General features: G+C 37.3%; 2 protein-coding genes, 1 long non-coding RNA gene and 1 pseudogene across 3 annotated transcripts; 2 read left to right on the top strand and 2 right to left on the bottom strand.

The window, feature by feature from the left end:
• Positions 1-20,032: 20,032 nt before the first annotated feature.
• Positions 20,033-22,999, top strand: LOC103952856 (copper chaperone for superoxide dismutase, chloroplastic/cytosolic). The gene is made up of 6 exons (XM_009364545.3): positions 20,033-20,425; positions 20,630-20,656; positions 20,972-21,044; positions 21,151-21,285; positions 21,717-21,934; positions 22,599-22,999. Exons 1-6 carry the CDS (start codon positions 20,153-20,155, stop codon positions 22,860-22,862), a joined length of 990 nt encoding a protein of 329 aa, XP_009362820.2. The 5' UTR covers positions 20,033-20,152; the 3' UTR covers positions 22,863-22,999.
• An 83-nt stretch (positions 23,000-23,082) lies between these two features.
• Positions 23,083-25,147, bottom strand: LOC125479790 (annotated as a pseudogene).
• A 5,602-nt stretch (positions 25,148-30,749) lies between these two features.
• LOC125479884 lies at positions 30,750-33,322 on the bottom strand. Its single transcript, XR_007260343.1, has 3 exons — positions 33,043-33,322; positions 32,822-32,934; positions 30,750-32,740 (listed from the first exon to the last, which is right to left on the bottom strand). It is a non-coding gene; the product is annotated as an uncharacterized LOC125479884 (long non-coding RNA).
• An 18,055-nt stretch (positions 33,323-51,377) lies between these two features.
• LOC125479862 (geraniol 8-hydroxylase-like) lies at positions 51,378-53,466 on the top strand. Its single transcript, XM_048589965.1, has 2 exons — positions 51,378-52,312; positions 52,693-53,466. The coding sequence occupies exons 1-2, from the start codon at positions 51,413-51,415 to the stop codon at positions 53,296-53,298; spliced, it is 1,506 nt and encodes a 501-aa protein (XP_048445922.1). The 5' UTR covers positions 51,378-51,412; the 3' UTR covers positions 53,299-53,466.
• The last annotated feature ends 18,623 nt before the right edge of the window (positions 53,467-72,089 follow it).

The raw sequence follows: 72,089 nt of genomic DNA, 5'->3' as shown, positions 1-72,089 counted from the left end.
ACCTAATTGTGATGTGCAACTTTGGTTCCTAATCAAGAATATGTAGTGCACAAGAAACTTTCATAAAACCAAAGGGAGCACTCGGCAGGTTGTTTGCAAAACACTCCCTTCATTCATTCACATATCCACCAAGATTATGCATGATGTGTGCTTTAATCTTGGCTAAACAACCTGTGGTTAATTCAAATGATGATCAAGCATTAAAATCAACACACTAAGTCACAATTAAATCGGAGAATGAAACAAGAAATAGATAGACTAAATGAGAATTCTGAATTAACTACATGGCAATCTTGCAAGGCTACATCGAATCCCTAGAGAGAGATTAGTTACACTTCATGTTTACAAAAGGTTTGACATAAAAATATATAACATGAGTGAACATAGGATTAAGAAGAAAGGGGATTTAGTTCTTTATAACATTGAAATCAAAGAAACACCTAAACATTCCAACAACTCAAACGTGAATTGTATGAACGTTTAAGCACTCTTTTCTTCCATTCCTCAAACATACAAAACAAAGAGAATTGAATTTAAACATTGAAATCAAAGAAACACCTAAACATTCCAACAACTCAAACTTGAATTGTATGAACGTTTAGGCCCTCTTCTCTTCCTCTTCGTTGTAGCATAAGGTCTAGGGATAGTTGGTTGGGGGGATGGAAGTGTGGATTGGAGTGGGGAGTGATGGAAATGGAAGATGGTTTTTTGGATTGTAAGGGAGAGCACGGCAAGGGTGGTTTGATGTCTACATTCTGAAATGGAAGAAGTGAATGAGAATGAATGCAATGGATGCTTATTTATAGGTGAAGAAGAGGGAACATGACAGCTAGGAACTTGGTGAAAATCTGAAATGGTGATGGGAGATGCATGTGGCTGATTTATGCATGTGATTAAAGGGTGGGAGTGCATGTGTTTTGACAGAAATGAAATGAGAATGTGCATGTGCTTTGACAGCTAGGATGAATTAATTAAAGGGAGTGCATGTGGCTTGGCTGGAATGAATGATTATGGATGCATGTGCAATGTTTTAAAGGATGGAATGCATGTGAATATGATGGAAATCTGATGGGAACTCACAGCAAGGATGATTTCTGGTGGTGAATGGGTGATGCAATTGCATGTGGAATGGCTTCATTTCTGAAATGTTGAATGATTACTTAGTGAGGGGATGCACGGCATGGGTAGTGTTTGTGTGAATGATGGCAGATTTGTGTGGATGATATGTTTAGGGTCTTGTAAAGGTGGAAATGCATGTGGAGTGCATGATTGTTTATGATGATGTGCACGGCAAGGTTTGGAGAAATGATTATGGATGCATGTGTTGAAGTGGTGATGAATGTGGATTAAAGGAATGCATGTGCAATAGATATAGGAAAGGTTTAAATGTCCTAGAACTAAAGAGAACAAGGTTCCAACACTTTGGTCTTCAATTAGGTCTTCAATTTCGTCCAATACTTTGGCTCCAAGCATAAGCTATCCATCCTTAGCCCAAAAGTGCTCCAAAAGTCTTCAAAATGCATCTTTTTGCTCCTTTAGCCCTATGGACCTACAAACACACGAAAATAGCTTAAAGTACTAAAATAACTAAAGAAACATAACGTAAATGCACGAAACAAGCCATTTAAGTCGCATGAATATGCTCCTATCAAATACCCCCACACTTAGCTTTTGCTAGTCCTCGAGCAAAACAAAACAAAAGAAACCAAAAACAAAACGACACTGAACAAGAAAAACACGACCTAAACCTTCCAACAATCGTCTCAAGGATTTCCAATGTACATGACAAGTTAAAAATCATTATTCCCACAGATTTTAGCCATCTTTACCCTTAAGTACATTCTTAATCATAGTCACCACATACTAGTTCGCGATTAAGCATTTAAAACCATGTTTTGAATGTAGTAACATGCCTTAGAGAATTTGCTCAATTCCTTACAAGATATGCACTCAATTTTCACTCAGATTTTCTAACTACACACCCTAATCTAGTCATATGTGAGAAGATTGATGTAAACATGAAAACGAATACTCACATATATGTATCACAAAGAACGCAATTTTTGGAGTTAATAAGCATGTTTAGATATGATCTCATGAATGGAATGCTACTACTTAGACGCGAGAACCAGTGACACCATATGCTCATACCAATTTCAAACTCCACAAATTGAAACACATAACACTCAAGATTAAAGTCACGGGTTGTAATGGGGCTTGGGGCGTGTGGATAACAAAGAAGGGATATGGAAAACAAAGGTTCTTAAAGAAATAGTGAGCAAGGCAATTGAATCAACTTAGAATTCACTTTTGAATGAAAACTCAACTTTGGAACAAAAAGGGAGACAATTTAGGGCCAGAATTGGTGTTTTGAGCCCTTACTTCAATCACTCATTCTTTCATTTTTTCAAGCTTTTTTTTTCTTTCTTTCTTTCTTTTCTTTTCTGTTTTTCTTTTCTTTTGAAACTCAAAACATACTTAAGAACAAGCATTCCTTCTCCCACACTCATTTTCTTGCATAATGTAACTCAAAAGGAATTCATTTAAGTCATGCTCACTATCTTCTAAGAACAAAGGTGTGGATTGTCCTAAACTAGGCTAGGTGAGGATAATGTGGGTTGACAAAGAATAAAGGCTAAACAAAGCTCAACGGGGGTAAAACTTACAACATATACGAAATATGGGAAGTGAGGTTATTTGGCTATGGTGGCAATTACACAACTTCATCTTGAATATGTTATGTAAAACAATAACATGCTTTGAATGAAATGGGCATAAGTTCTAGCATTTGGAACTATATGATGAAACGCCTTCTAAGTAGTAACCAAGCAAAGAATAATGAGATCATGCAACGACTTTAGACAACAAGAAATCACAGATTATACTCTCCAAAACGTTATAGGCTCAAGTCTCTCAGGGTTGTAGCGTTTGTTTGAGTTCCTTCCTTCAAGCATGTTACATAACTAATTTTTTCTTTTATGATTGCATGTGAAGTCATACATTATAACCATAACCAAGCATATATCAAGAGTAAATCAAACTTTTCTCCATGTTTATAACTCTTTTTAACAGTCATGCAATTAGAAACCAAATCCTTATCATTGTGTTGGAAGGTGACCTACGACACAAAAACGACTCAAAACACTCTTTTTAGGCTTTTCAAAACATGTTTTTCAAATTTTTATGTGATTTTCGAATTTTTAAGTCAAAACACACTAAACACACTTAAAAACAGCAAGAAACAACATTTGAAGTTATGGTGGATAAAACCCTACGAATTTGCATCAAAACACTTTAGTAACTCCCCCACACTTAAATCAAACATTGTCCTCAATGTTAAAAACCACACTAAACACAAACAAACATATAAACAGCAATTAAACATACTAAACATGGCAGAATGTATCTAACAAAGAGAAGAGTTTAGAGATGCAAATCTGGTTATGGAGTGTTCGTTCCATCTTTTCCTTGGTGATTGCAGTGAGGCTTGGATCTTTGTGATTCCACAGGCTTACTCTTGAACTGCGCTGCTCCCATCGTTGATTTTCCTTTGTGCTACTCTTGAACTGGGCAGCAGGCTTCCTTTGGTCTCCCCCGAAGGTCTGAGCTTCCTCCTCTTATCTGTTTCTTTGTTCAATCTCTCCAATTCGTATTGAAGAGGGTTAGAGGATAGCTCAGCAAAGCTAGGTAAGCAACCAGGGAATAGAGTCCAGATAGACTCCAAGTGCCGGCTGATTGCTTCTTTCACTTTGCCATGCAAGTAATATTAAGGACAAATGAAAAGACAGGGTAAGAGCATGATATGAGATACCTTTGCTTTCGCCCTTGATGATATGAGATACCTTTGCTTTCGAAGAGGCAGCGAATGAATCCACATGTATTTGTTGTGCTGCTTCCTCCTGGGTCATCTGCAATCCAGGCATCTGGTATCATCTTTGGGGAAGAAGAAAGAATTGAGTGTTTCGAAAGGCTTTGCTGGGAGTGCGCCCTCAGAGGTGAGGAAGAGTTGGGCATTTTCTTCAGGTTTGCCTTGCCATAAAAGATGAAAGTTGACATATATAGGGATTTCCCAATAGCAAGTGGTGGTACTGTTCTTTTACCCTTGTCGACAAACGTTTTGATCCCGCAAATCCGGCTTTTTGGAATAGTGACGACTCTTCGATCTTTGAAGACGTCTCTTCGATCTTTGGAGACGCCTCTTCGATAAAGCTGCACGCGTTTTCTGAAAAGCAGATAAAGCGTCGCCGAACTTTGCGCTTGTCGGCTAAAGACGTGTAGTTGCGATGATGGCCTCCACGTGTTGAACGCGTTTTCTGAAAAGCCGAGGGAGCGTCGCCGAACTTTACGCATGAACTTCCGGCTTTTTGAATCGGTGGACGCGTTGCCTTGGCTTTTTATAGAGCTATCGATCACCTGCCAACTTACACACTCTGAAGATTTCCCATTCTTGAGACTCGTCTCCAGCCCTTTGAAAATCTACTCCGTCCACCCCTTCTCTTTTAACTTCGTGAACAATGGCTAGCTCATCCAACCCATCGAACCTTTGCTTAGATTTGAGTCTAAGCAGTGATCCGGTCGCGTCTCGTCAGGGTAAGGTATGGTGCCCGTCTTTCTTATCTTCCCATGGCCCTCTTACAGATGAGGACTCTGTGATGACGGATCCCACAACGGCTACGATAGTGGCTCGGAACCTCCTCACTCCCAAAGACAGTCAGCTGCTTTCAGGACGGTCCGATGAGTTGGCCGTTCAAGAATCCCTGGCTCTGAGTGTTCAGTGCGCTGGCTCTGTGTCCAACATGGGCCAACGCCTTCTTGCTCGCTCCCGTCAGGTTGAATCCTTGATGGCAGAGGTGGAGAGTCTTAAGCAGGAGATCAAACAGCTTAAGTACGAGAACCGAAGTTTGCACGTGCTTGCCAACAATTATTCATCAGGCATGAAGAGGAAACTTGATGAGCTTGATGACCGTCAAAGGCTTGCGGCTTTCTTCCAGAGGCACCTCTTTCCTGGGTCATCTAGCGTTCCACCAAGGTTTGGGGCCTTGAATGATCTATCTTCGGCGCCTCCCGCTCCGATGCCTTCCGCTCCGATGCCTCTTACTCCAATGCCTTCTGCTCCGAGACCTCCTATTCCGATGCCTCCTTTTCCGATGCCTTCTGCTCCGAGAGTGTTGCCACGTAGTGGGGCCTCACGTACACAACCTTTGTGAAAACTCCATCATTCTGCCATGTTTAGATATAATTGTAATTTATCGAAAAATCAATGAACAAGCTTTGTTTTATTTACTGTATTGGGTTGCCTCCCAAGTAGCACTTTCTTTTACGTCTTGCAGCCGGACGAAGAACCCAATCACTCCAGGATATGTTCACGAATCGGATGAGAACTCCGAGTCATGAACTAGTACCTAAAACAAGAAACAAAACAAGATTTAGAATCTGGAATAAAATAAAAACAAACGAAAGTAAAACAATCCAAGGGATTAGCAAAGTTGCTAATCCCCGGCAACGGCGCCAAAATTTGATGCGAGAATTATACGCACACAATTTAAACCCTCTTTTTGTCAATTGTAGTGAAGAATGTAAGTAGGGATCGTTCTTAACCGGGGATTAGGAGGGATTGCATAATCACTTGGAAACTGACTCAAAAACGTAAAATAAAGTTTGAAACACTAAACTAGACTCAAAGAATGCAAAACTAAACAATAAAAACACTCAAACAAATCAAAAGACTCAAAACAGCCACAAAACACTCAAAACTGCCTTAAAATCACTTTCTGGGCAGTTTTGAGCACTTTGGTAACTTTGGACGAAATTGAGTAATAGAATGAATCAAAATGCTTAAAAACACAAACTAAGATACTTTCTAACTAAAATGACTTAACAAAGAAAAGGGGGATTGGTTTTGGATGAAATTGAAAACAAAACAAATACTTGGGAACAAAATAGATTGTAAAACGAAGAATGATGAGAAACTAGTTAGTGGGTTCCTTATCCACACATGAACATATGCATATAATCGAATCCACAGGGACTAATTGGACCTATACAATTACTTGTTTTGCAAGAACTCTTTACTAGAGAAATAAAACTAATCAATGTAGGCAGATTTGTTGTTGTAACTTAAAAGCGTAAGGAAATGAAGTAAACACAAATAAATGAATCAACAACTAATAAAATGAGATAGTATCAATGGAGATGAAGCTAGGGATTCGATTTCACCATTGCTAAACCAAGTCCATGTTTGTTAAATCAGTTTATACTCAGTCATCTACCTATTTCTTGAGTTTGTTTCACTTAGATATGATCAACCATATGATGTGTGGATTTGATCAAATGTCTCTAATCATAAACCTAATTGTGATGTGCAACTTTGATTCCTAATCAAGAATATGTAGTGCACAAGAAACTTTCATAAAACCAAAGGGAGCACTCGGCAGGTTGTTTGCAAAACACTCCCTTCATTCATTCACATATCCACCAAGATTATGCATGGTGTGTGCTTTAATCTTGGCTAAACAACCTGTGGTTAATTCAAATGATGATCAAGCATTAAAATCAACACACTAAGTCACAATTAAATCGGAGAATGAAACAAGAAATAGATAGACTAAATGAGAATTCTGAATTAACTACATGGCAATCTTGCAAGGCTACATCGAATCCCTAGAGAGAGATTAGTTACACTTCATGTTTACAAAAGGTTTGACATAAAAATATATAACATGAGTGAACATAGGATTAAGAAGAAAGGGGATTTAGTTCTTTATAACATTGAAATCAAAGAAACACCTAAACATTCCAACAACTCAAACTTGAATTGTATGAACGTTTAGGCCCTCTTCTCTTCCTCTTCGTTGTATCATAAGGTCTAGGGATAGTTGGTTGGGGGGATGGAAGTGTGGATTGGAGTGGGGAGTGATGGAAATGGAAGATGGTTTTTTGGATTGTAAGGGAGAGCACGGCAAGGGTGGTTTGATGTCTACATTCTGAAATGGAAGAAGTGAATGAGAATGAATGCAATGGATGCTTATTTATAGGTGAAGAAGAGGGAACATGACAGCTAGGAACTTGGTGAAAATCTGAAATGGTGATGGGAGATGCATGTGGCTGATTTATGCATGTGATTAAAGGGTGGGAGTGCATGTGCTTTGACAGAAATGAAAGGAGAATGTGCATGTGCTTTGACAGCTAGGATGAATTAATTAAAGGGAGTGCGTGTGGCTTGGCTGGAATGAATGATTATGGATGCATGTGCAATGTTTTAAAGGATGGAATGCATGTGAATATGATGGAAATCTGATGGGAACTCACAGCAAGGATGATTTCTGGTGGTGAATGGGTGATGCAATTGCATGTGGAATGGCTTCACTTCTGAAATGTTGAATGATTACTTAGTGAGGGGATGCACGGCATGGGTAGTGTTTGTGTGAATGATGGCAGATTTGTGTGGATGATATGTTTAGGGTCTTGTAAAGGTGGAAATGCATGTGGAGTGCATGATTGTTTATGATGATGTGCACGGCAAGGTTTGGAGAAATGATTATGGATGCATGTGTTGAAGTGGTGATGAATGTGGATTAAAGGAATGCATGTGCAATAGATATAGGAAAGGTTTAAATGTCCTAGAACTAAAGAGAACAAGGTTCCAACACTTTGGTCTTCAATTAGGTCTTCAATTTCGTCCAATACTTTGGCTCCAAGCATAAGCTATCCATCCTTAGCCCAAAAGTGCTCCAAAAGTCTCCAAAATGCATCTTTTTGCTCCTTTAGCCCTATGGACCTACAAACACACGAAAATAGCTTAAAGTACTAAAATAACTAAAGAAACATAACGTAAATGCACGAAACAAGCCATTTAAGTCGCATGAATATGCTCCTATCAATAGGGTGGAGTAAGATTTCCAGTTGGCAATGATGGAAAAGATGGGGTTTAATTTACGCTGGAGAAATTTGATTTTGGGATGTGTATCATCAGTGAACTTTGCTATTCTCATTCATGGGCAACCCAGTCCAAAATTTGCTCATTCGCGAGGACTCTGATAGGGAGATCCATTATCGCCACATCTATTCCTCTTGGTTAGTAAGGTTTTTTCTCTTATGCTTCAAAAGGCAAGTGATAGGAAGTGGATTGATGGCCTTTAGATGAATTCGACGGGTCCAACCATATCTCACATTTTCTTTGTAGACGATACTCTAATCTTCCTTAAGGTAGATAAGGTAAACTATCGACACTTGATTCAGTTAATCGATGAATACTGTTTGGCGTCAGGACAATAAGTGAACAAAATAAAGTCAAGTGTTTTCTTTGGGGGCATTGTTCCAGAGGCTTTAAAGTGGGAATTGACTGAGATTCTTGGAATTGTGATGGTTGGAGACCCGGGTCCCTATCTGGGTGTCCCAACTATATGGGGAAGGTCAAAGAAATGTGGGTTGACCTATGTGAAAGGAAAACTTTTGGGGAAAATTCAAGAGTGGAAACAATCCATGCTATCACAAGTAGGGTGGGAGGTAATGATCAAAGCGTTGGTGTAAGCTATACTGGCATACCCGATGAACCTTTTCAAGTTCCCTACGACACTATGTAATGAACTTGATGCAATGATTTCCAAGTTTAGGTGGGGGCAAAGAGGTGGTGAGAACCAAACCATTAGGTTTCAAAAGAGAAATTATGTCAATTAAAGGTTGAGGGTGGTATTGGCTTTAAGAGCTTTGAAAATTTTAACGACGCTCTTTTGGCAAAGCAATGTTGGAGATTGATAACAGAGCCGGATACTATGGGTGCAAGTTCTCAACACTCGATATTTCCCAAATTGCTTATTCCTGGAAGCAAAGAGGGGCGGTTGAGCTTCATGGGCTTGGTCTATCCTGTTGGTGGGCAAAGATATCTTGCTTTCGGGATCTCACTGGCAAATAATGAATGGTAGAGAGGTTTTGGTGTGGAATGATAGATGGCTCCCATCCATCCCATCGAGTAAACTGGAACCGCTGGGAACTATGTAAGTTACTAGAAATTTAAGGGTGAACTCCCTGATTTCTTAGATACTGGGGAATGAGATATTGAGTTTTTAAAACCTTTTGTGTCGCAAGGGGACTATAAGGCGATTTTAGGGACATCCATTGGTGACCCGACGTCTCGGGATAGATTGGTGTGGCCGTTTGAAAAACATGGGACATACACGGCTCGTTGGGGTTACCACTAGGCTTATGCTAGGAACGGACCACCAAGGATTTTGCATTCTACTTCGGCCACCACTCCAATCTACATTTGGAAATTGGTATAAAACATGCAGGCTACACCAAAAATTAAGTTCTTTATGTGGAAGACCCTTCATGCGGCCATTGCCACCATGGCGAGTTTATTTAAGAAATATCATTTCCATCTCCTATGTGTCCCATTTGCAATGCACATGAGGACTCTATTGGACATCTTCTCCTTCTATGTCTGTGGGTGGAAGTGGTATGGTTCGAGGGTGCACTTAACATGCGGATCCAGTGGGATGATATCACTAATTAGGTAAACTGGCTGAATGTTTGCTTGGAGGCATTTAATGGGTTGAAGAGTGATAAGAAAAGGTTAATGTCTTATCTTGCATTTACTTGTTGGCAAATCTGGAAAACAAGATGCAACTTTCTTTACAACCAACAACAAATCAATCCCAGGCAAGTGGTTTTAGCAATTTCCACTTCTATTGGGGCTTTCAAGGAAGCTACACAGTCACCAGGCATCCGCCAACCCCACATAGCTCGATCAGCGGAGAGTACGGCCAGGTGGTTTCCTCCAAACTCATGTTTCATAAAGATTAATATGGATGCCAGTTGGAGGTAAGCTCAAGCATGGGTTTTGCTGGAATGGTTGCATGGGATGAAGGTGGAAATTTTTTGGGTGCATGCAATTATGGTGCTAAGGTTGGGAGTGTGGATATGGCAGAGGCACTGGCCATCAATCACGATTACGAAATGGGGCACATAATGGGTTGGAATTATGTGATTATAGAATCTGATTCCTCAGAAGCCATTTCATGTCTACGGGACTCACCTTCAAAGGGCAAGTGGGAAGTTTTCCCTGTACTAATGAAGTGTATTAGATTGGGAGAGTCTTTTCAAGATTGTCGCTAGTCTTGGATACCAAGATTGGCCAACAAGGCTGCGAACCTTCTAGTGTTACAGCAGAGTAGGGAAATGTGCAACATTGTTTGTGTCGACAGACCTCCATCTTCCCTAGTTTATGTTCTCTGTAATGATGGTCTTCCTTGCCCACACTAGGACTTTGAGGGTAGTGTAAGGAGTGATGCTTTTGCATTAGGTACGACGTCGAGTTTCATGTATCTCCTTGTACTAATTAATCATGGTGTCATGCTCGATTGTTTGTCTTTGTGTAGGCTCTTTGGCATCTTTGCTCAGATTAATTTTATCCAGTTTACCAAGAAAAAAAGTTGATGTGGATGCAAGCTCCGTTATGCTATCTCCCGATGCCAATTTCAATACGGAATTCCATCAATGCAAGTGCAAGGTTCCAAATTCCAGTGCCAGTGCAAGAGCCAATGCCAATGCTAGTGTAAGAATCCAATACCAGTGCCAATGCAAGTGCTAGTGCAAGGCCAATACCAATATCAATGCTAGTGCAAACTTTCCCAATGCCAATTGTGAGCTTCAAAACAAAAAGATTTGATTGCTTTTGGTGGAACGTTTTTGAGATATATGGTACTCTTCTTGGTTATTGTGCTAAACATGAAAATAACAGTAAGTTTTATTTTAATGAGATATATTACAGATTCATTTTTTTGTTCTTAGATTTGTGATATTGTTTGAACCTCAATATTAATTTATTATCGAATCAGTTTATTCTTCTGTACAGAATCAGTTTATTAATGTGCAGAATCAGTTTGTGATACATTTATTTATTTATTTTAATTTTATTACACAGAGAATGTTCCATTGTGTTATGGTGCCGTTGACATAAAACATGAAGACAATTGGATGTGGCTTGTTAAATATTTGGCTCGGATATTAAATTATCAAAGAAGGAAGATCACATTCATTGATGCCCGACATCATGGGCTTTTGGATGCTATTCGGAAGTACTTCCCAATTGCTTCTCATGGTCTTTGCATTATATATTTGAGAGAAAATTTGGAGAGGGCAATGTGCAAGTAATAAGTTTTTTCAGGATCAATTGTGAAAGTATTTCAAAAATTGTGCATGTGCATGAGCTATTGAAGATTTTGATAGGAATATTGAGAAAACGAAAAGTGTGGGAAGAGATATTTCTTATTCATTTTTGTATGATCTTCCTAAAGAGCATTATTCTATTATACATTGTAGGGAAAATCGGTATGTTGAAATGAGTAATGCAACTGCTGAATCTTTTAATGCAATGATTTCTAAAAAGTGTTGCATGCTTATCCTTGAATTGATTGAATCAATTAGGGAAAGGTTGATGGTTATGATGTCTAATAGGAGACGTATTTCAGATAAGTGGTTTTCTTTATTATGTCCCAAGAAATATGATGAGCTTAGAGGTTTTGTTCAAGAGGGTAGTCATTAAATTGTTAGTAGGTCCTTTTGTGATGTATTTGAGGTTCGTGGGAATAGGAACTTTTTTGTTGTTATGTTGGATCAATATCAGTGTTCATGTGTTCAATGGAAGCATAAAAGATTTCCCTGTGCTCATGCTTTGCAAGTTTCATCGTGATATTTAGGATTTTGTGGATGACTACTGGAAAGTTTATTCGTATAAGCTAAACTATCAGTTACCTATAGTTCCAGTTTCTGACTTAAACAAGCCCACTTTTGATTTAATAACTGCTCCTGTAAAGCCCTCTATTACAAGGAGACAAGGTGAAAGACCACAAATTCATGGTTACAAGTTAAAAAATGAGACAAGAAGTGTAAGATGCAGTCATTGTCATCACACTTCACACCACAACAAGAAGACATGTCAGACTTTAATTTGAATATAATTTTTTTTGTTTGGTAAATGGATGCTTTATGCAGCATCAGTATTTGCTTGTGTAGAATTAGTTTATTACTTTGTGTAGAATCATTTTATTTTGGTTTTCCATTTTATGAAGAATCAGTTTAGCATTATAAACTATAAAAAGATGATGAATTAGGAATCATTTTAATGGATTATGAATCAATCTATTACTTTTATTTAGAATATGTTGGGGGGGTTATTTTAGAATTTTAACTTTAATTTCTGAAGAGCGTCGCATGCCTATCCTTGATTTGATTGAATCGATTAGGGGAATGTTGATGGTTATGATGTCTGATAGGAGACGTGTTTCAGATAAGTAGTTTTCTCTATTATGTCCCAAGAAAGATGATGAGTTGAGAGGTTTTGTTAAAGATGGTAGTCATTTTATTGTTAGTAAGTCCTCTAATGATGTATTTGAGGTTTGTGGGAATATGAACTTTTTTGTTGTTATGTTGTGTAAAGTCTAGTCTTAAATGTTTGGCTTTCCTTGTCAAATATTGTATTTATGTACCACATGCTCAATTTAGTTTCAGACTACATTCTCTGGTTATGGGGTGCTGATACTAAGATTACACATTCAAGGATGTGGTTCATTTCAGGTTTGGTCATGCATGTGCATTTCACGTTTATATTCTTGGTGTATTCTGTTTAGTGTTGTTCTCCAGTCAGAATTGTTCGCTGCTTTCTAGCTGGCTGGGCACGTAAATTAAGAGCTGCCCACATAGGTTTCTTGACATCTTGTTGCTGATGGTCAGATTTTAGTACTTAGTCTTTTCTGATCAGTTTGTAGTACGACATGCGTCCTTAGTTGGTGAGAAAAACAAACTGATGCTTTCAGGGTTAAGATCCCTAGCTAGGGTTCCTTTTCCTTTTGGGGTTTCTAAGGACATTTCTATATAAAAGAGAAGTTAGATAGAGAAAAAGCATTTATGCTTTTACCTTCTTCCTCTTCCTCATTTATGAAACCCTAGTTGCAAAACCAGGTTCATGCATTAAACACCCAATCATTGTGTATTACGCTTGCATTGTTTTAAGATTTCGCATTAAGTTCTTGGTCTGGTTTTAAGCTTTAATTCCATTTTTAGACCAAGCTTTTGGATTCAAGTTAGATTCATCCTTCAACTGTTTGAATGGAGAATCTGACTGGTCATTTGAATCCAGATTTTATATGCATATCATAACATCATATCATTTCATGATTTGAGTTGATATCAGTGTCACAAGGTGAAGAGCTCAGGAGGAGTTACCACTTCATGAAGACCGAAGGAGTTCATCTTGTGTAGGGCAAGGTTGCACAAAGGTAAAGATGCTCCATAGAAAGGAACTAGGAATTGAGCTTGTGTGGTCTTTGTATGAACCTTGTTTATACTAGTGGATTGGACTTAGTGAAGAGTCCCCAATTTTTTAACCCAGAGATAGGTTTTTTCTAGCAAAAAAAAAATCTTGCGGTCAAAGTTTTTTATATTGTGTCACACATCTCACACACACATACATAGTACATATATTGAAGGAAAATTTATGAAAAACTAAGTTCATTAAGCAACATAATACATGCTTTTAACAATTAAATGGCGGAAGCATGTTTCTATGCACTTTAAAACAAAACTTAAACCATGAAATTCAAAGCCTAGTAGTTGTGGTGAACCAAGACTCAACTCAAATCTTAAAGAAAAAAGTTAACAAACATTTATACCTTTGAGCATGACTGTGAGCACATACCATTTAAATGTTCAAGAGATATATATACCATGTATGGGCATGTGAGATGTGTCACACAATATAAATCACTTTGAACTAGGCCTGGCAAACGGGTCGTGTCTATCGTGTTCGTGTCGTTTTCGTGTAACACCTGTTATCTTAACGGGTCGTGTCGTGGCACACCCGTTATCTTAACGGGTCCTTAACAGGTCGTGTCACTTTACCCAACGGGTAAAGTGACCCGACCCGTTATGACCCATTATGACCCGTTAAGAAAAAAATATATTTTTTTAAAATTTGCACATACCACACATTGCCACATAAATATTACTTCAAAACATTAAAACATTTCTCGTTCAAGTACTATATCTATACTCGAAAATAAAAGCCTAATAAAAAAAATAATACATACACTACTAATATATTACAAATATTAAATGTGCAAGGATAAAGAGGTTTTGTTTTTAAGATTGTAAGTCTTTCTCAAAAGTTTACACCTCCATTTACAAAATCTTCGATTTACATCGATCATCATGAAATTGTATTCAATTTACACCTACATCTATATAATTATTATAGTTTTTACTTTTTAGGGATATAAAATTATTAAATTAATGTATATAATTATTAATATTATAGTTGATTCATACTTTTATTAAGTATATAAATTATAACATAAGATTTTGTGATATCCACATCCACTAGTGTAAATATTTTAAATTGAAGATCAAATTCATTCTTTGTATTCATATAGGGTCAAGGAGTGTAGTTGTAAAAATTCATCAAAATCAGAGTTAAAATAACCGTTAAATCTTGATTTTTCGTTTATAACCGTCGAAAAGCTTTGTCCCGTTACTTGATCTCTGAATGTTTTTTTTTTTTTGTGATTTTTTGCTGATGTGATCTCCAAGCATATACAAACAATTTTGACGGTTTGGATCGTTGAAATTAGTTTTGGAGAATTCGTAAAACGATAGATTGACTAACACTTAGAGTTTATTTATACTTTCATTAAGTATAACATAAGATTTTGTGGTATCCACTTGTGTAAATGTTTTAAATTGAAGATCGAATTCATTCATTGTATTCATATAGGGTCAAGGTGTGTAATTATAAAAAATCATCAAAATTGGAGTTAAAATAACCGTTAAATCGTGATTTTTCGTTTATAACCGTTGAAAAGCTTTGTCCCGTTACTTGATCTCTGAATGTTTTTTTTTTTGTGATTTTTTGCTGATGTGATCTCCAAGCATATACAAACAATTTTTACGGTTTGGATCGTTGAAATTAGTTTTGGAGAATTCGTAAAACGATAGATTGACTAACACTTAGAGTTTATTTATATTTTCATTAAGTATAACATAAGATTTTGTGGTATCCACTTGTGTAAATATTTTAAATTGAAGATCGAATTCATTCATTGTATTCATATAGGGTCAAGGAGTGCAGTTATAAAAAATCATCAAAATCGGAGTTAAAATAACCGTTAAATCGTGATTTTTCGTTTATAACCGTTGAAAAGCTTTGTCCCGTTACTTGATCTCTGAATGTTTTTTTTTTGTGATTTTTTGCTGATGTGATCTCCAAGCATATACAAACAATTTTTACGGTTTGGATCGTTGAAATTAGTTTTGGAGAATTCGTAAAACGATAGATTGACTAACACTTAGAGTTTATTTATATTTTCATTAAGTATAACATAAGATTTTGTGGTATCCACTTGTGTAAATATTTTAAATTGAAGATCGAATTCATTCATTGTATTCATATAGGGTCAAGGAGTGCAGTTATAAAAAATCATCAAAATCGGAGTTAAAATAACCGTTAAATCGTGATTTTTCGTTTATAACCGTTGAAAAGCTTTGTCCCGTTACTTGATCTCTGAATGTTTTTTTTTTGTGATTTTTTGCTGATGTGATCTCCAAGCATATACAAACAATTTTTACGGTTTGGATCGTTGAAATTAGTTTTGGAGAATTCGTAAAACGATAGATTGACTAACACTTAGAGTTTATTTATATTTTCATTAAGTATAACATAAGATTTTGTGGTATCCACTTGTGTAAATATTTTAAATTGAAGATCGAATTCATTCATTGTATTCATATAGGGTCAAGGAGTGTAGTTATAAAAAATCATCAAAATCGGAGTTAAAATAACCGTTAAATCGTGATTTTTCATTTCTAACCGTTGAAAAGTTTTGTCCCGTTACTTGATCTCTGAATGTTTTTTTTTTGTGATTTTTTGCTGATGTGATCTCCAAGCATATACAAACAATTTTGACAGTTTGGATCGTTGAAATTAGTTTTGGAGAATTCGTAAAACGATAGATTGACTAACACTTAGAGTTTATTTATACTTTTATTAAGTATAACATAAGATTTTGTGATATCCACTTGTGTAAATATTTTAAATTGAAGATCGAATTCATTCATTGTATTCATATATAGGGTCAAGGAGTGTAGTTATAAAAAATCAACAAAATCGAAGTTAAAATAACCGTTAAATCGTGATTTTTCGTTTATAACCGTTAAAAAGCTTTGTCCCGTTACTTGATCTCTGAATGTTTTTTTTTTGTGATTTTTTGCTGATGTGATCTCCAAGCATATACAAACAATTTTGACGGTTTGGATCGTTGAAATTAGTTTTGGAGAATTCGTAAAACGATAGATTGACTAACACTTAGAGTTTATTTATACTTTCATTAAGTATAACATAAGATTTTGTGGTGTCCACTTGTGTAAATATTTTAAATTGAAGATCGAATTCATTCATTGTATTTATATAGGGTCAAGGAGTGCAGTTATAAAAAATCATCAAAATCGGAGTTAAAATAACCGTTAAATCGTGATTTTTCGTTTATAACCGTTGAAAAGCTTTGTCCCGTTACTTGATCTCTGAATGTTTTTTTTTTGTGATTTTTTGCTGATGTGATCTCCAAGCATATACAAACAATTTTAACGGTTTGGATCGTTGAAATTAGTTTTGGAGAATTCGTAAAACGATAGATTGACTAACACTTAGAGTTTATTTATACTTTTATTAAGTATAACATAAGATTTTGTGGTATCCACTTGTGTAAATATTTTAAATTGAAGATCGAATTCATTCATTGTATTCATATAGGGTCAAGGAATGTAGTTATAAAAAATCATCAAAATCGGAGTTAAAATAACCGTTAAATTGTGATTTTTCGTTTATAACCGTTGAAAAGCTTTGTCCCGTTACTTGATCTTTGAAAGTTTTTTTTTTGTGATTTTTTGCTGATGTGATCTCCAAGCATATACAAACAATTTTGACGGTTTGGATCGTTAAAATTAGTTTTGGAGAATTCGTAAAACGATAGATTGACTAACACTTAGAGTTTATTTATACTTTCATTAAGTATAACATAAGATTTTGTGGTGTCCACTTGTGTAAATATTTTAAATTGAAGATCGAATTCATTCATTGTATTCATATAGGGTCAAGGAGTGTAGTTATAAAAAATCATCAAAATCGGAGTTAAAATAACCGTTAAATCGTGATTTTTCGTTTATAATCGTTGAAAAGCTTTGTCCCGTTACTTGATCTCTGAATGGTTTTTTTTTGTGATTTTTTGCTGATGTGATCTCCAAGCATATACAAACAATTTTGACGGTTTGGATCGTTGAAATTAGTTTTGGAGTATTCGTATGCCATCAATCAAGTTCCGTGTGTGTGTGTATATATATATATTTATTAAGTAGATTTAAATCTATTTATTTTGTACGTATAAATTATAATTGACTGGTACACGGAATAGTACATACATCACGTGTCACGTGTGTCATTATAAAAATAGTGAGATATGTCATGACAGTCATGTGTGTGATAAAAAGTTAATAACTTAAAAAAAAAAAAATTCTCACCACTTCTATTAATTTTCATTTTTCCCTCTCTTTTTTGTTTTCTTTTCAATTTTTTCTTATCATTTTCACTTTTCCCTCCAACATCTTTCTCTAATTCCCTCACTTTTTTGTTTCATTTTCAACTTTTCTTAACATTTTCATTTTCCCTCCATTTTTTTTTTCAAAAAGGGCGGCAAGTTGGCAACGGCAAGAAATTGATTATTGAAATTTGAATGGAAAGAAATCACATCAAATTTCAATGGATGCAAAATCATGCAATGCATCATGCATATTAAATTATTAATTAATAATTATTGTAGTTTTTATAAAATTTAATATATATATATATATATATATATAGATATAATTATTATAGATAGACTTAATATTTTGGGGGTATAATTATTATAGTATATATAATTATTATAATTATTATAAATTTTATAGTTAATTTAATATATATTTTTATTATAATTTTTAGGGGTATAAAATTGTAAAATTAATGTATATAATTATTATAGTATTTTTTTAGGGTTATAAAATTATAAAAATAATATTCTGCTTATCGTGTATCGTGTTACCCACGTGTATACCCGAACCAACCCGTTATCTTAACAGGTGCTTATCGGGTTACCTGATAACGACCCGATTCGTTATCGTGTCGACCCAAACACCTGTTAATTTCGTGTCGTGTCGTGTCGTGTCGGGTTATCGGGTCGTGTCAGAAATTGCCAGGCCTAGTTGGGGTGTATAGACCTCGCAAGAGGTCCATATATTTCATACAAAATAAATCTAAGATCATTTTTAATCGAAAACATAGCCTTGTTTAGAATTATAGTACTGCAAAAAATTATTTTTAAGTGACCAATCTCAGACTATATTTATATATCATTTCCAACCGAATGTGCTAAACATAGCCTCCTTAATAATTTATTAGTTTTAATTTTATATTTTAAATTTATTAGTTAATTAATTAATTACCATTGGATATTTTCAAATCTATTCCTTGAATTTCAATAAATTATTGCAATTGCGGAGTTAGGCTACAAAAAAGGGGCAAAGAGAAAGGCTACATTTGGTAGCCTGATGCCCCTTTGGCCAAGTAATAGTCTGGTGGACTTTATAAAATTATAGTCTGGCCATCAATTGAATATGAGTTTTTCGACAAATTAGACCATTTTTTAACTTTTAGACCTTTAACCTCTCTAAACGAGATGGCCTAAGTGATGACACAATATGATGACACAACACACTTTCTAGAATTACTATGAATTGAGGTTCTACTAGATAGATCTCAAGTAGTCTCTAGTTAGATCTGTTTTGTTGTGATTCTAAACTCTAAAGATAGAAGGTGTTTAAACAAATCTGAAGGCGGAGAAATGAACAACGCCAACGAAGGAAAAGCAACTAGTACTCTTTTCTCTCCTTGTGAGAGTTCTTCTCTCTGTTTGAGGGTGCTTCTCACCATATTGTGTGAGTGATTTCCTGATCATGCTTCCGTTAGGTGTTGCCGATCCTTGCTGCAGCTAGGATCGGTGGGTGGTTTTTAGTTTTTGCTTTTTCTTTCTTTTCCCATTCCATCTGTTGATGGTCTTTCTCATTTTCCTCTGGTTTTTTGCTTTTGTTTTTTCTTTCTTCCCCTTTTCCATCTGCTGATAGTTCTTCTCCTTTTCTTCTTTGGCTTTTCCTATCCCTTAACCCCTGTGGGTATCCTTTTTCATGGCCCTTCCGTGTTTTGTTTTTCAACCATGGTTTCTGTTGAGTTCGTATGTAGAGTTCTGGTGTTGTATCTGGCTCGGGTGTTTCCCACACTACCACATTCTCTTTGTTGTTTGCCGTTCGCGACGGTGTTGCTTGGGATTTTCCTAGAGTTTCTTTCCGATGGTTGGCTTCTTTCTTGCTGACTATCTCTTGTTGACGATTGTGTGCAAGTGGCGCCTGTGGAGGTGATGACTGGTGATGGACGGAGGATTGGATGGCTGGCTGCTTCTCAGATTGGCGGTGGAGAGCACGATAGATGTTTCTCGAATGTTCGTTTTTGTTTGGGCTTCACTGTTGTTGGGCTCATTTTCTGTGTTTTATTTGTCTTTAGGCCCGTTTTTTGTTTGTTTCTAGGAATAAATTGGGCCTTTGTTTTGTTTGTAAGTGTATGTTTGTTTTAATAAAAGCTCCTTGTTGACGATCCTTTTTAATCTCACTTTCCCCAAAAAAAAAAAAATAATAATAATAATAAATAAAAAAAAAAGAGAGTAGGTGTTCTGGGTGTCATGTCTTTTACCCATACCCCAGCTAATTTATTATTTCTTTCAAAAAGCAAGTAAATCCAAATATTTTAAAAAACATGCGGGTTTGTCCAAGAGGATCTTCCATAACCAACCAACAAATTACACCCAATTATTTTCCCAATTTTTTTTTTTTGTGATGGATGAAACAACAAACAAGCAAGCAAGCAGGTGAAAGGAAGAAGATGACTGGTAATTATAAAAACCCAAAATTACCAACAAATCAAAAAATTTGAGATTGATAATGTAAACAAATGAATAGAAATCCAACTCCCAAGAGTTTAAGGTTTAAAGTTTACCAACCCCAAATGCAGAAATAAAGAATAAAAATGGCATTTCTGAGGTCAGTGGCTACGACTACTGCCATAGCAGCTGCTTCTGCGTTTCCTGCCGCCGTTGTCCTTTCCTCCCTCTCTCCGTCCTCCTCCTCCTCCTTTGTATCTTTTCGATTTCGATTCCCAAAACCCCAAAACAGAGCCTTTCTCTCCTCCGCGTCGTCTCTGCTCAACCCAAACCCTCCGTTCCTCGCTACAAGCTTCGCCCACTCGTCCTCGGCTACCCAGATGGACGCGCCCGCATCGGAGCAAAAGCCATCCTTTCAGGTTCGTCGAAATTAATCGACTTCCTTGTTTCGTGATTATTTCTGTGGTTTTTTTTATTTATGGGTTGTAATCTTTTCTCAAAAAAATTAATGGGTTGTAATCTGATTGTTTATTTGATTTGGATTTTCTTATGGGTTTTGTTTGTTTGATCGTTTTGAGCTTTTTACAGATTTTTTATTTATTTATTTTTGTTTTGAATTGCAGAGTGATGGTGCGTTGCCAGAGCTACTGGTAAGTTTCAATCTTCAGAATTTAATTTACTTTTGATCCGAAATTTATTTATTTACATATGTTTCAATGCGTTGGCAGACCTGGTCTTAGCCAAGTTGGTTAGAGCATCGTGCTCCCCTCTACACTCAAGCTCGAATCCCCCTCTTCCTCCTCGTATATAGCTTGTAAAAAAAAAATGAAAAAAAGACGATTTTTCAATACTTCGAATTATTAATGAGAAAATTAAGGATGTAAATAATTGTTAGTGATGAGAGTTTTAAGGGGTTTTGCTGATTTTTGCTGAAGATAAATTTTTGGTTTTGGTTTGGTATGCAGACAGAGTACATGGTGGATATGAAATGTGACGGTTGTGTTAAGTCTGTCAAGAACAAGTTAGATACTGTTGAGGGTAAGTTTTTCTGAACATCTGCGTTACAATCGAAAATATTTGGTTGTTTTTCCCCTTGTGTTTGTTAGTTTGATCTTCTAATGTTATTCAATTGGATCTTCTCTAGGGGTAAAAAGTGTAGAGGTAGACCTCAACGGTCAAGTGGTTAGGGTTCTGGGTTCAACGCCTTTGAAGACCATGACTGAAGCTTTGGAGCAGACGGGGCGAAAAGTGAGATTAATTGGGCAGGGGATCCCTGAAGGTTATATCTTTTTTCTTTCTCCATTCTCAAGCATGATGCTATTGCGGAAATCCTGCCCCGAACAGCTATGACAAAGATAGAATAAGGGTTCTTTTTCAAACAAGCATATCCGTTTTCCAGCCAATCATTCAAGCATGTAGAGCTGCATCAATGTGAACAAACAGGACTGTGATTTGAGTATAGTTGGTGGATAAAATGCCAAATTTTACCGTTTGTAAAATGTTTGAGTTGAACAATAAAAAACGAACTCATTTGCCAACAGTTAACATGAGTTTAAGCATTTAACGGTTAAATGATCTAAATCCTGTTTCTACTTCAGAAGAAATCATTGCATGTTGAATCATATTTTGGTTCAGTGCTCAAAATTTTTAAGTAATTGTGAAAGTTTATGCTACTGACATAGTTTGTATATATTTTTTCATGGCTTACAGATTTTTTGGTTTCTGCGGCTGTTTCTGAATTTAAAGGTCCAGATGTGTTTGGTGTGGTTCGTTTAGCTCAGGTTAATATGGAATTGGCTAGGATTGAGGCCAACTTTAGTGGGTTGACGCCTGGGAAACATGGTTGGTCGATCAATGAATTTGGTGATTTAACAGATGGAGCTAAAAGCACTGGAAAAGTGTTTAAACCATCAAATGAAGCAAACGAGGTTCGCTTTGATATTAAACTTCTCTCTGATATCTATGGTGATTTTTCCTAGTAACGAATTATCTGACTCAGTCGTATATACCTCAGTAAAAACAAGTAGTGAAACTCTTGCCAGTAAACATTTAGATTAATGGTCTAGGGTTTCTATTATTCTATTTGAGGTGCAAACAAGGAAAGAATGTTTGAATAATTAGGACTTAGTTGCCTTCGTTGTATTGGTTATCGACTCTATTATGTTTGTTCTGTTGCTGTGTATCAATTGCTTCTTGTTAAAGAAGTTTGCATGCCTGTATGTATTTCCCAAGACCTGTTTAAAGATTTATTTATTACTCTATTTTCAGTTCATCCACGATATGTTTTTGGGGAAATACACTTGTTTCTCCGGTATTGTTTGTTGATTACAAATTCAATGCTCTCTACTGCTTTCTGCTTTGCCTATATGTATCTGTTGCAATTAAAAGATGGTATTGTGAACCCTCCAGTTATCCCGTCCTCCAGTTTCTTTTAACCTCTTAAGCTAATCTTCTGTTAGATTTTCAGCCATCGGTAATGATCTCTCGCTTCCCGTTTTATGTAATTTCTGCTTTGTTTTATATTGCTGGCTTGTCGTCCACAGTGACTTCGAATGGCATTTTCTGAGTCGTTTTATGCTTAATGATAATCAGCCGCTTGGTGACCTGGGAACACTGGAAAGTGATGAGAGTGGTAATGCCTTCTTCTCTGGGGTCAAAGAGAAGCTGAGAGTTGCCGATCTTATTGGGAGGTCAATAGCAATATATGAAACTGCTGATAAGTCGGACTCTGGTATCGCGGCTGCTGTGATTGCTAGAAGTGCTGGAGTCGGTGAGAACTACAAAAAGCTTTGCACTTGTGACGGAACCACCATATGGGAATCAACGGGCAACGATTTCGTCACCAGCAAGGTCTGATATCAACAACAAAGCATACTTGAAGTCAAAAGTATGGATGAATTCATAGGCACTTTGTATAACCAGAAGAGTCATCAGATCTGTTTTTGTAAGAGTGAAAACATTGTTTCGTTGAATAAAGGAAATGATTAGACTGATTCGCATCCTGTTAGGCACCTTGTACAACCATAAGAGTCATCGTATTTGCTCGTATTGCACTTCATAAAACCTTTGTCCGGTGTAAGAGAACAAATTGTTTCATTGAATAAAGCAATTGATAAATAGACCAATGTCCATTATCTTATCGAATGTGTAGCAACATCGACTAACACAGCTTGTAAACTGAACATAACAGAACAAAAACAAACTATACACAGCGGAGAAAAGAAATTGGGTCAGGATCTACTACAAACTGTTGAATGGTGACGTGCGAAACCAAAAGTTGGGTATAGTGGCTACAATTAGCAATTCAGGCTTTCGCAGGAGGCAAGAGCCCGTCCCTTTTGCCCATTTCGTAGAGCGTGATTGCTGTTAAAACCCTTGCATCAATCGGCTGTCATGCACCAGAGTTTTCCATTGGGAACCACAAGGAGCTTAATTAGCTCACCGTGTTCACGAACAATCTAAATGTTCCCTTCCTTTCCTTCGGCTTCCTCAAACCCCAGTCTTGAGCTACTTTATTAACTAGAACAAACCAAGTTTTTAACTACAATTAAGCAATTGAATTATGCATGTAAAATTCAAGCCATGATAGTAACGCATGTGATATGAAGCAAAAATTAAAACAAACATAATAGAAAATGTTGTAAACTTCTATATCCTAGTAACAAGTAGGCACACCGTGAGCTAGAACCGCCCAACATCTCTAGGATTAGGAGGTCTAAAATTTAAAGATGAGTTTCCGGGGTGGCCTTTACGTCTTGTTTCCACATCTTGATTGTCTTGTCAGCTTCACAAGTAACCAGCCTTGTGCCAGTGACATCGTAGCAAAGAGCATCAATCCCAGCTTCATTCTCCAGCGAGCCCGGTTGTGCAATTGTTTGGGATTGCTGGAAGTTGTGGCCGCTCTTCCAATCCCAAAACCACATGCTACCATTGTCGCCTCCCGTAGCCATAACTCCATCTTCATTGACGGCCATCGCATTGATAATGGACTTCTGTTGGGAGAGCATGTTGTGCAAAAACTCACCCCTCGGAAGGTTGAACTTTTTGATGGTGTTTGTTGAAGCTGATGCGAAGCAATTACCCCGATCTAGCTTAGGAAGATGTGTCAGTGCCCGCACCGATTTCTTATGATGCGTTAAAGTAGAAAAGGGTTTTCCCCTTCTAAGGTCCCAAAGCTTGATCGTCGTATCGTGAGACCCGCTAATAACTTGTGGATCCGTTGGGCGGGTGAGAAGGGAGGACACCGTATCTTCGTGTCCAGTCAAAACATGAACTTGCACATTCTTGAGACGAATATCCCAAACACGGCATAAACTATCCCGTCCGCCAGTGACTAAAACATCAAGAGTCGGATGGAGAGCCATGCTGTAGACGGCACTAAGATGACCGTGGTACGAACGGATAACCTTGTTCTGTTCAAGGTCCCAGCATTTGACTTGTTTATCATCGCCACCCGAGAACAAATAGGGTTGCCTGGTGCTAACGGCAAGGCTTCTTATTTGCCCAACGTGTCCTGTAAGAGAAAGTTGTAGCGTCCCGCTTGCTAAGTCCCATATTTTGATTGTCCGGTCTGCAGATCCTGTACAGAACCATCTGTTGCTTGGATCAAAAGCAACAGAGCGAACCCGTCCTAGGTGGCTGCTGATGACCCTGTAAATCTTCCATGGGCTATGCCAAACGGGACGCGGCCAATTTCGGGTTATATCCAGCATTGTTGTTGGACAGCTCTGATAGCAGAAACGGGACGAACCAGGAGCAGAAAAAGCCGAAGTGCTGTCAGTAATATTAATCGGCGCCTTGGCCTTGCGGGGTGCAGATGGACTCAAAAACAAATCAGCGTTTTGAGATCCTTGGGTGCTTGAATGTCTCCTAGCAGTAGCAGGGAAGGATTTGGAAATCAACTTTTCAAGTGACGACTCCATTGGCTCCTCCTTGCTTCTAACAAAGTTGATCAACTACTCTATGTACAATCGGTATATATAAATTCAACTGCGAAACAAACCGTAATTCTACTCGGAATTGGAATATAAAATAGTTTCCTGCAAGTAGTAGGATTCCTTCATAAACCTAATTCATAGTGGGAAAGTAAACAGAACCCTAATTAATGACGGGGGAAAGGAATTAACATTTGTATTAGGAAATCTACTATCTAGGGTTAATTAACATGTTGGAGCTTCGGTGGACTTTACACTGTTGATAGACTTGCTGAGCTTCCTATGTATGTGCCATTTGTTCATTATTACGGAACCGTGAACAACCTTTATGTAAATAGTTACTGAAATTTGATGAGATATATCACAATGATGACTGATCAGATCTATCTTTTCTGGAACGAAAGATATACAACTTGCCAAGTATGCATGGTGGCCATCCATTCTAGGCCGTCAATTATACGTAATACATCAAGTTTGGATGGCAATTTTTCATTGTGACAGTCACGACATGGCATAATATTATTTAATAATCAAGTGATAACATGTGTGTTTTTATTATCAAAATTACACCTTAAATCCACAACGCATCAGTCATCACCAACAAGGTTGCATCTACATATGAACAAAGGATGTGGTCATTGTATCCTGGAAGACAAGCGCCGATCAACTATAAGCACCGTAGTGGGGCGTAAAACTTGTCTTAAGGATAGACTGTCCAACACTCACCTCGACAATATTTTCTAGGTTTTTTTTTAATCTATTATGTTATGTTCATTTAACATTTGATTGATCATGTGCACGTATTACTTTGATACATAATTGCATGAATTATTTATTGATTCTATATGTGATTTAATATAGCAATTAGACTCTATTTTTCTAACAATCTTAGGAAAAGTTTATTGGTTTGATTGCTCTATTTGTTTTGAGAATAATATGCTCACGTGACAAAGTAATTAGGTTGATCCTAATGGCATGATCTTTCTATCAGATTTATTCTATTATGTTTTTGTCGCTATAGATTAATTTTGTGGTATAATAGTCTGGTATATATGTAGTATTGGTTTACTGCAAAACTGTTCGTTTATATTCTTGCCTAGTTGGTTATTACTTCTTTGCCATGCATTAAGTTTCAATTTGTAATGTAAGTAGGAGTGTCTTGTTTACGACTAACCCTTGTATAATATATTGACGGCTTTCAAATGATGGTCGATCGAGTGTTTGACAAATTAATTAATAGATTTCCAAGTGGTTGACATGCCAATTAGAAAACAATTGTAAACAGAGAGTGTTGCAGAGATTTACAGAGAGCAGAGAAAGAAGATTTAGTGAAATAGAGAAAAAGCATGTAAAGGAAGAGAAGAGAATTTGTATATTTCTTGTATTGTAAACTTACATAAAGAATGTTATTACATGAGATATATATATCTCTTACAATTGCTTAACAACTAAGCTAACAACGTAAGTCATCCTTATAGTGTCTAGCATAATTTTGACACTCCTCCTTTGAAGCTAGTTTTGTAGGAGGTACATGAGGAAGGGATTGCTTGAGCACATACTATGTGTCATTCATCTTTGAGACATTCTCAATGTGATGATACCAAGCAAGGAAACGTTGGCCCCTAAGGCTCTTTTTCTCAAGTATAATGGTAGGTGTAATTTTAGGCATGTTGTTAACTACATAACATAACAGAAATCGTATTAGATTGTTGATTTTAAAAAACTACTTGATTAGGTCTTAAATCAAATAGTACCAACCACTATTTTTGGCAAACTCCACATCCCTCAGTGGAATCCGAGAGTTCTGTTGAACTCTTAGCGGGGTATGGGAAGCTCACCATTTCCATGCCCACCTCACAATGATATGATGTTGGTTAGCAACAATAATGATGAGAGAATAACTCTTTAGTCATTTACAACTCTTGTAATTACCCATCTAGTTTAGCCTCTAGAGAATGATGCCTCACAATGATATGATGTTGGCACCATTGCACTTAGTTAAGTCATTCCCACCATCCTAGTTTGTGCAGGGGTTCAAGAATATCCTCACAATAATATGATGTTGGCCATCCTCATTCCTACCTCACCACATCATGTATGTACATATGGACTCCTCCTGAATGTAAGCACATACTTTGAACTTCCCCATTATAGGGATAAGCCGGTGTATGAGTCACAAACGATTGGAGCCCTCCATGGTGGAAGGCCTACGAAGAGATGTTCAAAGCATCTCTCGCTTATCAACTTAATATTCGTTTTGTTGAAGGAGTAGTGTTGGGCTACATCAATTTCATTTTAATCTTATTAAAAGAACTTGAGGCTATCATAACCATTAGTCCAAGTTTATATGAATTAGTAGTATATAATACTCCCACTATTTCGATGAAACAAGCGAGACTATATGGAACTACTAACAAATGCATAACATCCTCATATGGACTATATAATCATTTTAGGTCTTATGATGATTATGAACCGTTTGATTTGATCCAACACATGCCCTGTGTTGAACCTTGGGTCTAAAGGTAGGTAGTTGTTGATTTTACTTACGCGTTTAATCTAATTAAACCATCATTGCCTATTGGGCATTGGACCCAACTATTCCAATTTGTATGCAAATAAACAAAAGGAATACTTGAAATAAAGAGAAGGGCTTATGCCCTTTTACAACACATTTGATGGACTTATACCCTTTTACAACACATTTGAACTAATCAAATTACATTCAAATCTAAACTACTTAACCCAAATATTCATAATGTAAAGCAGTCAATTACATAGCTCAATTATTGAGGCATTTCGTTCATAATCACCTTTTTCTTAATCAATCACATTAACTAAGAAAGCAACTTAAACAATTGGTTTTCGGATTCATAGAACTGATTTAAATGAAACTAAATGAAATGAAAATCTAATTCTCATTAAAGAGACAAAACCATTTTGTTATCATCATAATTTGGCCCGAAAATGTAATGACCTCAACTATTGGGCCACAATGCAAAAACATAAACTTTTGGGGTAACTTGTAAAAACATAAAAGTCCACAACTTCATGTAATTACAACTAGAACCCAAAAATTTTCAACAATTACAAAAATTTCATTAAAGGAGCAAAACAATTTGTCCTCTAATTATTTTGGGTTTTTACGTAAAAACGTAAACTTTTGGGCCAAAGTGCAAATACACAAAAGTATCAAAATTTTATGTAATTGCATAAAAACTCCAAAAATACCCTCACTAAGGGGTGGCCAGTTTTAGATAGTGTCAAGGGAGGGTTGGTTTTGGTAAAAAATCAAAATTTTATAAAGTGTTAAAAAAGTGAAAGGTATGGGTTGAATAGTTGATTGGCATGGGTTGTAAAATGTAAGTAAGGTGTAGAATTTATCAAACAATAAAAAACACCAATCATCCATCACCAATCAATAACAAACCAAAACTTTATGAAAAACATCAAACACATTGAATCAAAGCACCAAACCTTTTGTTCTTGTTATGAACATCAAGAACAAAGTAAGAACATTGAAAAACACATATGAAAACTCATAAGAGCTCCATGAATGTTTTCACAAAATTAAAATTCAAAAATTTACACTACTCAAAAGAGGGTTAACATCCTAGGGTACTTGGGGGTTCCTAATGTCACTTTAAAACACTTTTAACAAGACAAACATAAACCCAAAAATCCACCCTTTGGATTTGGCCAAATTTCCCCACATACATGGCACCAAATTTTAGTTCCAATATTCATGGTTAAATGTACTACATCTACAACATTTGAGATGCTGAATTCTCAAACAAAATTTATGTTCAAAAAGCAAGAACAAAGCTTGTAACCTTTACAACATTTAAATCACAAACCATGAAAAACACAAAACCCAAAAGGATTCACCATACACTAGACCTAGGCTCTGATACCACTTGAAGGAAAAATTTTGTCCTAGCTAAGAACATGTGAGAACATTTGAACACAAAAGCAAACTATTAGCATTTTAAAGTAAGCATGCATTAAAAAAACAATTCTAAAACCCATGACTTTCAAAGCCTAGTGAATGGTGAACCAAAAGACTCTTTAACAAATTAAAGAGAAGGGAGAGTTTGAGTTTCATTACCCTTGAAGCTCATCATTGTTTACACAAGGGATTCACCCAAGTGGAGGGCCTTCAAGTCACCTCCTTTGCTCCTTGGATGGTTTCTTTGCTTCTCCTTTGCTCCTTAAGGATTTGACGAGAGGAACTCCAAGAACACCAAAAGTTTGGTGTCTCTCACTCTCCAGACCAAGGATGAGGTGTGAAGATGAAATGGATGACTTAGAGGAAGGAAGATTGCTAGCTATTTTTCCTCTAAGTGTGGCCGGCCTCTTTGAAAGACAAAAGAGAGAGTTTTGCTTTTTTGCATACAAGAAAACCCTTGATGTGGTAAAGTTATAAAGTTCCTTTTATAGCACTTCACATTGGAGTGGCAAACTTGCAATTATGCCAAGTTTTCTACCACTCACCCTATGGCCGACCATCCTTTAGTTATTGGGCTAATTGCCCATTTTGTTTTAGTTGTCATATAAATTAAACATAATGGGCCTTGTGGACCAAAACCCTTTTGGGCCCCGAGACCCGAAACTAACTTGAAAGCCCAATACAAACCTTTCGTATAATTAATTAACTAATTAATTAATCATGACCATTCTCAATTAAACCATCTAATTGCTTATCTATCTCATTTATATTTCTTCACTTTCATCCTTACTCGATGAACGATCCATTAGGTTCCAATTAGCGAGGCAGTGGGTGATTGTTACTCTTAACGATCGATTGTGAATTGAAACTACATTTCAATTCTCCCTTTGATGAAGATTAGTGTTTGCTAATCTTCACGGCTTCCACAAACCATGAGTAACACCTAGCAGTATGTCATGACTACCCAAGCTAAGTAGAAGTGGTTGGAGAACCTATCCAGTTACAATTACAATGCAATACAGTTATTCTCTAATACAATACTCATAATCACATTGTTTGAGTGATGTTTGTTTCATGTCTACTATCCAATGTGATACTTCTCTATATGATTCAATTGAATATGATTTAGAACAAACTTGCTAAGTCATATTCGTATGCTTTGGCCAAAGACTCCTGAATCATATCTCAAAGTATTCTCCCACCACCATGGAAGGTTAAAGATCTCTTGTTGTGCATTCATATGCCTACATGACTAGATACCTTGACCCCAACAATGTCATGGACACTCTCAATGGAATGCCTTTAACATGATCAAAGATCAAAGACCTAACAATTAGACATCTATGATGCTTCAGGTCAAAGGATTACTTTGCATATTGCAACTTACGAGTTCTTACATGACATGTATGTTCGAACTCTCTTTTGATCGTAGTTCAGTGCACTCAATTACCATTTGAGCACCTATGTGTTTGTCTCAATGTCCAACACTAAATGACTTGAGACTAGTCATACTCACACTTGAGTTATCATAACACATACTAACCTTAGCGGATTGTCAATGCCCAATTGGCAATCCTATGGTTAGGAACGTTTTAGAAATGAACATAAGAGAAAGGTCTAGTTAATCTAACTTACTTAAATTACTTATCTCTTAGATTAAATACATTCATTGGATTCCCTTATTGCTTAAACACATAATACAATAAATAGTGATTAACAATAACATTTACCCTTCATTTAACATATAATAGCTTAACACAATAAGTATTCCAAAAGCTATTACATCAAATAAGTGGCTTTGTGGGCATACTTCCAACAAAAAGGACCTTGGTTGAGCTGTTATACTACAACAACCTTGTACCCTTGCAAGTATTTTTAAGTGTTTTTATCCCTATTTGTGCACATGGTAAAAATCCTATCAAATAAGTGGATTGTTTCAACTAATATGTTTATCATATTCTTAGTTAATTATTTTGGTATATATCTTTTTACTTGTTGATTTTATTTTTATTTTTGTAGGTTATGTTTTGTTGGTTTTGAGAACACTTAAACGATGGGCTAGAATCTACAACCAAAAGGAGGGTTGCCTTCATGGAATTATCAATATGAGGAACTCTCAAGGGCCTAGGTGCGATCCATACTCAAACTTTTACAATCCAAGGTGGACAGAGCAGCCTAGTTCTATGTGGATGGGTAATCAAGAGCCCTTTGAATTGCAAAGTGTGCCACAAAGATCTGCTCTAGATGACAAACTTGCTGAATTGGCAGTGTGTCAAGCAATTTGTTGATAGAATGCCGAATACCAAACCATCAGCAAAGATAATTGAACAGCAAGATGGACAGCGTGCGTATCAATTCCCAGAAAACGAGAACGATTCATATTCAAACTCTTACCCTCGATGGACAGAGCATCCTGTTATGTGGGTAAGCAATCAACAGGGATTTTAGCAGCCCTGTGTGCCACAGAAACTTTCTTTGGAGTACCAGATTGCTAAGTTGGAGGAGTCCATTAGGTTGTTTATGGAGAGTACCCTTAAGTTGTAGAAAATAAAATCAATCAACAGTCTAGAGCAGCAAAATGGGCAGCTCGCATACCAATTAGCAGAATAAGAAAACGATTCCGATTCAATTTTTCCTACTCAACCAATTGCTAACCAGCAAGTTTCAGAAGAGTGCTATGTTGATCAAAGATAGAGATGGGAAAAAACCAACGATAGGATGAACGAATCTGAAATTGAAGAATCCCAGGTCGATGACTCATGCCCGATGGAAGAAACAGCACCTGCTGATACTGAAATTCCCACAGATCCAATTACTACCCAAGTTTATATGCCACGCACATCCTATGCAGAGGCTGCAACGCAACCCACTAAGCTGCAGGAGTTCATTAAAACTGATGTGTTGGATGAAGCTATTCATACAAAATCAGCATATTGGATCCAGAGCAACTGGCTATTGATCAGAAAATTTTGGTTGCTGAATTGGACACGCCAATAGCACAGTCCATCAACTTTAACGAGAATCTGGGCAAATCCTTCAAGAAGGCTAATATTTACAAGTGGAAGAAGAAAAAGCTTATTGACAGCCATATTCCTTGTAAAGAACTTCAACCATTACAGAAACTATGGGTGCTTCATTCACATAGAAGGCCGAATATGAAGGATTCAACCACTCCACTGAAACACATAATTGACAAACATCTCATTCTGTACCCACAGCCATGTGATGCTGTTAAAGTGTGATTGATTTTAAGAGAACAAGTGACGTGATCATCAATTCTTTCCTCTATGTCTAGCTATATACGTTAACTAAAGCACTAATTGAAAGGCAACCCAAATTTTTCTAAACTCATTTCATTTTTATTTTCGTTCATTTTATTTCCTTGCTTTTAATTTCTTATCAAAAAATAAAAAAATTTAGGAAATTGAGAAACACAAAAACAGCCATATTCTTAGTTAATCAGTATTTTATTTTGGGCTTATGCTAATTAGATTCTTATTGTGTGATCATTGCAGGTTGCATTTGGAAACAATTCAGCCCCAAATATCCAATAAATGCGCACATTCGCCTGAATCATGCATTCAGCAGCATTCAACATACATTCACGTCAGAGCATTCATCGTAAATTCATCAACATTAATGAGATTCAGCACTACAGAAACTAAGGGAATGCAGAAAGATGCACGGGCAGAGTTCCAGACATACTTACAGTGGGGTTGGTGATGAAGTCCATTGCATTGCTTGGCACCCCCTCTCCCTCAATCACTCCCTCGCATTTTATTTAAAATATCACTACATACAAGTTTGTGGGTGGGATCCAAGCAACACAGAGGAGAGCACGGGTACAGATCCTGTTTTGTGCACACCATTTTGACTCATCATTCATAACACATGCAAGAACAGATCAAAGAAAAGGGAGTCGGAAATTATACCTTAGGCTTTGGGTCCGAGCATTTCCTGTTTTGTTTTCCAGTGCATCGCCGGATCTGAGCTGTTGTAGCAATTCCGTTGTCTCTTCATTGGTACTGACGGCGGCTCAAAGTTCCTTGCACAGAGAAAGACCACATGCATGTTCGAGTTTTGGTTTATTTTCCTGAAATGCACAAATCGAAATTGAAACAAAAACGTTTGGGGGAGAGTTTTCTCTTTATACCTTTAAGCTCTTGGATTGGACGGAAATGAGGCCCGCTATTCCGTTTGCAGGCGTGATGCACTCCCTGAACCTCTTTTGCTGTGTTGTTGATGAGTGAGAAAGTGAGAGACATGTCTCCTATTTGAGAGAGAGAAAGACAAAGCGTTGGGAGCGAAATGAGAGACATTGCTCATATTTAAGAGCGTGAGGACTGATGAAAATGTGGAAGAGAGCCGCTTGGCTCTGGGCTTGAGGCTAGAGAGTGAATGGGACACCATATCCAACCCTGATCATCAGTTCTAATCGCAGGTATTAGGGTTTCTGGTGCTCATGTGTTTATTTGCGTGGGTTTTCCCACGGCCCAATGCGTGGTTCCTCAAGGCCCCATGATTTCCTTGAATCAGGACACCATATCGAACCCAGGTACCATCTGTCCTTTTTAAGTTTTGTTCATAATTGTACCTTTTGTCTTTATATTATATTCTTAATTTCCGTTTTTTATTTAATAGCTAGTTATTAGGTTTTTATTTTTTTAATTTTTTTTTTTTTTTTAATTCTTTTTTTTTCATGTTTTTCATTTATTTCCACACCTTGAGGATAAAGTGTGATTTAAGTTTGGGGGTGGAAAATACAATCTTATATTTTTAATTTTTTGAGTCAAATAAAAATTTTCAAATTTTAAGTTTATATCCATAGATTATTTTAAAGGTTAGAACAAATGGACATGGTGAAGGTTAATCCCATAGAGTCTTTTCTATTTATCGTTGCTTAAACACTAATTCATGAGTTATACTTTTGAAAATTTGCACACTCACACCAACATGATTTGTGGGGAGTGAAATTGAAGCACTTGCTTTTTGTCCAAGTGTATTTTTCATTTTTGTTCTAAATAAAGTAAAGTTTAGTTATTATTATAAAGCAAGTAATAGTTGTTCCACCAAAGGCTTTACTTAGTAACCGGGGCAGTCCTGCCTGATCAGTAGTGATTCTTGCGTCAAACAGTAAAGTCTTGGCATGTGGCAAGGTGGTTAGTTAGTTTCGTAGCCTTTTCAACTTGAGTTAATAAGTCCTTAGGGGTGTTCCACACCTAGTGCCCTAAAGCCCATATGGTTTGGGAGTCATTGGCGTAAAGCTCACTATATGGGTTGGATAGAAAGCTTAAGGCAACTGGTATTGCACAACCACTACTGTTACTAGAAAGAAAGAAAGGAAAAAGAAAAAAAAAGCAACAAAAGAAGGAAAAAAGAAATATATATATCAAGTTAGTATGTGAAGTATGAATAAAGAAGACGAGGGTAAGGGTTTTAGTCGAGTCTCTAGTCCACTTTACACTAAAGGAAGTTCATGAATTCTTTTCTAATTGATTCTAAATGACTTCAACTCTGTTGTGGGATTAGTTGAAACTTTTGGAAAGATGTTTTAAATTTTTAACGTTCTTTATGGATTGCAACTTGAAGATGAAAATTTTGTCTTAGTTAAGTTGCAAGTTCGTTAGTTTTTATTTTTGTTTTCTAGTTTTGTTTTGCTTGAGGACAAGCAAAAAGCTAAGTTTGGGGGTATTTGATGAGTCAATATTTTACTATATATTTACCCTAATCTTAGTATTAAGTTATTGATTATTTTGGTGAGATTTTGATACTTTGTATTATATTTCTAATGTAGGACATTCGGCTTCCTCTTGAGTGTAAAGTAACCAAACAGACGAATTTTAAAGTGATTCTAATTGGAGGAGGTTCGTGAGTCTTTCAAGATAATTGTATCAAAGTTTCAGATTTTTCTACTTAACCATTTGACTGTGGCAATGAAATAAAGGCACAGCGCACAGCTTTCCCAAATTGATGTTTTTGGACGTTTTGGGCATTTTTGAGGTCAAGATGACATATTTTTAGAGGAAGATTCCTTCTGAGGGTTTGTTGGGGATGTCTCAAACTTTCAAAATAGACATTTTGAGACCAAATCGGAGTTGATCTGGTGGGTCAGAGGTCTAATTTTCTGAGAAGTCCAAATTTTAGTTCAAATAGGAAACCTTTGATTTTTTGTTTTATTATTTTATTATGTTTCCTAGTTTTATTCTAAGACCTTTTAGGGTTTCATTTTGTAGTAGTATGGTTTGGACCGGATTTTACTTCATCAGCTCGAGTAATCAAGGTCGTTGAATGAGCTAAGTTCTAGACCGTTGGATGACAAATTGGTTGAGATAATTTTCAATATTATTAAAGGATGATATTGTGGTTTTAATCATAATGATTATCTCTTAATAGTATTGAATTATCTAGACTTACCATTATCTGGAACACAGCTAGGTGATTAAGGCGTAGCATATGATAATGCCGAATAAAATAAATATTGCAATTGATGAGCAATTAGCGTGGCATTGCATGGTTGCACCTGTACAAATGAGTGGAAGAGGGAGTCTTTTGTTTAGATTAGGCTACCAATGAAAGAAAAAGCACAACATGGGCTAAAGTGCTTAGACTTTGGTAGTGCATGCACTTGGATTTGAATATGGGTCTAAACATTGCATGGTGATTTAAGATGCTATGGGAAGAGTTCCATGTGCTTGTAAATTGATCTGATTGTATGGTTATCATAAGTGGACGACAATTATCAAAGTGTGGCTTTGCTCCTTTGGAATAATGTTCATTGGAATTATTTATTTCGATTGGATATTCCAAGTTACAGCAACAACTTCATAGCGTGTTCATCAAGGTACGTCCTTATAAATACAAAGCGGCAAATGGTATTCAAAGCCTCTCCAATTCAACATACAAATTGCCATGCGCAAACTCTCACTCTACGCGAAACCTCTCAACAACCTTGAGATTTTTATTTTCTTTCTTCCCGCCAACACATCTTCAGCTTAGATAAACAACATTGTGAAGGTAACCAGTGACATCTTCAGTTTGGATAAACAGCACTAGAGCTGTAGGATCAGCCGATCAAGAAGCACCTTTAGTTTAGATAAACAACACTGCTTCGAGACCGACTGATTATTTATCCAAGTCTTGGTCGACAAGGATTTTCGAGTCCTTGTTAGTAGAGGTCATCTCATTAGCCTTCTCGGAGAAATGAGGTGTTACAGGTCACTACATTCAACGCATTGAAAGCTGAATTTGCTATTTGAACTTCGCAGAACTAACAACCTTGTCTTCAGGCTCTAGAACCCGAAGGCCTAGACGTGTTCCTTCCTCGGCCGCAGTCGCGAGATCAAGAAGTTGAAGGACATTTTTGTGAAAATAAGTTCATTTGAGCAACATCTATGCATGCTATTAACAATAAAAAGGCGAAATCATGCTTGTATGCACTCATAAGCAAAGGCTAATCACCCAAGGAAAGGGCCTTCATTCCTTGCTTCTTAGATCCATGGATTTCTTGGAGGAGGATGGTCGAAAGGATTCTCCAAGTTCCCAAAATAGAGAACCTCTAATTTTTCCACACTAAGAAGAGTATTGATGAATAGATGAGTGACCTAGGAAGAGATAGATGCTAGTAATCTCTTCCAAGGTGGCCGGCCTCCTAGAGAGTCAAGAGAGCTTTTGTTCTCATCATTTCTCCAAAGAAAACCCTTAAGGATGAAATAGCTATAAAGTTGCCTTTATACCACCTCACAATGTAGTGGCAAACTTGCAATTAAAGCAAGTTCACTACTTCTTATTAGCCACACTTTTACAACGATTGTAAAACATAGTTACTAATACAGAATCAAGCATTCAAGTAGAAGAACCAATTGTTTTGAACTATTCAAGAACAATTTACAACACCTTCGAAAGGTGTGTTCTTGACAATTGCAAGACATTTCTTGCAAATACGCCTTCCAATGTCCATCCTTTCATAAAGCAAGTTTGTTCCCTTGGAGTTATTTTGTCTTCTTTATTTGACTTCTCCATTGACTACAACAGTCTTGGTCCCTAAACCCCCACTATCTCTCTTGAAACCTATTTCAATTGTGTTATACACATCAAACGATTTGGAGACCACGCGGTTATTGTTCACAATATAGTTTACAATAAACTTAGTGAACCATTTGGATAGGGACACAAAAGGTGAAGTCTTTACCTAGTTTCCGTCTCTAGAAGTGGTTTAACATTTCAACACTCAATGATTCAAAATCATCATAAGTCCATGTTGATGGACTATTTTTGTCAACCAACCATTATGTTCTAAACATATTTACAAACTTTCAAGAGTTGTTCAAGGCAACTCTCATTTCTTCATACAACAATTTGTAAATGAAGAATCATGGCACATAAAGTGTCCATGCCCTTGTGCTTACTTCTCGAGTTCCTTGTTCATTTGGCAAAGAAACAAGCACTAGTGTTTGCATTAACTAAGGGTTGTTCAAAGCAACTCTTATTTCTTCATACAACGATTTGTAAGTGAAGAACTATGACAATAAAAGTGTCCATGTCTTTATGCTAATCTTCATAAGTTCCTTTATTCATACAATAAAGGAATAAGCATTGGTTGTTTGTGTTGTCCCCTTTATGATAGACTTATCTAACATGTTCTTCTAATGATACATTATCAATAGCAAGTTGTGAGGATGAGACTACTTAGGTACATATACAATCCATTCAAGACAATCTATGGGAATATGGTACCAAGTCCGGAAACTAAAGCATTCAGCTTTTCTTTCTCAAGCTTTGGATAACGTTTGCAAATATATCGGTAAATTAATACATAACGATATAAATTGATTGATTTTAAGCCATTTGATCCGGGTCTTTAAATTAAATAGCACCACCCACTATTTTTGGCAAATTCCATATCCCTCATTGGAATTCGATAGTTTTGAAGGAAACTCTTAGTAGGGTATAGGAGGCTCACTATTACCAAGCCCACCTCACAATGATATGATGTCGGCTAGCATTAATAGTAATGATAGAGTACGCTTACTCATTTGCATCTCTTGTAAGTACCCATCTTATTTGGCCTCCAGAGAATGATGCCTCAAAATGATATCATGTTGGCATCATTGCACTTAGTTAAGTCATTCCCATTGTGCCTGGTTCGTGCAGGGGTTCAAGCATAGCCTTAGAATGATATCATGTTGGCTAAACTTGTTGCCTACCTCACTTCATCATGTATGTATATAGAACTCCTCCTGAGTGTCAGCACACACTTTGTACTCCCCATGATAAGGTTAAGTCGGTGTACAAGTCACAAATGATTGGAGCCTACCACGGTGGAAGGCCACGAAAGAGTGTTCAAAGCATTCTCACGCTTGTAAACTTAATAATGGTTTGGTTGAGGGTTTTTAGGTCTCATCACATATTATCATTCATTTTAATCATATTAAAACAATTTGGTCCTATTACAACTATTGGTTCATATGATTGATTTAATAGTATATAATGCTCTTGCTGTGTTTGTAAAATAGTTTTTAAAGCAAGAGAATATGGTACTACTAACATAAGTTTTGCATTCTTTGATGGACTACTTAGTTACCTTAGGGCCTTAGGATGACTATGAACCTTTGATTTGATCCAACACGAGCCTAGTGTTGGATCTCGGTCTAGGAATTGTGATTGATTTTAGTTACATGTTTAATCACATTAAGGCGTGTTTTCTTATTGGGCGTTGGACCCTCTACTCCAATTTCATGCACATCAAATAAAACAAGAAATGAGTACTTCAAAGTAAAGATGTGCTTATGCTATTTTACAACACTTGATCAAAACAAATTACTTTAAAGTAAAGAAGAGCTTATGCTCTTTTACAACATTTGATCATATCAAATTACAACCAAAATCTAATCTACGCATTCCCATGGTTCAAACTAATTTGAAAGACGACCATTCACATAGCTCAATTATCGTAGGCTTAGGTTCATAATCACCCTTTCTTTAATTAATTAACGCTTTAACTAATTAAACTTGAATGCAACATTTTCATTTGGTTTTTTTATCCATAGAATTGATTTAGATGGAGCTAAATGAAATGAAAATCCAATTCTCATTTAAAGATACAAAACTATTTTGTTCTCAACTAATTTGGGCCAAGATGCAATAACCTTAACTTTTTGGGCTATATTGCAAAACACATACTTTTGAGCTCACTTTGTAAAAACACAAAAGTCCACTACTTCATGTAATTACAACTAGAACCCAAAATTTTCAACAAATGCAAAAACTTCATTAAAGGAGCAAAACAATTTGTCATTTAGTGTTTTTGGGTCTTTACGTAAAAACGTAAACTTTCGGGTCAAAGTGCAAATACACAAAAGTATCAAAACTTTATGTAATTTCATAAAAGCCCCAAAAGTACTCCCTTTAAAGGAGTGGCTAGTTTTGGTAGGTGAGAGGTGAGGTTGTGTGTGAGTTGATTTGTTTGAAAAGTGATTGAAAGTTGTAAGTGATTGGTATGGTGTGAATAGTAGAAAAGGTATTGGTGTTGATTGAAAGAATCACACCATCCATCACCAACAAAAACTTTATGAAAAAACAACAAACACATTGAATCAAAACACCAACCTTTTGTTCTTGCCAAGAACATATCAAGAACAATAAAGAACATCCATGAAAACCCATAAGAGCTCCATACTAGGGTACTTAAGGGTTCCAAAAGTCACTTTAAAACACTTTTAACAAGACAAACATGAACCCAAAAATTCACCCTTTGGATTTGGCCGAATTTCCACAAAAAACATGGCACCAAATTTTAGCTCCAAAATTCATGCTCATATGAACTATGTCTACAACATTTGAGATGACAAATTTTCTAGCAAAATTTACATTTAAAGAAGCAAGAAGAAAGCTTGTAACAATTACAACATTCAAATTAAAGACTATGAACTACAAAACCCAAAAAGGATTCACCAACTACTAGACCTAGGCTCTTGATACCACTTGAAGGGCATATTTTTGAAAACAAGTTCATTTGAGAAACATCTATGCATGCTATTAACAATTAAAAGGTGGAATCATGCTTGTATACCCTCAAAAACAAAACCTTATGCATGAAATTCAAAGCCTAGTAGTTGGGTGAACCAAGACTCAACTCAAGAACAAAGTGAGTTGAGAAATCTTATACCTTTGTTGATTCCTCTTTGCATAAGCAAAGGCAAATCACCCAAGGAGAGGGCCTTCATTCCTTGCTTCTTAGTTCTGTGTATTTCTTGGAGGAGGATGGTTGAAAGGATTCTCCAAGTTCCTAAAATAGAGAACCTCTATTTTTTCCACACCAAGGAGAGCATTGATGAAAAGATGAGTGACCTAGGAAGAGATAGATGCTAGTAATCTTTTCCAAGGTGGCCGGCCTCCTAGAGAGTCAAGAGAGCTTTTGTTCTCCATCTTTTCTCCAAAGAAAACCCTAAGGATGAAATGGCTATAAAGTTGCCTTTATAGCACCTCACAATGTAGTGGCAAACTTGCAATTAAAGCAAGTTCACTACTCTTTCTCTATATGGCCAACCTTAAGGGTTTATAGGGCTTTCAAGCCCTTTGTGTTTTCAAGTTGTCAAACAACTTGAGTTATTGAACTTGACATTCAAGTCCAATTGGCCGAAAACCAACCCGAGGTCTAAAACGAACTTATTCGTTTGATTAATCATCATATTAATTAATCCTTGCCATAAATAATTAAACCATTTAATTATCTTTACTCATCTCCGTTATTTCTTCAATCTCTACCTTACACGGTGTACGATCCATTAGGTTCCTTTTAGCGAGGCAATGGGTGATTATAACTCTTCATATCGATTGTGAATTGAAACTTACTTTCAATTCTCTCTTTAGTATACACGTTTAGGGCTTCCATAAACCAGGAGTGATACCTAGCAGTATGTCATGGTTACCCAAGCTAATAAGAAGAGGTGGAGAACCTATTCAGTTTACAATGCAATACGGTATTTTTTTAATACAATACTCTTGACCATATTGTTTGGTTTGATAGTTTATTCATGCCTACTATCCAATGTGATTCTTTTACTTATATGATTACCTTGAATGTAATTTGGAACAACATCCTAAATCTCATTCATACTCTGGCTAGAGATTCTTAATCATATCATAGAGTATTCTCCCTCAAACGTTTTGAAGGTTAGAGATCCCTTGTTGGCATTCACTTGCCTCCATGGCTAAGTGGTTTAACCCCAACTATGTCGTGGACACCTTCTGATGGAGTGACTTTGACATAGTCAAAGATCAAGGACCTAACCACAAGACAACTATGATGCCTAAGGTCAAAGGACTACTTTGCATTATCGGAACCATCAGTTTTCATGTGACATGAGTATGAGAACTTCTCGTTGATTGTGTTCAGTGGACTCATGCTCTATTGAGCACCTACATGATTGTCTTAGTGTTAGTCACACCAATGACTTAAGATCAATCACTTTCCCTAAGAAAAGACATAGCATGTACTGATCTTAACGGACTGTCAATGCCTAATTGGCAATCCTATGATCAGGAACGTTTATGATATGTATACGAAAGAGAATGGTCTCATGTATCTAACTTCTTTAGATCACATTCTCCTAGTTGCATATTCTTTAGACTTATTGTTTAAGGATATAACATTTATATAAGATGGCTTAAAACAATAATCTTTGCCTTTTATATTATAGTAGATTACTTTAACATGTGAAATGTTTGTAAAGTATCATCATATGATTGGTTTTAGGGCACATTTTCAACAGAAGTTAGCAATGCGCCTAGCACCACATCAACACATTTTACTCCTCGGCCGAGCTCGACTGACGAGTTGGCTTGCCCTGCACACAACCGAAGGACATAGTTAGCTTATTAATTACTCGGCCTGCACACCTCGTAGGCTTAGTAGTTTTTAGGGTCAACAAGTATAAATAAAGATTTTTAGCCATTAGGGTTGGAGAGAAGGAGAAGAGGAGAATGCACGCATTATTTTGGATTCGAGTTTATTTTCTAGGTGTTTTTTATCCTTGTTTTCAATAATATTTTGTTTTATGATTGTTCATAACTAATTTCTTTTGCTAAGGCGAGGCCACGATCCTTAGCAAGAATATCTAGTTTCTTTTCAATTTGCTTATGATATTATGCATGCAAGTTTTGAATTATTAATCACCATTTTAAACTATCTAATTGTCTTGATGATTGGCCACCATTAGGATATTTAGAAAAGTAATTTGATGTAATTTTGGTCCGAAGGTTCCTTGAAATTGGCGCTAGTTTTTTGTGATTAATAATTGTAATTTCACTTAGGATGAACACCACGTCTTAAGGGTTGCATGGTTTTTCAAAGGGTTTTCATAAAATTTAATGACTCTTTCATGCTTATATTTGATTCGAACATTTAGATGGGTTGCAAGTTAGACATACGTTCTATGTTGGAGGTTCCAAGTAGGATATTGTTGACCCTAAAAACTACCAAGCCTACGTGGCATGCAGGCTGAGTAATTAATAAGCTAACTACATCCTTTGGTTATGTGCGTGGCGTGCCAACTCATTGGCTGAGTTTGGTCAGGGAGTAAAATATATTGATGTGGTGTTGGGCGCACTATTGACTTCTTAATCTGGTTCAATATCAAATTTGGCTTTCAATGTGCTGAATGTAGTAACATGTAACCCCTCACTTTGCCGAGAAGGCTAATGAGATAACCTCTACCAATAAGGACTCGAAAATCCTCATCGACTGAGACTTGGATAAATAATCAGTCGGTCTCAAAACAGTGTTGTTTATCCAAACTGAAGGTGTTCATTGATCGGCTGATTCTACGGCTCCAGTGCTGTTTATCCTAACTGAAGATGTCGCTGGTTGCCTTCATAGTGCTGTTTATCCAAATTGAAGATATGTTGGCGAGAAGAAATGGGAGAAAGATAAAATCTCAAAGGGTGTTGAGAAGCTTTGCGCAGAGTAATTTGTGTGCTGAATTGGAGGGGGTCATTCTGCTACCACTGCCTCTGTATTTGTAGAACTAACTTAGCGTAAAATCTAGCCGTGACCATCAATCACCACAAATAATAATCCTTATGTAGAGATGATTATCCAAAGAGAGTCGTGGAACTCAACATCTTTGGTGCTAACCACGTATTTCAGCCAAAACCACATAACAAATCATGGCATGCCAATTCTGTCTTTGCTAAAGATAAGAATCGTCGTTCAAACCTTAGTCCCAAAGCCCTAGCATATCAATCTTTATCCACACAATATCAACTTCACCTGTTTGGTGGCCTCGAGTTTGCTAATAATTATCCCATGCATGCATCACATTAGCTTACTTCACATAATTAATCTTTCAAGTTAGACTCCACCTTGGTTACCAACTGATGCCACCACGTGCTAGGACTCTTCTCATAATGCATGATGCTCAATCCTCGTGTTGATTGCTAAGAATCCCAAATTAAATCGAAATGTTTTGCTTACTTCAATATAGTTTGCGTCACATTTATCTTGTATAAGAAAAGTGTCAAGATAATTCATTATTAAAAGATAATTAATATGATTAAAAATCATAATATTATCCCTTAATACCAACAAAATTATCTTAACTTTCCTATCCGACGGTGTGGAGCTATGCTTACTTAACGGTCTTGATTGCATTGGCCGATGGTGTAATTTTGGGTCCAAACATAGCCCTCTTGTTTCCTTGAGCTTCGACCTGAAAGCTGAATGGTTAAGGAAATTAAGCCTAGGGTCAAATAATTGCCGAGAGCATCACGACCGAACACTAGGAAGTCGAGAAACAATATGCTCAGGAGTTTCCCTTCTTCGACAAACCCACACTGACAATTTTGGGAAAACATCTCATTCTCTCTTACCCCAATCACCATGATAGGTTATATAAAATCCTTATAGGCTTTGACCTAGCTACTCATCACCGAGATTTCATGGAAGAGTGGCATGTGATGTCCTACCACAATAAGCGCCCTATCACCTAATACTTCATGCTTGTTCTTTGATCCCTCCGATCAAAACTTATGAAAAAAACAATGCCCCAAAGTAGCCAGATTACCATGTCAAATAAATTCTTAATGGGTCAGAACATCTCCACCGAGCATGCAAATAAAATTTGGTCACCGAGTACAAACAAAACTCGGCAAAAACAAACTACTATTTTCCGTAGCTCACTAGCTCGTGGTGTATACCAATGATAATGGCACAAGAGTCACTTGCCAGCAATAAAATCAACCTTTTCAATTTGATCCTTGCTCTGCGTACCAGTACTATGAAACCAACTTATCAGTGAAGAACATCGTCGAAAACCCAAACCTTTCCAAACCTTTTCGGTACACGACTCCGACTCGGCAGATTGACCACCTAGCTCAGTGTGAAAATACCATAAATATCTCGACTCTAAAAAAAAAAAATACTCCACTTTATTCATAAGCTCATCTTGGCCAAATCAATATTTGCCAAAAGACAACACCCCATGACCACAACTTTAAATTGAAGAATTAGCTATGCATATATAAGCTTATTAAATAGCATATGAAACTCCCTAAGTCATCGTCGAGAGCCGTCATCTAGCTTCATGATTGTGTAGACTATAATCCAATTATTCAACTCGGTGAGAACACACTATAAAACCAAAAACCACCGAAAAAATCTATCACCAAAGCTCATATATGCTTTGATATTTGTGTGCAAATATTTTAACTAAAGAAAATCTCGGTCTATCTTTCAACCCCTTCCAAATGGCCTTCTCAAGTGGACTTGCTTTAATACTTTCTGGCAAATTCAAAGACAAGCTTTCTCCACCGAATGGCATCAACTGTCCACCAAGCTTTTATGACATTAACAACTAGTTTCTAATCGTTCTGTGCCCAGCAAAATGTCGTTGTATCATCGAAAAAAAAATCTTTCTCGGCAATAATCAAATCATGACCAAATAGCACCATGGTTCTGTCGGCTTATACAAATACCAAATGAATTCTATTGCTAAATCTTTGCATGCCATAGTTCGACGACAAGGGCCTCGCCTAAGAGACAACAACTGGCCTGGCCGAAGGCTTTGGAACCAAATTAAATCAATCCACCACCATTCCAATTCTTGTCATGCTGAATAATCAAAGGCATGGTAGGCTAACATAACTCCACCGAATTAACAACACCACCAAAGGACTTGTAATTGGTCTGATACTTGACTTCACATTGGAGAATCCTAGAATACATTACTGGATAAAGTATTATTCGTTTTCTTTCCTTCAATAGGCACACTGCTTTTCTGCCCCCCTATTTTCATAAGTATTGGTCGAGAGGTCGAAAGGTTAAGAAAATAATTTATTCACTCTTTTTTTTTTAGCAAACGGAAGCAAAAGTGGCCAAACCATAATGAGGAGGAGGCCAACCATGCTTTATTCCTAGCCAAGATCTTTGTATATCAATATAGCCAATCAGATTTTGCATTGACCTGAATAAGAAATGATCTCCAAATATTTTCAACTTGGCGAAATATTCGACATCTTCTGCTGCCGATTGCATTGGATAATTATTAAGCCCCCCGGGCATCATAATTTTACCAATTTCATCTTTTAACTCGAATAGCTTAGTTGAACGGGACTGCTCCACAACGGCTTTATCGCCAATAACCATATTGAATGTCATGGTTTCGATGTCTAAGACCATGTCTTAACCCTATTCGTCATTGGAGCACTCTTCTGACGAATCATTTTCTAAGTCGATTTTTTGCTCAGAAACTTGAACTTTTTCTTCTAGGCCAACCAAACTTTTAGTCTAGACCGAAAAAATAGGTGGCCAAGGTTTTTCTTTTTTGTCGACCATATTTTCAATCGACCGAAAAATAGGTGCTTTTTTCTTTGCCCAAATTAACAATTTTCTTAGGCGGAATTTTAATTGTGGCCAGGACGAAAAATTGCGCCCCGACCTTCTGATCCAACCATTCCTCAAATGGAATTGTTTTGTAGTTGGGAACGTAAGGAAAATGTTCTTTATCTAGCCAGGCATTAAATCGAGCCCTGTCTTTATTTACCCATTGCTTTTGCATGGTAACAGGAGCTTTTATTCTCAACATGTAAGTGAATGACTTTTGCATCTCTCTACGGCCACAAAGAAAATTTTCCGCTTCCAAAGATCTTTTACTTTCCTCATTGCCTTTTTCCAATTGCTTTAAGAGCTTGTACGATCGGCTAAGAGCCGGATTGGAATCCTGATATATCATACGAACCTCATAATTTTAGCACGGTGTCCCACTGGGCATGCCAAAATGTTGACCCTAAAAACTACCAAGCCTACGTGGCGCGTAGGCCAAGTAATTAATAAGCTACCTACGTCATTCGGTTGTGTGCAGGGCGTGCGAACTCGTTGGCCAAGTTCGGCCGGGGAGTAAAATATATTGATATGGCATTGGGAACACTATTAACTTCTTGATCTTGAATGAGAGTCGTGGCACTCAACATCTTTGGTGCTAACCACGTATTTTAGCCAAAACCACGTAACAAATCATGGCATGCCAATTCCGTCTTTGCTACAGATAAGAATTGTTGTTCAAACCTTAGTCCCAAAGCCTTGACACAAGCTTTATCCACAGAATATTCACTTCACCTGCTTGGTGGCCTCGAGTTTGCTAATAATTATCCCATGCATGCATCACATTAGCTTACTTCACGTAATTAATCTTTCAAGTTAGACTCCACCTTGGTTACCAACTGATGCCACCGTGTGCTAGGACTCTTCTCATAATGCATGATGCTCAATCCCCACGTTGAATGCTAAAAATCCCAAATTAAATCGAACTGTTCTACTTGCTTTGATATAGTTTGCGTCACATGTATGTCGTATAAGAAAAGTGTCAAGATAATTCATTATTAAAAGATAATTATTATGATTAAAAATCATAATATTATCCCCTAACGACAACAAAATTATCTTAAATTTTCTATCCGAAGGTGTGGAGCTATACTTACTCAACGGTCTTGATTGCACTGGCTGATGGTGTAATTTTGGGTCCAAACAGATATATATTAGGAAAACCTAACCTTTGAAATATGCATGGGTAATTCATAAGTAATTAGAGGAACTACGTAGGATTGTTAAGGTGATGGCGGAACCCTAGTGTTTCTTTAAATTGATTTTCTTTAAATTGCTTTCTAGTTTATTATTTAATTGTCTTTATTTTAAATTGGTTTTTATTATTTTAAATTCCAAAATCAACATTTTTGAAACTTTGTTCTAAATAATTAGCTAAGAATTAGTTTAAATACAAATTATTCATTCAATTCCCATGAAAAACAACCTTACTTGAGCTGCTATAGTACGACAACCTTGTACTCTTGAAAGTATTTTTATGTATTTTTATCCTTATTTGCGCAGACGGTAGAAACCCTACAAGGCACCTCCCGATTGTTGGAAGTATGCCCACAAAGCCACTCATTTGATGTAATAGCTTTTTGGAATACTTATTGTGTTAAACTTTTATATGTTTAATAGAAGGGCAAAGCTTATTGTTAATCACTATTTATAGTATCTTGTGTTTAAGCAATAAGGGAATCCAAGGAATGTATTTGATCTAAGAGACAAGTGATTTAAGTTAGTTAAATTGACGAGACCTTTCTCTTATGTTCATTCCTAAAACGTTCCTAGCCATAGGATTGCCAATTGGGCATTGACAATCCGCTAAGGTTAGTATGTGTTATGTCGACTCAAGCGTGAGTATGAACTAGTCTCAAGTCATTTGGTGTTGGACACTAAGGCAAACACATAGGTGCTCGAAAGAGTAATCGAGTACACTGAACAACGATCAAACAAGAGTTCGAACATACATGTCATGTGAGAACTCAATAGTTGCAATATGCAAAGTAGTCCTTTGACCTGAGGCATCATTGATGTCTAATGGTTAGGTCCTTGATCTTTGATTATGTCAATGGCATTCCATTGGAGTGTCCACGGCATTGTTGGGGTCAAGCTATCTAGTCATGTAGGCATATGAATGTACAACAAGGGATCTCTAACCTTCCATGATGGAAGGAGAATACTCTAAGATTTGATTCAAGAGTCTTTGGCCAAAGCATATGAATATGACTAAGGAAGATGTTCCAAATCTTATTCAATTGAATCATATAGAGAAGTATCACATTGGATAGTAGACATGAAACAAACTATCACTTAAACAATGTGATTAAGAGTATTGTATTAGAGAAGGACCGTATTGCATTGTAGTTGTAACTGGATAGGTTCTCCAACCACTTCTACTTAGCTTGGGTAACCATGACATGCTGCTAGGCGTCACCCATGGTTTGTGGAAGCCCTAAAGATTAGCAAACACTAATTTAAGGGAGAATTGAAATGTGGTTTCAATTCACAATCGATCGTTAAGAGTAACATCGCCCACTACCTCGCTAATTGGAACCTAATGGATTGTACACCGAGTAAAGATATAATTGAAGAAATTATATGAAATGGATAAGCAATTAAATGGTTTAATTGAAGAATGGTCAAGATTAATTAAATAGTTAATTAATTATACGAAACGTTCGTATTGGGCGTTTAAGTTAGTTTTGGGCTTCGGGGCACAAAAAAGTTTTGGTCCACAAGGCCCATTATGTTTAAGTTGTATGACAACTAAAACAAAATGGGCAATTAAGCCCAAATACAACATATGGCCGGCCATAAGCTTCAAGGGTAGTGAACTTGGCTTAATTGCAAGTTTGCCACTCCATTGTGAGGTGGTATAAAGACATCTTTATAGCCATTTCACCAAAAGGGTTTTCTAATTGAATTTGGGTGAAACCTATTCTCTCATTTCACCTTAGGGGAGGAACATCTAGCAATCTTTCTTCCCTAAGTCATCCATTTCATCTTCACACAACATCTTTGGTGTGGAGACTTAGAGACACCAAACTTTTGGTGTTTTGGAGAACAAATCCTCAAATCCTCAAAGAAGAAAAGGAGCACTAAAAGGGAGGAAATCACAAGGAAGATTCAAGGAGCAAGGAGGTGACTTGAAGGCCCTCCACTTGGGTGAATCCCTTGTGCAATCAAGGATGAGCTTCAAGGGTAAAGAATCTCTAAATTCTTATTCTCTTTAATTTTGTTAAAGAGTCTTATGGTTCACCATATACTAGGCTTTGAAAGTCATGGGTTTTATGAATTGTTTTTGAATGCATGCCTACTTTAAAGAGTTATTAGTTTGCATATGTATTCAAATGTTCTTACATGTTCTTAGTTAGGACAAAATTTTTCCTTCACCGATACTGTCCCGCTTCTGAACGATCCACGACCAGTACCTAATCATCTTTGAATATTAATGGTTTCTCCGTCTCTAGCACCCTGAACATATCTCTCTTATTCACAAACCTAGCGATGAAACGTTATCCATCCAGCACTCGACGCCTTCCCTTCCTCGCCAAATAGACATAAACTGGTCAATAAAAGTCTCGCAATTGATCTCTCTACTCGAAAACACCACTGCCAACACATTATGGTGAAACCCTAAAAGCGCTCCTTCGACTACTTTCCGCTCAATTTTGACCCCTCTGAATTCATTCTCTTTTAGCTCTAAACTGGAGCCAAAAGGCTTTCCAAGAGCGTCCAACTCACTCTTCTCCCTCTGTTCACCCATCGGACCTACGTCCAAGGGTTTGTGCAATGGTGATTCCTTCCTTTTTATCGTATCCTTTTTTTCCTCGTTCAGCCTCGTTGTCATCTCAGAGCCTAATCCTTAGATTTGAAATTCCTTTTTTTTTACTCCACTCTTGCCGTCTCCGTGTTCCTTGCTCGTCTGATGTCAACCTAATCCCAAACCCTAGCCCTCACGACTTTTCCTTTCTTTTACGAGAACTTTTTTTACTCATACCAATTATTTTTAGGAAAATGATTCTCATAACCTATTTTTATCTTCATATACACCCTTATTTATCCAAATACCTTTAAATGGAATAAAACAAAAGGAAATCAATTAATGAAATTACATTTTACAACCTTACCTATGTATCACATAACAAACTCATACCTTACCTTTTGAACATTGGAATGTCATACATCAACTTACAAATTTGTTGCACAGTTCTACTCCTAGCCTGAGTCGTGGAGACGTTGAACTGTGTCTAGTCTCTCCTGACGCTTTTATTTTTTAATATTTAATGTTTTAATTTGATATTCTTTTTGCTATATATTTATAAATATTTTCTAATTTAAAAATATTTTTTCTTTAATTATAAGGGTAAATTAGTAAATTTATAAGCTAATTTTTTACCCAAGGGTTTATTTGAAAGTGAAACAAAACGTAAAGGGGCGTTAGTGTAATGTCTCAAACGTGAAGGGATTTTGTGAAAACTCGATAAACTTCAAGGGGCGTTATTGTAATTAACTCAGCTAAGAAAGAGACAGAGACAGAGAGAGAGAGAGAGAGAGAGATTAGGTGAGGGGAAATGAATGGGATGTGGTTTTTTTTTTTAATAAATATAAAAAGAATTGAATATTTAATAACTAAATATTTTTTTTAGTTGTTTAGCTATGTGGCATAAGTTGGGTGACACACGTCAACTAATGTGAAATTCATTGGTGTTATGTCGTCACTTAACGGCTAACTTAATATATTTTTTTAACGAAGGTTTGATATTGCAATGAATTATTGTAAGTTGATGTATGACATTGCAATGTTTAAAAACGAGATATGAGATTGTAGTGTGATCCAAAATTACAATTGTTTAGTGTAGTTTATTTTAAAAATAAATAGAAGTGTGTAGAACGGGAAAAAAAAAATCATGTGCATAGATTATTTCTAATATTGTAAAGAACTACGTGAGTGCAAATGTGAGATATGAATAGATAGCGAAGTGCTTGACAACGACGATGAAAAAAAAACAAAAAAAAACTGAGAGCGTGGTAGCTGGAACAATTTATCATGATGTTATTTATTCATTATTTTTCTACCCAACGCAAGTATTTTGTAGTTCAATTAATTATTAATATTTACACCTGTATTTGATAATCTGAGATTTGATTCCCTTCCCTCGTTTGTATCAAAAACCATTTTAAAACAAGACAGGTAGGTGTTATTTGCCGATGAGTATCCTCTTCGGATCTTCGAGGATTTTAGGAGTCAATTTTGGTAAAATGTATATTGTACGGTTAATTTTCGTAAAATAATATTTGTGTTTAATTTTAAATAAAAATATTCAAATAATTTCTAAAAGCATAATTTATGATTAACGATTAAGATATAAGAATCTTTAGAATTTCTATAATTTAAATCTAGACGAGGTCCAAATCCGATATTTGCTATTGCTTCGTTGACTTCAGTTAAGCATAGATGAATGAATAACGGAACACGTAGATCAATGATAAGCTTAAATATTACGATCCAGCATTTCGAGGGATGCTTTTAGTTTGGCCTTTAAATTTGAAATTAATTAAAGTTTTACTTTTCCATAAAAATCAAAATTGTGGGTTTCCTTCACATAACATAGGAGATAGGACGATACAATTTTGTCTTGAGAGAGAGAGAGAGAGAGAGATGGACTGGTTGAGCTTTTCCCTTTATCTCATTCTCACCTGGGCATTGCTGGAAGCTCTCTTCTACTCACTTGGAAGAGGTAAAAAGAGTTCAAGATCAAAGCAGCTTCCACCGGGGCCAAAACCCTTCCCAGTCATTGGGAACCTGCACCAACTTGGTGACAAACCCCACAAGTCTCTTGCCAAACTTGCCCAAAAACATGGCCCTCTCATGTCCCTAAAACTAGGTCAAGTAACTTCCATAGTCATTTCTTCAGCAGCCATGGCCAAAGAAGTTCTCCAAACCCATGATCACTTCTTCTGTAACCGAACAATCCCCGATTCGCTTCGAGCTCATGATCACCATACGATTGGATTGCCTTGGCTACCAGTTTCAACCATGTGGAGAAACCTTAGAAAAATATGCAACACTCAACTCTTTGCCAATAAAATGCTTGATTCCAACGAAAACCTGCGGCGCAGGAAACTGCAGGAGCTCCTTGAAGAGGTCCGTCAAAGTAGCGTAAGCGGTCAGGCACTGGATATTGGGAAGGCTGCATTCACAACAGTTCTCAATTTGTTGAGCAATACAATTTTTTCGATCGATTTGGCCGACCCAAATTCTGAAATGGCTAGGAACTTCAAGGAGATGGTGTGTAATATTATGATGGAGGCTGGGAAGCCGAATTTGGGGGACTGTTTTCCTGTGCTTAGAAAATTTGACCCCAATGGCAGAAGGCGGAGGATGACAAAGTACTTTAGTAAGATATTGGATCTGAATGATAGGTTAATCAACCAAAGGATGGAGTTACGAAAATTGCCTGGTTCTGCGGTTAAAAATGATGTGTTAGAAACCCTTCTTAACATTGCTGAGGAAAGCAGTGAAGTGATCAACAAAAATGATATCAATCATCTGTTACTGGTTAGTACAAATCTTTTTGAAACTGTTTACTAGCTTTAACTTTTTATCTTTTATATATACCAGCGAAAGCGAGGGGGAACAATCAAATATAAAATGCAGATCGAGTGCATGCTCTTAGCTGCTTGATCTACAAACTCTTCGCTATACTTTGTTGTTTGATAACTATTTCGTTATTTAGTTTTTATTTTTATTTTTTTAACTAAAACATTGTGAAAATTAAAACCAAATTTTGAAAACTCACAAAAGTAACTTTCAGTATTTGGTATTGAAAACTGAAATAATTACCATACAAGCTTTTAGTTAAAAAAATAAAAAATAAAAATGAAATGGTTTTCAAACGGCTCTTCGCCTGTGATTTCAGTGGTTATGTTTGATAATAGGTCTTATTTGTTGCTGGATCAGACACAACATCGTCCACATTCCAATGGGCAATGGCAGAGCTATTGCACAACCCTGAGGTTCTATCCAAAGCTCAATTAGAGCTTGAGCAAGTAATTGGCAAAGGCAATCCAATAGAGGAATCAGACATTGCAAGACTGCCTTACTTGCAATCCATAGTCAAAGAGACCTTTAGGTTGCATCCTGCAGTTCCATTGTTACTTCCCCGAAAAGCTGGAGCAGACGTAGAAATTGAAGGCTACACAGTGACAAAGGGTGCACAAGTGCTTGTTAACACGTGGGCTATTGGCAGGGACACAAACTTGTGGGATGAGCCGAATTCGTTTAAGCCGGAGAGGTTTTGGGGGTCGGAAGTTGATGTTAGAGGCCGGAATTTTGAGCTTATACCTTTCGGAGGTGGACGGAGAATATGTCCTGGATTGCCATTGGCAATGAGAATGTTGCACTTAATGTTGGGTTCTCTTATTCATTTATTTGATTGGAAGCTTCCAGATGGGGTTACACCAAAGAACATGAACATGGATGATAAGGTTGGCCTCACCTTAGAGATGTCCCAACCCTTGCGAGCTATTCCTATCCCATTGTAAATGTCCAATATTTTGCAAAACTACTCCATGAATTATTATTGTTTTGCAAAGTGGAATGTTTCTTGTTTTCATGAATAATCTGGGATGGACAGTTTTATGCCAGGTGACAAGTTTGAGTGACATGTAGCTTTCGAATTAAACATGTAATAGATTATAAATATAAAAGCATGTAATACTAATACATGACATGTTTTAAATACATTTATTTTAATTTTACTATTATTATTATTATTTAACAATTGATATTATTTACATTAAGGGAATGTAGAAGGGTTTAGCCTCATAATAGCCTAACAATAATGTGGTTCTAATTCATCTTAAGGGAGAATTAAACCTTAGACCTTTCACTTACAAGTAAAACAGAATATCACTAGACCATAGTACTAAGTGACACTTTTATTATTATTAAGGGATTAAGGGAGGGGGAGATTGAATCTGTTACAACAATTTGAGAGAGATGAAGAATTTCAAACTGCATGAGTAAAAACTCCACTCTCAATCCATTAAGATATTTAACCAAAAACAACATGTTTTAATACTAGGTATATCGCAAATTAGGCCATCTCCCATAAACATAAAATTTAGAGTCAAAAGTTATATCCAACTGTAAATTTGACTCAACAATCTCCATTGTACCGCAAAAAGTATGGTAATATGAATATTTGAAATAATTGATTTTTTTATTTGCTAACCAAGTAAAAGGGCCACGCCAGTCAACCAAAATATCCAAGATGAGGAGGTACCTCAAAATACAAGAAAATCGAACATTAGTCCAATTCCACACGCATAACCGGAAGGAAAAAAAAAAAAGAGATTAGTCGTAAGGTTTACATCACATTGAACTTTAACGATCTGAACTGTATGGTTTTCAAGTTGTATCTTATAGATTATTCTTGCAAAATATTAATCAAATCGTAAATATTTGAAGCATCTAATTAAGTTCGAAGAATTTGACAAATAATATGTTCTAAGAAACATTGAATTTCATCCAAACAATTAAATGGGAAAATAGTTTCGGATTGAATTAAATTTTTGCATAGATGATCTATGAACCGAGACTAACAAAATAGACAGTTCGATGTGGAATAAATCCTATAACCAATGATGGAACCAGGATTTTAAACTCAACAGTCCCAATAATAAAGATCAAAAAATTTATAGACAAAAATAACATTGAAAAGTTAAATTATAAAATATTTCATTAAAAAATCATACGCAAAATAACATTACAAGCTATAACATCCTAATTCAAGCGTCCAAGATGAGGTTAATAAGTGTGAAAATGTTTCATGATAGCTTCGTTACCAATACATGAAAAAACATCTTTCTCAATGCAAAAGACTAATCTGTCACTCAACCATTAATCTCCCATTTTTCTGTGAAGTGGACCCTTAATGATATTCACAGTAGAAAATGCCCTCTACCATAAAGCGGTTGTATCTGGCAAAACCAAAGCCAACTAAACAAGCAAATATACATATGCAAATGTTTGATGCAACCCTTTCTCCACCATTTTCTTAGCACGATCACTAATCTCCCACAATTGAGAAAAATCATTATCAGAATGCATAAAATGAATATAAATATCAAGTTGATCTTGAAGTGCCAATCGATCTCGTTCCATGAAATCTTTAGAATACAACTGAGCAAGATGAACAAGCTTTTCTTCATCAAAAGCTACAAATGAATCATTCGGACTCAAACATGCCAAGCAAATAAGCAATTTGGTATTACCTTAAATGAAGCAATCATCTAATTATGTATGTTGAAAATCAATGACCTCAAAAAAGAGTTCCACTTTGTAATGATGACGATTGGTCTTTTCTGAAGCCTTATGCAATGACTTCCCTCGAATGACATATGAATCATCCAAATTAGGTACTTCAATTTCATGTTCGACACAAAAGGATTATACTTTATCAACCAAAAAATCAAAATTTTCATTATTTCTCATGCAACATAGTTGTTTTTTACATGTCTTGACTAAAGCCATTGCATTCACAATCTCTGGATATTTCTTTTGCAATGCTTGTGACAAATCATTTGTAATTTCCAATATGGATTTCATCAAAAAGAGGAGGAGCACAAGTTCAGAAGGTTGTAAATCTTTTAATAACCTTTTTGCTTCACCAACAATATCATTGTAGCAATCTTCAACAATCATGTCAAGCACATCCACCACAGAAGAGAACATTGTAATCAAACTAATCAAAGCACCATGATGTGAATTTCATAGTGTATTCCCAACACGTTTGAGACTAGTTTATTGATTTAATCCTTGCCCCGTTTCAAGACAATCATTTTCAATAGCTTTCATGAGATTTTCTTGTTGTTTCTAAGTACATCACAACACTTACATGAGCATCCAACAACATTCACCAAACTATTAGTCAATGTGAAAAAAAGAGGCAACATCGGAGTTTTTCTATGCTACTGCAACAAGAGCTAATTGTAGTTGATGAGCAAAACAATGAACATAGAATACACAACTTTCTTCATCCAAATTTTTTTAAGGCCATTGAACTCACCTCTCATATTACTCGTGCCATCATAACCTTGATCTCGTAGGTTGGACTAACTTAAATCATGTAGCTTCAAGAACTCACCAATGGACTCCTTTAGTTTAATTGAAGTTGTTTTAGTAACATGTTGGACTCCAATGAACCTTTCAAATACTTGACCTTTGTTGTCCACATAATGCAAAACCATAGCCATTTGCTCTTTTATTGAAACTTCACGTGATTCATCTACCATTATAGAAAAGAATTTACTCTCTTTCATTTCCTTCATAATATCCTTACTGGTTTTGAAGGCATATGAATTGACAATATCTTTTTGAATTGAAGGAGCTATTAGCATGAGATTTCTTGGAGCATTTTCCAACACAACTTCCTTTATTTTCTCATCATGATCTGCAAGGAATTGCAAGAGTTCTAAATAATTCCTCCTATTATTTGAAGTGTCACTTTCATCGTGGCCACGAAAAGGAAGGCCTTGTCGCAACAAGAGCTTAGTTAAATCTATTGATGCATTCAAGCAAAGACGATATTTCATACATTATTCTTCTGGCTGTTTGATCACAACTGCTTCAATATGTGTCTTTTGGTTCCATTTCTCTTGCTTTATTTTGGACACTACCAATAGGACCAACATGTTTGTCAAAACATTCTCTTGCATTCTTCCATTTCTTAAAATTACCCCAATGAAGGCATCACTTCCTAATTGTGAAAAGTAGATTTCAAAGAGATAGCAATGAAAAAAAAATGCTGCATCTTTGGATATACTAGATGTGGATGCAAATTTCCGCCTTTTTCTTCTTGGACAAAATTGCACCCACAAAACAATTAACACCTTTGGTCAAGGCCAAGAGCCTCACACACCTATGATGAATTGGGGGGAGGGGGCTTTAGCCGAAAAACCTCTAATGCCAAAGTTAGAATTTAGAGAGAAAGTGTTTGAGAATTTTAGAGAATTTTAGCAAGAGAATTGGAAGTGAACTTTGAGTAGAATGATGGGGTTTATATAGGAGAGTGGCTAGCCTCCTTAGGTGAGACAAGACCGGCCACCTAGCTCCCTTTGTGGGCTAGGTTCTTGATTTGTATTAATTTGGGAGTTATGAAAATAATTAGATAATTAATTAGCAAATAGAATAATTGCCTAATTAACTAGCTAATTAATATAATAAAAGGGCAAAATGTGGTAGAATATATGAGGTATGGCCAGTCTCTTTGGGAGAGAAGGTGACTAGCCCTTTGCGTATTTTTTGGTTGTTATGGATAGTTTAATTGACAATTAATGGATTAATTAGGCAATAAACCCATTAATTAGCCAATTAACATAATTCAAAAGGAATGTTTTTGGGAATTACCTTGTAGGAAGGATTTGATGTGAATGGATGAAATAGGTTTTGAATTGTTACCTATTTTGGGCATTTTTGACTTGGTTGAGTGATGATTGCCCGCTACTCGTGCATTGGAATCCCGATATGCCTCAAGGGTATTTTTGTCCTCTTTCACCCAAAAATCCACTTGTCGTCTTGTGATTATTTTTGGCTCCATAAATGCCCTCACACCTGTTGGGCTGCTCGCAGAAAAGGGCAACAGGTGTAGAGATTTTCTTACATTAGGAAACATAGGTTTGTTTCCTATTTTGATGTAGATTTCCTCTTGAATAAGAAATTAGATCCTTTTAGGAAAGGGAAATAAATTTCTTTCAAAGCCTATTTAAGTCCACCTAAAGTGGATTATTAAATCAACTTTGGAGAGAAATTTATTTTACCCTCCAAGCGAGAGAGAGCTTAGAGAATATTTGTCACATCCCGATACAGGACCTCACCGCATCCCGAGCTTGACTCTACCGTAGCACGATATTGTCCGCTTTGGGCCTCGACCACACCCTCAAGGTTTTGTTTCTGGGAACTCACACAGAACTTCCCAATAGGTCACCCATCATGGGATTGCTCTCGCGCGCTACTTGCTTAACTTCGGAGTTCCTATGGAACCCGAAGCCATTGAGCTCCCAAAAGGCCTCGTGCTAGGTAGAGATGGGAATATACATATAAGGCTTAGAGGATCCACTCCCCTGGGTGATGTTATCACATCCCCGCCTGGGCCCCACTACTTCCTGGGCTTGACTCTATCGTAGCACAATATTGTCCGCTTTGGGCCCCGACCACACCCTCACGGTTTTGTTTCTGGGAACTCACGAGCAACTTCCTAGTGGGTCACCCATCATGGGAATACTCTCGCTTAACTTCGGAGTTCCGATGGAACCCGAAGCCAGTGAGTTCCCAAAAGGCCTCATGCTAGGTAGAGATATACATATAAGGCTTACATGATCCACTCCCCTAGGCGATGTGGGATGTTACAATCCACCCCTCTTAGGGGCCCGACGTCCTCATGGCACACTTCTGGCCAGAGATTGGCTTTGATACCAAATTATCACATCCCAGGCTCGACTCCACCGTAGCATGATATTGTCCGCTTTGGGCCTCAACCATGCCCTTATAGTTTTGTTTCTGGGAATTGACGAGCAACTTCCCAGTGGGTTGATTTAGACCGCTCAATGGTTGCAGTTTCAAGCTTTACAATTGATTCGCCATCTCGTTGTACCAACTCATTTGCACGCTTGTCACTCATTTTCTTTCTTAGTTGCCTTATGGCTAGTTTTGTAGGATCAAGAGCTTGAGCATGATCATCTGAAGAATCATCCACTTTAACCCTAGCTGTCTCTTGTCTGGCATTTACAACAATCAAATTTTTCTGAGAATCTGTAACCGAACTATTTTCTCTAATGACTTTCCATGAAGCGGACAAATTGTTTTTCCTAAAGAAATTAAGGCTCAAAGGCCCCATGTCATTCGTGCTAGTTGAAATTATATCAATAACCTTTTTTGAGAAAAGAGATTTGACATGTTGCAGTGCCATTATTTCTCTCCAATCCAGATTCTTTTTTTTTTTGACATTTTACATTGATTTATTCCATTTGGCTTACATGTTTACTTCAGAGATAATTGTCACATCGCGGCTCGGGCCCCTACCACATCCCAGGCTTGACTCCACCGTAGCATGATATTGTCCGTTTGGTAACCAACCATACCCTTAAGGTTTTGTTTCTGGGAACTCACTAGCAATTTCCCAGTGGGTCACCCATCATGGGAATGCTCTCGCGCACTACTCGCTTAACTTCGGAGTTCCAATGGAACTTGAAGCTAGTGAGCTCCCAAAAGGCCTCGTGCTAGGTAGAGATGAGAATATACATATAAGGCTTACAGGATCCACTTCCCTGGGCGATGGGGGATCCTAGGCTCGACTCTACCTAGCACGATATTGTCCGCTTTGGGCCCCGACCACGCCCTCACGGTTTTGTTTCTGGGAACTCACACGAGAACTTCCCAATGGGTCACCCACCATGGGATTGCTCTCGCACGCTACTCGCTTAACTTCGGAGTTCCTACGGAACCCAAAGCCAGTGAACTCCCAAAAAGCCTCATGTTAGGTAGAGATCCACTCCCTTGGGTGATGTATGTTACAATCCACCCCGCTTAAGGTCCCGGCGTCCTCGTCGGCACACATCTGGCTAGGGATTGGCTCTGATACCAAATTATCATATCTTAACCCGGGCCCCCACCACATCCCGGGCTCGACTCCACCATAGCACGATATTGTCTGCTTTGGGCCCCGACCACGCCGTCACGGTTTTGTTTCTGGGAATTCACACAAGAACTTCCCAGTGGGTCACCCATCATAAGATTGCTCTCATGCCCTACTCGCTTAACTTCGAAGTTCTTACGGAACCCGAAGCCAATGAGCTCCCAAAAGGCCTCGTGCTAGGTAGAGATGAGAATATACATATAAGGCTTAGAGGATCCATTGCCCTAGGTGATGTGGGATGTTACAATATTTGTTCCCCCTTCTCTTGCAATCTTCTTCATCTTGCCCATGTAAATGATTGTCTTTTGTTGCTTGCTTCGTCTTCTCGTTGCTTCTTGGTAAGAAAAGAATTTAATTTTCTTGTCTTCTTGATTTTCTTAGAGTCTCGGGACTTGAAATTTGGCTCGACGGGGGTTGAGGATGTGAAAAGGTTAATGGGAGGAAACCATGGCACTGTGGCTATAGGCAATGAAGTACGGCATGACGTAGAGGCAAGGAAGATTAAGCCAAGTCGTGGGGCTTGGCGTGGCTTGGGCGCTGAGTTCCTGTAACTTTGGACCTCCATCGCTATTTAAAAAAACAAAAAAAAAAAAAAAACTGGGTCATACGGCCTATTTGTGCTGAGAGGGGAAAAAGTGCCCAAGAAGGCTTAGGCCTTGAGGCCTTTTTATTTATTTATTTTAATTTTTTTTTGTTTTGTTTTGAACAACCCTCTAATGAATCTTCCTTGTACTTTTTGTAGAATTCCTTCAAGTATGTCTTACTCGAGCCATAAGAATGATGATGGCGTGCCACCATTGTATCGTTAAGGCGGGTCTTTGAGCAAGGTTGGCTACTTCAAGGCTGCTCACTTTAAGATTAGCTCTGATGATTTGTTTAGAGACTTCCTTGAGGAATATTGGCATGCCATTCTGTCAAGAGTGTGTGTGAAGCGAGTTAAGGATGGTAACAGCCGTGAGCTATATGATGGGGCTCGGAGAGCCATCAAGTTCCAACCCTACTATTTTGTGTTGGGATTCACTTTTCCTATGCCACATTTTTCCAAGAAGTGTTCTGCTCCATGAGATGTGCCTCTGCCCAATGTTCTTCAAACGTGGTCCGTGTGATGGTAGGATTCCAAAATCTAAGCCAATTCTTTGACTTAGATCTAACCGTTAAAGAATTTTGGTATTTCTTCGACATAAGACACATTGATGGAGTTAGGCAGCTGCAATTTCGCAATAGGCTTTTTAATAACTCGAGCAAGGGAGATCATGACTGGGCCAAGGAGACTTTGGAGATAAGTGGAGAGTGGGAGTCTGATTCTTCCCTTGAGCTGCATGTTCCCACGATCTTCATATCTGGTAACTAAGCTGCTTAATCTTTCAGCTGCTTTGTACTTATGGTAAGTTGTTATTTAATTTTCTAATTGCCTTATGCTACTTTTGTAGACTCGGAATTCGGCTCAACTCTTAAGGCTTCTGCGGACATGAAGAAAGTGCATGTTGTTTTGGGTATCCCCTCCAAATATCGTGAGTGGTGTTGGCTGCTTCATCCTTTTCATAGGGAAAAAGGTGGTTTCCCCTGAAAGAAGAGATAAAACGAATCAAGGAAGAGGCGTTGGCTCGGCCTATCACTGTGATGGAGCCTACTACAAATAAAGTGGGAAAAAGAAAAATCATCCACCTGCTCAAGAGACGCCTACTGAAAAGAAACCGAGAACTGCTAGCGGGGGTTCTCCGACTGCTCAAGAGATACCTGCTGACAAGAGACCGAAGATTGCTTCCGTTGCTCGCGAGGGTTCATCGGCTGCTTCTAAGTTTGTGACTAACTTGACTTCCTTAAAAAGCAAGAAAGAAAGGTTTGCTGGATCTGTGCTGGTGGAGTCATCCGTTCTGAAGACTACTAGCTCGATTGCTGATAGGATTGCCCAGCGTAGAAGTTCCTCCATATCTTCGATGCTTTGAGTTTATGTCAAAGCGTCCGTCTGGGGCTAAGTCTGGTTCACCTTTGGAGAAGTTTGCTACTTTGAAGAACGGCAAGGTGTCCCTGCTTGCTAAAATGGTGCCAAAGCTCATCCCCTCTGCTGCTAAGACCAACTCGTCTACTGAGATGCAAGAGACTACTCGTGCGAGCAGTCGTGAGAAATCCACCAAGTTCATTTCGGGGGAAGTTGCTGAGATTTGTGCACTTTTGAAACCAGATCTGCTTAAGGACATGGATGTATGTACCAAGTTTGTTAATGGAATCAAAGGGATTATTGGCCCGAGTTTCTTTTGCGAAGCATACAGTCGGGTACATGAGGACTGCTTTACTAGCCATGATGTAGAAAATAGCGATTCTGGCAGCAGAGTCCATGCTTCTTGATCAAGAGGATACCAAGGCTACCAAGGAGGTAGCAAAAACTATGGCAGCCCGAAGCTTATTCCTCGATCGAGAAAGTCAAGAAATTCGAATATGAGCTTATTACTTTGAAGGGGTCTCATGTCTCTACCCCCACTTCTCTGCAACTTAAGGCCGCTCGCCAAGAGATCGTGGATTTAAAGACTAGGCTTGACACGATCCAAGTAAAGTATGAAAGTGTAGAGAAGGAGATCGAGTGTTACATACCTCAGATTCAAGATCTTGAGCGACCTATCTCTGAATTTCGCTCTGCTGCTTATGTAAATGATGAAGAATTAATCGCTACTTATAACCAAGTGATCCACTTCAAGAAGGTTGTTGATAAGCTTGAGCCTCAAGTGTTGGAACTCTAAGGTTCCCTGAAGATTAACGAGAATCTAAAGAAAGAAGTGGAGGAGTTGTAGCAGGTTCGTGCTTGTCTGCTCAAGGAGAATGAGCAGTTAAAGGGTGAAAAGGCTGGGTTCGAGGCTTTGCTTACTTAGAATCAAATTGATTTCAACAAGCTGGGTTATGTAGATCATCTCTTTGGGCGGCCGTCTAACTTTGAGGTTTCTGGTAAAGACTTCGAGATCTTTTCTATTTCTCCGGAAGACTTGCTCGCCTTTACTTTGAGTCTTCTATTGGTGAAATAGTTGGAGAAGTTGGTACCCAGGCTAGGACAGCTGGGGGTGAATCGTCGGATGACGCCGCTACTGAGGGCATCATAGCTGCTGAAGGTGTGGCGACCAAGTAGTCGTGGAATGTCTAAGTTGCTGAAGAATAGTCTTCTAAGTTGCTTTTAGGGTTTTCTTTGTTTTCCTTGTTGCTTTTGTTTTGCTTGAACTATTTCGATCTTTGCTAGTTGTTTATCAATTTTGCTAGAAAATTTAATAAACTTGTTTCCTTCACTTTTCTCCATCTTCGCTTCTTTTGTTCATGCCTTAAGCTTTAGACTTTATAGACCATTAGCAGGCGTGCTACTTTTTATAAGCAGACATGCCACGTAGTCTATGCAGCCGTAAGTGTTGGTGTAGAACTTCGCAAAGTTGTTAACCATAGGGTCGGCTTTAGGGTTTAGGGTTTGGTGTAGAACCCTATATAATAGCACACAAATTAAACCCTCTTTTTGACAATTGTAGTATAGATATATGTAGGGATCGTTCTAGGCCGGGGATTAGGAGGGATTGCTAATCTACTCTAAACTGACTCAAAAACATAAAACTAAACTTAAAAACACTTAGATAAACTCAAAAGACTCTTAACTAAACTTATATGACTCAAAACAAACTTAAAAGACTCAAAACAACACAAAACAATCAAAAAGACTCAAACTAGACTCTAGGACTCAATTTGGACGAAAATAGAGTTGGTTTTGACCCAAAATACTCAAAAACACACAATAGCTCAGATTCTAACCTAATTGACACTTAAAACAAAGGGGGGTTTTGGTTTTGACGAATTTGAATTAAAACAAAATAGAAACTAAACTTAGACAAAGTTATGAACGAATTTGGGTATATGGATGGGTGATTAGCTAGCTAGAGGGTCCTTCTCCACACATGACACACTTGCATACAAATTGATTTCTAGTTGCTTTTCGATAAACCATGAACCTCAACACCCTAGATTAACCGTGACATCACTAATTAACCCTTAGATTTTCCTTAAGTTATTGGATTGGATGACATCATACGACAACCCAAAGCATTCTTCAAAAGTTCCCTACATGACATCATAATAGAGATACAATCAAAGATCATTACGTTCTATGAAAATCATAAGTATTGACAAAGCACTTGTAACTATGACATCATGATACTCATGCTAGGAATTTACTTAACATGATTGTGAAAACAACCTTAACTACTTGTGAATATAAGTTTGTAACGATTATGTGAAACTCCCATATATTCTAGCCCCAAATTCATGCATGCAAACTAAGTGTGCACCCTTAATCAACAAACAACAATAAGTTATCCATCAAACGGTTAAGTAAATTGCATTCACCATTTATGAAATCACAACTGAAATTAATCAATTCATATTGCAAATATAATCATGGTTTCAAAGTCTCCTCTAGCCAAAACAAAATTAGTTCGTCATGTTTACAACAAAAAAAAGATAATTAAACTTAAACATTAAAAACAAAAATAGAATACACCTAGAAACACTCCAGGTGGCTCCTCCTTCCTTCCTTGCTGCCAACAATGGGGATTTGTGTGAATTTAGGCTCTTGAGGTGTGGTGTGAATTTGTGGTAGAGGGTGGTGGTTTTTGAGTGTTGTGGCATCAAGTATTTATAGGGTGAAGGGGAAGCACGAATTTGGGCTGAAAAGGAGAGGAATTAGGACTCCAAATCACCAAAGAACAAGGATACTTTCAATCAGATTCCAAGAAGGACAAGGAATGGTTCTTGTGGCAGATTCTAGAACTTCTAGAAGGGTTAAATGTGCCATAAACTTAATGCACGAAAATAGGGCTTCTAGAACTTGATATTTAGGTGATTTAATGTGAAAAGGAGTCTTCTTTGAAGTTGGAATTAAGGTAGGAAAAGATTAGGATAGGATAAGATAAGATAAGGTTGGATAAGGTTTGGATAAGATAAGGAAATTTGGATAAGGTTCCTTATTTCTTGCTCTTTCCTTGTCTTCTTTGCATTTGGACTTCTTTCTCCAGATTTTTAGCCTTTCCTAGCATCTCTTGACTTCAATTTCGTCCATCCACATTGCTCCATAGTTAAGCTATCCAATCCATGCCCAAAATTGCTCCAAATAGCCTCAAAATGCACTTTCTTGCTCCTTTTGCCATTAGGACCTAAAAACATACGAAAATAGTTTAAAAGACTAAAATAGATAGTAATTAAGTAACTAAATGCAAGGAAACAACATAACTAACTAGCATAAATTTGCTCTTATCAAATTGTCCCCGGCAACGGCGCCAAAAAATTATTGTGAGAATTATACGCACACAAATTAAACCCTCTTTTTATCAATTGTAGTGAAGAATGTAAGTAGGGATCGTTTTGGACCGGGGATTAGGAGGGATTGTTAATCACTTGGATTTGACTCAAAAACGTAAAAACACAATATAAAACACCAAACTAGACCCAAAGAATGCAAAACTAAAGTGTAAAACACTAAGACAAACCAAAAGACTCAAAACAGCAAGAAAACACTCAAAACTGCCTTAAAACTACTCAAAACTGCCTTAAAACTACTTTCTGAGCAGTTTTGAGCACTAGAGAAGAATTTGGACGAAAATAGTTATAACTTGACTCAAGATACTTTATAAACACAAACTAAATTGATTTCTAACTAATTTGACACTCCAAGTAAAGGGGGATTTTGATTTTGACGAATTTGAAAACAAAACTTAAAACTTTGTAAAACGAACAGATTTTAAAACGAGTTTGGATTTAATGAATGGAATGAAAGCTAGCTAAGGGGTTCATCTCCACACATGCCATACTTGCACACAAAACGATTTCTAATTGCTTTTCAATAACCCATGAATTCTCAACGCCCCAGATTAACCGTGAATTGCACTAATTAACCCTCAGATTTTCCTAACGTTATTGAATTGGATCATTGCATACGACAACCCAAAGCATTCCCCACAAGTTCCCTACATGAATTGCATAATAGAGATACAAGCAAGAATCATTAAGTTCTTTGAAAACCATAAGCATTGACGAAGCACTCGTTACTATGAATTGCATGAAACTTATGCCAAGAATTTACTTAACGCAATTGAGGTCATCAACTTTTACTACTTGTGAATATAAGTTTGTAACGGGGAAACTTCCTTATATCCTAGCATTAGATTTATGCATGATAATTAAGCGTGCACTCTCAACCAACACACACAAATCAGTTTAATTCAAATAGATAAGTGAATTGAATTCACAACTTATGAAACGCAATTAGAGGTAATCAAATCGTATAGCAAGCATGATCATGGTTTCGAATCCCCCCCTAGCCAAGGGGGGGGGTTTAGTTCCTCATACGTACAAGACAAAGAGAAGTAAATTTAACCATTGAAATCAAAGGAAAGGAAACACCTAAAAATTCCAGCAACTCGAACTTGAATTGCATGAACGCCCAAGCCCTCTTCTCCTTCTCTTTGTTGCGGCATAAGGTCTAAGGACAGGTTTTGGGTGGTATTTGTATGGAGGAATGGATGTGTGATGGTAGGGTAGTGAGTAGGAGGGATGGGGAGTGCGGCAAGGGTTAATGGTGGTGTATGGAGGTTGGGATGGAGGTGTGGAAGTAGGGGAATGATGGATGGGTGGTTGTAAGGTCACGGCAAAGGGTGGATTTCTGAATGAAGGTTTGAATGTTGTGTGAAGGGGTGGTGGTCTAAATGGTACGGCAAGGGGTGTTTATATAGGCTAGTTTGACACACTTAGTGAAAGAGAAGGATTGCACCATCCCATTGAAAAAGGGTTAATTAAATGGCAGAAATCAAGTGGGAATTGGATTAGGGAATTCGGCTAGGATTTAGGGATTCTAGAAGGATAGGTGCAGCAAGGGTTGTAGGGATAAGATAATGCTTCTAGAAAGAAGGGTTTAGATCAGATTCCTAATCCTAAAGGGACATGAACATGTGATATAAGAGTAGGAGAAGGTTTTCAATTCCTAAACCTACTAGGAGTGGTGTACATGCGGCATACAAAGGAATGAGGGTCTAGAATCTGTTCTAAGTGTTTAGATATACATCTAATCCCACCTAAATAGCTAAGTTTAAGTCCCCACCTGATTTGAATAGGATAACATAGGATAATGTTAGAGATAGGATAGGATAAGGTTTCTAGGATAGGATAAGATAAGGTTGGATAAGGTTGGATAAGGTTCCTTGTTTCTTGCTTCTTCCTTATCCTCTTTGCATTAGAACTTCTTCCACCAGATTTGTAGCCTTTCCTAGCTCTTCTAGTCTTCAATTTCGTCCATCCTCTTTGCTCCATGGTTAAGCTATCCAATCCATGCCCAAAAATGCTCCAAATAGCCTCAAAATGCACTTTCTTGCTCCCTTTGCCATTAGGACCTAAAAACATATGAAAATACTTTAAAAGACTAAAATACATAGTAATTAACTCATTAATTGCAAGGAAACATCATAACTAAGTAGCATAAATATGCTCCTATCAAATTCCCCCACACTTAGCTTTTGCTAGCCCTCGAGCAAAACGAAATAAACAAAACAAACAAAACACAATCTAAGCCTTCCAACAATTGCCTCAGGGATTTCCAACGAACATGACACATTAAAGAACATCATTCCCACGGTTTTTAGCTTTCTTTATACTTCAATACACACTTAATCATAGTTACTACTTATTAGTTCACATTTAATCAATTAAAACAACGTTTTGAATGTAGTAACATGCCTTAGAGAATTCCCTCAATTCCTCACTAGAATGCACTCTATTTTTACACAGATTTTCTAACTTCACACCCTACACTAGGTATATGTGAGAAGATTGATGTAAATATAAAAACGAATGCTGACATATATGTATAACAAAGAACGCAATTTCCGGAGTTAATAACATGTTTAGATATGATCTCATGAATGGAACGCTACTACTTAGATGCGAGAACCAGTGACACCATATGCTCAAACCAAATTCAAACTACACAAATTGAAACACACAACACTCAAGATTAAAGTCAAGGGTTGTAACGGGGCTTGGGGAGTTGGCTAACAACGAAAGGATAGGGAAAACAAACGTTCTTTAAAGCAATAGTAAGCAACGTAATGAAATTGAACTTAGAATTCCCCTTAGAATGCAGAAATCAACTTTTAAACTCAAAGGGAAGGTTCAAGCAATCAATTAGGGCCGAATTCAATGTTTTGGACCCTTCCTTCAACAACAACACTTGAGAACACTTTTTCACATCTTTTCAACTCCTTTTTCATTCTTTTCACAACTTTTCTTTTTTTTTTCTTCTTATTTTCCACGATTTTTTTTTTCCTTCTTTTCTTTGCCGTGCCTCATTCAAGACTTTGGCACACCCATATATCAAGAATCCTTCCCCCACACTTGTTTTCTGCAATGCAATGATCAAAAGGAATTCATCTTGAGTTATGCTTTTACTATGCTTCAAGAACAAAGGTATGGGTGGTCCTACTCTAGGCTAGGTGAGGATAATTGTGGGTTAACAAAGAAAGTAGGCTACACAAGGCTCAACGGGGTTAAATCCTACAAAACAAATGAAATAGGGAAATATGGCAATTTGACTATGGTGGTCACTACACAACTTCATCTTGAATATGTGTTATGCAAATCAATAACATGCTTTGAATGAATTGGGCATGAGTTTTAGTGTTTGGAACTAAATGATGAAACGCCTTCTAAGTAGCAACCAAGCAAAGAATAATGAGATCATGCAACGACTTTTAGAAAACAACAATGCACAGCTTATTAACTCTCCAAATAAACGTTTAGGCTCAAGTCTCACAAGGTTGTAGCGTTAGTTTGAGTTCCTTCCTTCAAGCATGTTACAAAAACTGATTTTTTTCTTTTATGATTGCATGTGAATTCATAAATTGTAACCACAACCAAGCATGAACCAAAGAGTAAATCAAACTTTCATCCATGTTTACAACTCTTTTTAATAGTCATGCAATTACAAATCGAATCCTCATCATTATGTTGGAAGGTACCCTAAGCCACAAAAACAACTCTTTTTGGGTTTTTTGAAACAATTTTTCAAATTTTTATGGGATTTTCGAATTTTTAAGTCAAAACACACTAAAACAGTTTAAAAACACTTAAAAACAGCAAGAAACAACATTAGAAGTTATGGTGGATAAAACCCTACGAATTTGCATCAAAACACTTTAGTTACCCCCCCCCCCCCCCCCCCCCCCCCCCCCACACTTAAATCAAACATTGTCCTCAATGTTTCAAGCATAGACTCACACAATTAACAAACAAACAAACAAAACAACAACTAAACAACCTAACATGGCAGAAACGAAATAGCAACAAAGAGAAGAGTTTAGGAACGCAAATCTGGAATTGGAGTGCTTTCTAGGTCTTCCTTTGTTGAATGCATGGGTTGCCTCCCAAGTAGTGCTTGCTTTAACGTCGTACAGCCGGACGAAGAACCCAATCACTCCAGATTGGAGCCCACGGCACCCAAGGGGGTGTCATCCACGGTGTGCTCCACAAAGTTCTCATAATAGGGCTTCAAACGATGCCCGTTCACCTTAAATTCATGTCCCGTTTTCAAGCTTTGGATTTGGACTGCACCATGAACAAAAACATTAGTAATAACAAACGGTCCAATCCACTTTGAACGTAACTTACCGGGAAACAAACGTAAACGGGAATTGAACAATAGCACTTTCTGCCCAATGGAGAAGGATTTCCCACGGATCATGTTGTCATGGAAAGCTTTGGTCTTTTGCTTGTAAATGCTTGCATTCTCGTACGCCTCGTGTCGTATTTCATCAAGCTCATTCAATTGGAATTTCCTATGACTTCTCGCTTCACCTAAGTGCATGTTGAACTTATTGACGGCCCAAAGAGCTTTATGCTCCAACTCCATGGGAAGATGGCACGCCTTGCCATAGACAAGTCGAAAAGGGGACATCCCAATGGGGGTTTTGTATGCCGTACGATATGCCCAAAGTGCATCATCTAACCGTGAACTCCAATCCTTTCTTGTTGGCCCAACGGTATTTTCTAGGATTTGCTTGATCTCTCGGTTGGAAACCTCGGCTTGGCCATTTGTTTGAGGATGGTAAGGTGTAGAAACCTTATGGTTGACACTGTATTTCCTCAATAATGCCTTAATGGTCCGGTTGCAAAAATGGGACCCTCCATCACTAATGATCACTCGTGGCATTCCAAACCTTGCAAAAATGTTAGTTCTAATAAAATCTGCAACCACTTTAGAATCATTAGTCCGGGTGGCTTTTGCTTCCACCCACTTCGACACATAATCAACCACAAGCAAAATATACATAAAACCATATGATGATGGAAAGGGACCCATAAAGTCAATACCCCAAACATCAAAAATTTCAACATTTAGGATAGAAACCTGCGGCATTTGGTCCCTTGCACTAATACCACCCATTCTTTGGCATTTATCACATGTTAAGCAAAACGTTCTAGCAACCTTAAAAATACTAGGCCAATAAAATCCACATTGTAACACTTTAAGAGCCGTGCGTTGTGTGCCAAAGTGCCCTCCACATGCATATGTATGACAAAAACTCAAAATTGAATGACATTCAGAATCATGCACACAACGACGTATAATCTGATCGGGACAAAATTTCCATAAGTATGGATCATCCCACACATAAAACCATGCATCATGCTTAAGTTTGTCACGTTGGTGCCTATTGAACTCACTTGGAATGCATTTTGACACCAAAAAATTAACTATATCGGCATACCAAGGTGTACTAACCTTTATGGACAACAATTGTTCATCGAGGAATGTCTCTACAATGGGTAGGGACTCCTCATTATGCACCATTCGGCTTAGGTGGTCAGCCACCACGTTTTCACTTCCCTTCTTGTCACGAATCTCGATGTCGAACTCTTGAAGTAACAACATCCACCGAATTAGCCGGGGCTTGGCCTCCTTTTTGGTGAGCAGGTACTTTAGAGCTGCATGATCAGTGAAAACAATTACTTTAGTACCAATTAGATATGAACGAAATTTATCTAAAGCAAAGACAATGGCAAGAAGTTCTTTTTCCGTAGTGGAGTAGTTCAACTGGGCATCGTTCAACGTCCGTGAGGCATAGTAGATGACATGCGGCCTCTTGTCCTTTCTTTGTCCCAAAACAGCCTCTAAAGCATAATCGGACGCATCACACATAAGCTCGAACGGGAGGCTCCAATCCGGGGGAACAATAATGGGTGCCGTGGTCAACAACTCCTTGAGTTGGTTGAATGATGCCGTGCACTCCTTAGTGAATTTAAATGCCACGTCTTTTTGTAGGAGGCGGCAAAGAGGTTGTGCAACTTTTGAGAAATCTTTGATTAACCTACGATAGAAACTTGCATGGCCGAGAAACGAACGAACCTCTCTAACCGAAGTCGGAGAGGGTAAGTGACGTACAAGATCTATCTTTGACTTATCAACTTCAATGCCGTTTTCAGAGATGATATGACCTAAAACTATGCCTTGTTTAACCATGAAATGACATTTTTCCCAATTAAGAACAAGGTTAGTTTCAACACAACGTTTTAAAATCAAACTTAGATTATGCAAGCAACCATCAAAGGAATCTCCAAAGACACTGAAATCATCCATAAAAACTTCAATTATTTTCTCAACATAATCGGAAAATATGCTCATCATGCATCTTTGAAATGTGGCAGGTGCATTACATAACCCAAAAGGCATGCGACGATATGCAAATGTACCAAAAGGGCATGTGAAAGTGGTTTTTTCTTGGTCCTCGGGTGCAATGACAATTTGATTATAACCGGAATAACCATCAAGAAAACAATAGAAAGCATAACCGGCTAACCTCTCAAGCATTCGGTTAATGAACGGCAATGGGAAGTGATCCTTCCTCGTGGTGGCGTTTAGCTTCCTATAGTCGATGCACACCCTCCAACCAGTTTGAATGCGCGTAGGAACAAGCTCATTCTTGGCATTTGCGACCACAGTTACTCCGGATTTCTTTGGAACGCATTGCACGGGCGAAACCCACCTACTATCCGAGATTGGATAGATTACTCCACAATCCAAAAGCTTGATTATCTCCTTCTTCACAACTTCCATCATCGGAGGGTTGAGGCGGCGTTGAGCCTCTCGAGATGTTTTGGACTCCTCCTCTAGAAGTATGCGATGCATGCACGTAGTAGGGCTAATTCCCTTTATGTCGGCCAATGTCCATCCAATTGCCGTTTTGTACTCTTTAAGCACTCGCACCAATTTGTTTTCTTCTTGTGTCGTGAGTGAGGATGAGATAATAACGGGCAATGTCTCAGCCTCGCCCAAGAAAACATACTTCAAATGACTAGGCAACGGCTTAAGTTCAAGTGTAGGTGGCTGCACAACTGAGGGAAACATTTTATTAGCCGAAACTGAACTTAAAATAGGGTCCAAAACTTACCCGATTGTGATGGCAATGACTCGAGGGCAGCCACCATCTCAATAATATCCTCATTAGGGGGCACGGCCAAGGATTCCTCATGCATGCCGTGGGGTTCCTTGGTGGTTGTTTCCATGTTTTGCATGTCCCTTCCTTGTGCAATGACCAATTCAAGTGCATCGTCCTTCAAATTGTCCAAATGGTT

The sequence above is a fragment of a genome, unplaced genomic scaffold (genome assembly GCF_019419815.1).
Source record: "Pyrus x bretschneideri cultivar Hongxiangsu unplaced genomic scaffold, Pyrus_bretschneideri_v1 Contig3, whole genome shotgun sequence".
Classification (NCBI taxonomy): domain Eukaryota; kingdom Viridiplantae; phylum Streptophyta; class Magnoliopsida; order Rosales; family Rosaceae; genus Pyrus; species Pyrus x bretschneideri.
Note: the sequence above shows the minus strand (reverse complement) of the source record. Positions and strands in the feature narration are given on the sequence as shown.

What these genes read in the sequence shown, in the direction of transcription:
- LOC103952856 (XM_009364545.3), top strand. Translation starts at nt 20,153, where the DNA reads ATGGCATTTCTGAGGTCAGTGGCTACGACTACTGCCATAGCAGCTGCT. An exon ending in GTGCGTTGCCAGAGCTACTG is followed by an intron (nt 20,657 to 20,971) that starts GTAAGTTTCAAT and finishes TTTGGTATGCAG; the next exon opens with ACAGAGTACATGGTGGATAT. An exon ending in CATCAAATGAAGCAAACGAG is followed by an intron (nt 21,935 to 22,598) that starts GTTCGCTTTGAT and finishes AATGATAATCAG; the next exon opens with CCGCTTGGTGACCTGGGAAC.
- LOC125479862 (XM_048589965.1), top strand. Translation starts at nt 51,413, where the DNA reads ATGGACTGGTTGAGCTTTTCCCTTTATCTCATTCTCACCTGGGCATTG. An exon ending in ATATCAATCATCTGTTACTG is followed by an intron (nt 52,313 to 52,692) that starts GTTAGTACAAAT and finishes GTTTGATAATAG; the next exon opens with GTCTTATTTGTTGCTGGATC.